We start from the raw sequence: 52,194 nt of genomic DNA, 5'->3' as shown, positions 1-52,194 counted from the left end.
AGCAGAGTGGTGAAAATCTTACTCTAGATGTTTCACACAGAGAAGTTGTTTAAGTTTTGTTCTAAACCTAAAAATAAGCACATGGAGCGAAGTCTTCCTGAAAAATTTGTTCGTGTGATTATAGGAGCTCTTTCTGAAAACGCACGCAATGACTTCCAATCAAATAGTCTTATCATCTTTGTCATAAGCTTATTCAATGAAGGTTTGTTGCTGTTGTTGATGTGTTTTTGTTTGTTTGTTTGTCTGTCTGTCTGTTTGTTTGTTTGTTTGTTTGTTTGTTTGTTTGTTTGTTTGTTTGTTTGTTTGGTACAAAAAAAAAATAAGATGCCGGCTTCCCGGGTTTAATAATCTTAATGCTTCGCGAAGTAAGAAAGCCAGACGTCGACTGAGTAGATGTACTCCCAAGTTTGCTCGTTTAAAGTTTCAATAATGTATAGATTTATTCTCAGCCATGTCCCTGAGTTTTATTTCTGTTGGTCACATTGTGCTCCCAGGCTTTCTACACTTAATGACAGCCTTTTCAATATCTTTCTAATCTGATGTCTTGATAAGGTGTGACACCACTGGGCTAATGCCCCATAAAGGCCAGTACAGGTTTTTGTCCTATTCGAGGGAGGTGGTGGTGGTATAGTGGTCTCGTGGTATTGGCGGTTCGTAGGAAGGTTGATTAGAGGATCTAGCGCCCAGCTATCTACTAAACACAGCCCAGTCGCTTCGCACGGAGTCTGATCGGGCTACCTTTCTACAGGGAGGTGATGGGTTCACCCAGGGAGGTGTCTCACCTCCCTGGTTCACCTCCCTGCTTTCTACCAGCATACTCACTTTATCCAGGGAGGTGAGACAAACGTCTCAACTCCCTGCTTTGTCTATCTAAAGATGTGGCACAGCACAATGCTGGGCATTCCTTTCATTCAACTCAGCAGTATAATACTGTCGTTTGTCGGACACTAAACGCTCATTGACCAGACAACTCTCCGTCCTTTTCAAACACCGTCGCTCCATATCACTGTTCTTGTATCTACTTCCTCCTTCCTGTATTGTGTATATTGAAACTGACTTTATTCCTGGGTAGAGTTCCCTGTGAAAACCTACATTCGTTGAGAAATCAATTTCTTACTTTTTATAAGGTTCTAATATCGAAGCCATCGTTTTTTTATATCCCCAGCAGGTTTGACCACATAAAAGTACGGGGGAATCAGTTCTTCGGGTGACAGATGCGCTATTTTGAGCTTTGGGTGGGTGTGGTGTATGGGGGTTACAGCGAGACCGAGAATCTACGGGAAGCCCTGTTTGCGTGCAGAGCTATCGCTGGACGCTTCAGACTCAAATTGGTTCTTGTTTGTCATTTACGGACAACCTTAGGAGAACTTCTCTAGGTCAGTGAAAGACATCATCATCCAGTAGACATCTAGTCAGTCTCTATAATAAACAGTCATGGTAGCAGAGCGAGAAATTTCGCAAATCCCAGCACTTCAAAAAGGGCAGTGCCCCAGCCCACACGTAGCTAATAAGCACTATCTTGAAAATGGAGAGGCTTCTCAATTAGTTCGCGGATAAAACTGATATCGCATTCTCACTTACGACAAAGGCTTTGGATAATTATACACTAGCGCGCGATATTAGTTCTCCCAGAATGATTCATTTTTTTTTCTTGCCTCTATAGATAGAGCAATTTAAATTATGACCACCTATAGATACTTCAAATAGACTATTTGTTATAGCCGATATATAATATTAAACCACGCTTGATTTTCACTTATCATTTCGCAACTTAGAGGCAGCCAAGCCAATATTTTGGAACACACACACACACACACACACACACACACACCTTGAATGGAATTTGGAGATGAAATATTTCTTTATTTCCATCGAACAAAAGGGGATAGGGTGGGTATTTAGGAGATGAACAACAAAGAAAAACAACAACAACCAAGTAAACAACAGAAACAACCAACAAAGTGCTCGTAACTGAAGAATATTAAAAGTTAGTCGAGTATATTTTAGGTACTCAAGAAGGAAAGAAGTTAAAAAAGCAAATATCTACTCTAGAACCGAAACATAAGAATACCTTGAAGGTATGCAAGAAATTTTTGTTGTTCTGTATTCATTATATTGAATTGAACTGAAATGAATTGACTTGAACTGAATTGAATTGAATATATAGGTTAAAAAATATTTCTGAAAACAATGTTCTCACGAAATTAATCTTCTCATTTATCAAAATCAGAAACACCATTCAGGTATTGCTTATACACCCTTTATTCCTCACAAGCAATTTGTGAACACGCACGGAGCTCTATACAGATCCTTGGCATAATATTTTATGAGAGCAGCAGGCGTAAATAATATTTGGGCTAACCAAACATGCTTCTTGTTTCACAACTGAGCCTCCAAGTGGCTTGCCTGTCCGCTTCAAAACAAAACCACCTGACAGCGTGTGACATAATCGATTAGTAGGTTCGAGTTCGGCCCAGTGTAAAGGTGAAGTTGATAATCTTTTTCTTTTTTCTGATTCCATGTGTCGACAAATTAAATTTACGCAATTACTTTGAATGCTCCAACAAAATGAACAAAACAATATAATTGTACTACTCAATTTTGTTGTAGCATTCATTATATTAGCCTATATATTTGAATGTACAAATCAGCCATCACACGAAGACAATGGTGAATTTATTTTGTGATAAATGCTATGCCTAGACTGTTCTATGCACTGATTCGACCAGTAACAAAGGATAAAGATGAAGGTGCGAAGGTAACCCTAAATACGTAACTCCTGTCCAACTCGAGGTTTTGTTCCAAGTGAGACGCACAGCGCCTCAGTAGCTCTTTGTTCCTGACAGTTTTACAAGTACACGGACCAGAACGGTACGAAGACAAATGTTTATTGTTGTCTTCAAGTGTCGTATGTGTGTACAGAGAAGGACGTTTCTCTCCGCTGCATGCGATCTAAGGAGCTGCAGCTTCAAGTTTCGGTGACAAAGGGAATTTCAACAGCCTCAGAATAGTTGAAAAATAACTCAACAAAGCATATACACTGTTATATGAAACATGAAATGAATGTTTGCACATGAAGAGACCTATACATTTCGTTAAAGACATTCGGTGGCATTTTATGATAATTCATAGACGTATTACTTCAAACTTCGAATCACGTTTACGAACAAACCAACCGTCGATAAACAGAAGTGTTGTGGTTTTTAGGCAAGCCCTAGACCTGGTTTTAATCCAACAGTGACGATTCCTGTGGATACTATTTTCTACGGCTTCTCAATCATCTCAATCATTGGGGACCAATGTGAACGCGTAGCAAGATAATTATCTAGATCAAGTTCGCACACGACCGTGTTATCTTCTTGCTGTGGTAAGGGGTGAGGGGGTTATAAAATTACAACTTCGGAGATATTGATGTTGCGCAGCTCCACATGTTGAAAATAAGATACGAATAAAGATAATTGAAATGACGAGATCAAGTTAGAGCATAAGAAGAAATCTATTTCCTGAATACTGGAAAAGGGTGATTGGTCTTTGACAACATAGGTCATGAGGGCGAGGTCTTGGCTCAAACAGGTAGACTGGTTTAAACCATAGAAACAGTGCTGTGGTTTTCAGGCAAATCTTACAAATTGTCGTCTTCACTGCCCCTCCCGGGCCCCCTCCCCCCCCCCCCCCACACACATGCATAGCATTTCCTGTGGATACTATTCTTAAAGCTGATACTCATTGTTTGAAATGTAACAAGATAATTAATTATCTAGACCAAGTTCGCGTTCCTCCACAGATGACCATCTCCTTTATTGTTAGTGGTATCCGGCAAAAAAAAAAAACAAAAAAAAAAAACCAAAACAAAACAAAACAAAAACAAAACAACAACAACAAAAGTTTATAAATACCAAACACTCATGAAGCTATCTATAGAAACAATGTGTAGGTTGTCGAGCTCATCAAATTCGGAAATGAAGATGGAAATAAACTTTGGATCTAGATCGTGCAAGACATCTAGCCCATGATACTGGAAAAGTACGATTGGTCTCTAAAGATAGGTCATCAGAAGGCAGTAATTAAACGTGGATCATACACATACAGGTAGTCTGGGCTAACGAGACCGATACCCACGAGTCATACAGCCCATGAGTTCGAACTCGTGGGCTGTTTTTACCTAGTGTCGAACCCATGGGCTTTATTTTGCCTAGTGTCGAACTCATGGGCTGTATGACTCGTGAGCTGTATGACTCATGGACCTGCAATGTCTAACTCGTGGGCAGTATGACTCTTGAATGTCGGTCTCGTGGGATGATCCCCCCTTAGGACCAGTGTTCACTGCACTATGTGATTTTTTTTTGTTGTTGTTGCGATAATTGACAATCAGAGCACACTAAGATTTAGGTAGAACATGTCTTGCAAGAGATCCCCATCAAAGCATGAAATCGCGTCGCAAATACGAAAAAAACAAACAAAAACAAACAAACAAACACACAATACATTTTCATCTTGTTTCTTACGTGTTGATATTTTAAAGCTACGTGTCTATGCACAAACGCGCAATGTCATGATATCTGTAAAATAAATGACATGATGCCATAATTCTCGTCAATTTGGTAACATTGAACTTTTGTCTTGTTTTGCTCTATAGGCGTATTTACTCTACTTTTTATAATACTTTTTTTTTTACACATTTTTAGACAGTACTTAAAACTTTGTTTCGCTTATTCGTACATGGGTATGTGTATACACAATACCCATGTACATTGTTCATACAGGGCTACCTATTTTCTATTTCTTTTTTTTTTTCTTCTCAGCTTTCATCAACCGTTCTGTTTGTATTGTTACTTAACATGTATACTGATATATAAGTTAGTGCTCGAGCTAATACATTTCTATGCATTAAATGGAGCTATTTCATGTAAGCTATATGAACGTTGAATGTCTTCAACGTTCATTTTTATACCATCATGTCACGGCTGTAAATATATCGGTTACGAGTTTTCAAAGAACGTAAACAATTCAAAATACAGTTTACTTTAACATGGAATGGAAATTATCTTTAATCTTATGAGTACTGTATAGTCTTGTCTATCCATCGGTTGGTTATTGACGCAGTCGGGGTAAAGAGATTGGGCAGGTGTCTTGACGCGCGCGTTTTTGTTGTTTCTCGGTTTTTTTTTTTACCTTTTTCATCATGATGTAAGGTGGGTGATGAGGTACATGTATATCTAAACCATTTGTATAATCATGATATAAGACTTATAGATCTGCTTTGGGATGTCTGTGTGTTACTAGTAAACCTCGGCCACAACCCATCGTGTGTTTTTATATTCGTACGTTTTTGGCGGAGACCAGGGCATTCACGCTTTTCTGAAAACAAAGGGATGGAATGGCAAGACCAGGGAAGGAGTACGTCAACCCGTACTTGGTATAATGAATCCGTGTCCCGAACGCAGCGAAAGTTCTTCGTGTCCTAAAAGTGCTACGGCGTGTCTGCGTGCTTCAAAATCCGTACTGAGGTCGTACTTCGTACGAATTCCCAAATTTTGCCCACGTTTTTTGCTAGTACACAACACGCACGTGTTGTGCACAGCGGCTTGTGACCGAGGATTTATGCACCTGTTAAGGTATTAAGGATGGCGGCAATAAAGCATTTGCTACTGCCGAACAAGCACAATGTCCCGGTCAGGATGGGCGACATTATCGCTTGCAGGCGTCCATTGTCATGGACGAAATTGAGGCAAAACACACCTTCCGGTGCGCCTTGTTGTTAATGATAGTAATTAATGCACTGCACGCTCTGTTCATCAAATCGAGTGACCCATTACAAGCAATAGCTCTTAAATTCAAATGGCTATAGTGGTAGGTCTACTCTTTTACATTTTTTCCAAGTCCCCTTTAATTAATTTCCTTGCCCTATTTGTCTACAGTTTTTGTGATTTTCAGTACCTCGTATTTAAAGGAGGATAGATTCTAAATGGATTAGGTGGAGCATGGAGATTCTCTGGTACCTCCTTGGGTGGAGTCACTGAAAGCAGAAACACATGGTTTACGTTCGATGAAAATCGGGCAACCCGTTCACAATTTGCGATTCTTTTAAAAGAAAGTTTTGGTTGATCTACATGCCGTCATACTTAGCTTGATACGAAGGCTATAAATTCCGTGACGTCATAGTAGGGAAGTGATGGTTATAAAGAAAAAAAGGGGTATCTACTTTCACAACGTTTATTTTCATGAAAAGTAAACAATCCCTTCTGACATGTCACTGAAATATCTCCCCCTGCGGCCTTCTGAATGGGGGGACAGACTAAGCCACGTGCTCTTTCAGCCACCTAATGGCCATGCTTTAGACTTGGAAAAAAGAAAAAAAAAATCATACCGCGACATCAGCTCCCTTTTTATTGCAAAGCTATTCGGTAAGTCATCTTGTAGGAGAATACAATTAGTTTAGGTTACCATTTACTGTTTTGGTGCGTTTCACACAAAGTAGCGATATTTTCAACCATCATCGGACACGTTGCTTTTCTCTATGAAAATTCATAAAAAATAGAATTACTCGTTTAAAAAGGAGAAAAAAAAGTACACTTTTTCATGCCGTCATACCTCTATACCTAGAGAGAGAGAGAGAGAGAGGGAGGGAAAAATATATAACTCAGAAAATATCTCTAGCGTTTCTTGTTCTTGTGCCTCACATCGTCACATCTGCAAGAATAATAATAACACTAATAAGAAGACGACGGCAAAGGATAAGAAGAAAGAGGAAGAAGTAAAAGTAGGAGGAGAAGAAGAAGAGGTAGAAGAAGCAGAAGTGGGAGACAACGGAGAAGAAGAAGCGTAAGAAGAAGTAAAAGACGAAGAAGAAGAAGAGGAAGAAAGAGAGAGAGAGAGAGAGAGAAAAAAAAAAACTAAGATGAAGATCGCCGCATAGTAACCTACAGAGGGCGCTATTCAAACTATGCCATCAGAACCGTGTCTAAGATGACTGTGTACTATCGAAGGCGCTTTTTAATGTGACATCCCAACACTTACCAACTCCTTCTTGGCAACTTTTACGACAGTACTGAGTGCAAGGTTACTCACTGGTCACTCTGATTTCTCATAGGCGAGTGATCTTTGCCTTAGGAAAAGAAGAAAAGCTCGTTTCAAGCAAATCAACATTTGGATAACCATACACCATCTGTACAGTGGCTTTCTTACATCACATTCATTCGTCCGAATTGCACATTGCAAACATCTGAAAAATATAAACACTACAGATGTTCGATAACCTTTTTTATATTTACCTAAATAGGTCAGATCAAGACAAGAAGGTATAGCCCTCAAATGAAGTTAAAGTCACATGGACCCAAGGAAATGCAAGTTGAAAATTTTCTAAAATAATGTAAGTAGAAAATGTCTATGCAGATACATGCATTTTCATTCCCCAAATGCAGTACATTTCTGTTGGTAAACTATCACATTGCATTTTCGCTACACTTGCAGATGTGTTACCCATTGGATTTTGCTTGTTTTTATGAAACTGTATCACTTATGAAACAAGAAATCCAGGGCACTCTGTCTTTGTGGATGAATAAAAATGTGCTTCTAATTTCAGAAATTCATTAAGAACTTACACAATTAAGGGGCTTCCTATCTTTATGTTAGAATCATGCCACAGAAAAAGGCAACAAAACACACACATACACACACACACACACACGCACACACACACACACACACTGCTAAACCATCAACAACACGTACGCACCATCAACACACCAACACACAGTCTCTGTTTTCGACAGTCCTACAGTCCTATCTTCCCACACTCACAGACACTCTCCCACACACAAGTAGGATTATTGACATCCCACACATGTATTTTTACCCACTTCCTGTCAAAACATCCTGGTATGCAGTCACTGTATCAACCGTTAAAATCAACACAACATTTATCACAAAATGCATGACTTGTGGTCTGGAATTTGTTCACTTCACAATCATTGATTTATTCATTGACACAAGTATCCATGTTTGATATAGTAAACTGGAATACTCTCACAACAGCCTAACACAGTCATTAGTTAAAGTACACAAAGTAACTCGGCTCTACTAACATACAAAAAAATTCACTCAAACAAAAACTCTTGAGCCATATGCACAATTCATATAAATACTTCATCACCTTGTGTGCTGGTATTAGACCAAGGGGGGGGGGGGGTGGGGTTTATTACTCACTGAGTGGTTGTGACATGAGAATAATCTATTGCTGTATCAAGCTTAGGGCCATAAATGGAGAATAAAGCAATTGTTACTTAATATAAGCTCTGTAAGTCTCTTTAAATGAGTGTCAAGGTATACTAAAGCCTGCTACGCCCTACCAGCATGGTGACTGAATAGAAGTAGTGAAGTCTCAATAGAAGTTTGTCAAGTCTGTTTGTGATGAGGGAGGGTGGGAATCACAACATATCTAAAATGTCAGAAGGCATCATTCAGCCCTATGACAGAGACATACTGGTACCCTGGGAAACATACTACTAATGTTGGGACGGTACAGCGTTACCTCAACAGCCAATTCGCAGCCATGGATGCTGAAACTCTGCTGGTATAGGCTGTATCCAATTTCAAACAAAAATAGCACAACTGCTAGTTTTTGATTAAAATGGTGATAGTTGGGGGTGGGGGAGACATAATGAAAAGTGACAAGAGACATTTTATCAAGTGCTGTACACTCGATACATTAAACAAGTCTAATTTTTCGCCAAATGGGACTTCCAGACAATTTAGCGAGCGCATGAATTCATGATCATAGAGTACAGTAGTGGATGGAGAAATGTATGCATGCACATCAGTCTCATTCATGTTGGGATCAAAGTAAATGCTTTGGCATTTTGCAAACTTCGCAAATAGATCGACTGGCAAAACTGGTGAAAATAAAACCCCAAGGAAATATATGGTGTATACAGTATAAGTTTTGACTTGATACAGTACTGAGTGAGCTCATGATGATACCTCATAATGTATGTAGCACTTAGTATTAATGCAAGAAAGCAATTTTCTGGGAAGCAAAGATTAACCTCACACAAGACAATCTCACCAATTTCATGCCTTCCTCAAAGACTTTGTTTTTGGGTCAGCTATAACTGATCTCCCAGCATGTGAAATACAGCTCATACCGACGTTCCCTCTAGCTCCCCATAGCCTCACACTCAGCCTTGTGTGCATTACGAAACCATGCATTAGCAGCAAATCAAAATTCTCACATTCTTTCACATCAATCCTGAACAGACATTGAACATTTACATTCGACACATCACACAGTTGCCACTAGATTTTTCCTTAACTTAAACTTCCACATTTCTGCTGACAAGAGAATTTTATCAACAGCCTCACATCACCATAGATGAACCAATCAGTACCATCTAGTTTGCCATAAAAAAAAAAAAAAATTGTTCATCTATCCGTTGTGAAATGCGAGGTCAAGAAACCTCACATTTCAAACAACTAGACGACTTGACATGAACATTCGCCAGACATCCTCAACTCTTTGCACAACTGCCTTCATAACGTGACTGCTCGTTATACCAATCACTGAAACAAAGAGGCTTTGGAAACTGTTGCTGGCATGGTCTAAGAAAGCAGATCTTTTGAGTCCATCATGAAAAACAGAGGGAAATTTTTCTTCATCTTATATTTTCTAATGTATATTTTTGTTGTTGTGGTGTGACCCAGTCTCTATTGCTCTTGTTCCTTCTCTGTCTATCCTACGAAGTGTAACAGAAAACCACTAACAAATTGAGCCTCAAGGCAGTACTTACTGTTCTCAAGTTGCTGTTGCAATCACTGAGAAGTTGAGGCTTGGTAAGAGGATGAGTCTCTAATTACTATCAAGACCATTCATTACGTTGTACAATATACTTGTAACCATGGAAACCAGACAGATCACTCTTAGCGTTTGTGACATGTAATATGTCTATAACAACCCCCCAAAATACCGTCAACAACAGAACAAAACACTCTACTGTGTGAGTCTTGTGTGCAAGGCTGGGAAGATGGTAACTTATGGTGACTTCATCTTAATGAAGAAACCCTACTACCTCCTGACATTCACAGTGGCTGTCGGACTACAGTAAGGAAAACATGGCATTCTTTTCCATGTTTGTTTGTTTGTTTGTTTTTTTTTTTAAAACTATACCCTGGAAGAGATTCTACTTAGGAATGGGGGGGGGGGGGGGTCCTGGGTTTGCACTGCTTGTGTGATGCACTTTTCTTCTCCTAACTACCTACAGACATTACAATTATTCAGTTGTCGGGGCGACGGTGCCGGCGCCCTCCCGCTCGCCTGCCTTCTTGGATCCCGACACGATGTCGTCTATGCGCAGCAGGAGCATTGCAGTCTGGGTGGAGGGGAAGAAAAGCACAGAGCAAGACACACGACAAGCGTTAGGTGGGCTTTTGCAGCAGAAATCATTATCTCATCATCAAATTGGCAACCAACTCTGAATTTCACTGCTCACTTTATATTGGAGACTGATTGATGGATGTGGTTAAATTTGCAACATCTGAATAGCAGAAAAAAAAAAATATGCAGACATTATGCCAATTTGACAGAACCAGGAACATTTATGTTCAAAAAGGATCCTCTAAGGATGTAATGAACAAATGTATGTTCTCTCTTTTAGCAAAAGCTAGGTGAGGAATAAGCAATGACACTGTAGGAAATATGCATTTATTTATTTATTCTTTTTTAAAGTACGTTCACATTTAATCAAAATAAACTTCCAAATGCATCATCTGCAAAGGAGATGGAATGCACAAGCTACTTCTTTGGGGTGAACAGCATACACATTAGTTATGTTCAGACGACAAGCCTTAACCTCGAGGTTAGGAAACCTTGAGGTTAGAGCTTGTAGTTAGGGACCGTGAAGACGCACTTGTAGTTAGCTAACCTCGAAGTTAGCTCGATGTTAAGAGCCACAAGAAATCTTATGGTTAGCGCTCTAACCACGAGCTGCGGGGGGTCCCACTTGTAGTTAAGCACCGTGTGGACACAAAAATCAACGTACTCAAAGGGGCAGGAGCTTAACCTCGAGGTTTCCTAACCTCGAGGTTAAGATTCGTCGTGTGGACGCACGTCGTAGTTTGGGGGCAAGAGCTTAACCTTGAGGTTAGGGCCTGTCGTCTGAACGTAACTATTGTAACTCTGAGATGGAAATCTCAACACTTTTTGCTACTACCTTTTTGGCAAAAAAGGACGGATGTTACCTTTCTCTTTCTTCTGCTACGCAGCAAAATGTCATACCATGCGAGAGTAATGGAATTCCACTCAGGGATTTGAACCTGTAACTCTGTAACTGAATGCCTACTACATCAACCCTCCTGCTGCAGTGCCACACACCACTCACAGGACTTACCTCTATGGCTGTCTTGTAGGTCTGAGCCTTGACTGCATACGGGTCCCACACCCCCAGCTGGTTCATGTCCGAGAGGACCCCCTTCTCCCCATCAATGCCCCAGGTGAAGTTGGCCTGGTCCACGTGTTTGGCCTACAGGGAAAGAAAACGATGGGGCACCAGGGTAACATCTTTGCAACATTTGCTGGAAAATGGTGGTTTTGCCCTCCTCACTGTTGTCATTATTACAATTGCTGACAATAAACAGCATTACCATAAATTACAACCATCGATGCCAATAACATATTCCTACCCTATCTTATTCAGTCATTCCTACAACAAAAAGTGTTCAATTTATACTGCTCATTCTGCTCATTATTACATCGCTCGGCTCAAGTCACTCGTCCTCAAATGTCGAGAACTCTTCGTTGCAAAGCAGTTGCCAAGTGACGCAGCCAACTCCCTTAACATATCCATATGATCACACATATGTCATTACTAGCATTTTGGTGATTCTGTATTGTGTATATGAACCCTCACACACTTTGATGTAACATGTTAGGGGTTAGTACCTGTCCACTATGAATTCATTCCCACCACTACTGTCATGACAATGGTCACATATTCAAAATTCATGGCACATTAGAAGTCTGTTCAAATCAGTTTGTAGACTTTAGCAAAATTAACACTGCACTCTTAATACATACTGCCGGTAATTTCCACACAACAGTGCATTGTCAATCAGCAGAGTACACATTTAAGATAACCCTTATGCCTTTATTTTATTGCTGCATTTCACCCTTGAGATCATACTGTAGAGACTTTAATTATGGCAGTGTTAGTAAGACTATGTAAAAGTAGTGCAATATTACTTTGACAAGGATGCATTGCTATAAAATGGCATGTACTGCTGACTGGGATGAATAGTTGTTTGTTTTGAAAGTGACACTTTTGATGCAGACAAACAGAGTATCATCATCAGACACATGATTCCAATGTCATAATGTGATCATTCTGAATTACAAACTGAACCTTGAACGGCGAAAATCAGATTTCAAGGATGGTACAGTTTCAGTCGAGATGGGGATTCAGCTTTCCAATGTTTTTGATAATGTTTCTTTTTTTTTTTAGATAATGAGAAACATTTTATGATATATGGAAGAGCACATAATTCTAAGAGGATTTCAAAGTTTATTTAGTGAAAATTGGTTTTGAAATGACTGAGATATCGATAACAAAATGAACCTAATAAAAGATGGGATCCACTTTTTATTAGGATCACTTTGTCTTCTTTTGTTTTTGGATATCTCAGCCATTTCAACACTGATTTCCATCAAATAAACTTTGAATTCCTCTAAGAATCATATGCTCTTTAACATTTTGCATAGTTACTAAGTATCGCGCATAAAGTTAAAAGCTGAATCCTCACCTCAACCAATACTATACTGTCCCTTTAACTTGTTGAGGACGAGTCCAGAGTATACTCGGCAAGTGTTTATGGGAAATGTGTGTTGTAGCAAAATCAGCCCGTCCTCTATGGGTTAAACATAATAAAAAGTTTTGGTACCTCAAAAGTTTCCCTGAATTTCCGTGTTTCAGGTTAAAGTACCTTTCAAATAACTAACACTGTGAGACTTACTCGCCCCAAAGTGCTCTCATTTCTTAGTACTCATGCAATTAACTGCGACCAGCAGCCCCATACGCATAGCGACCAGCAGCCCCATACGCATAGCGTAATGGGGCTTCGCATTGTAGCATTCAGGATCATGACAGATTTAGTATCGCGGGTAAATATCAACTTAAAATCCAAAAAATTCTTCAATTTGAACACTTACCAATTAAGTTGAAGTCTTGAAAACAGGCTTCGGGCAACGTTTGGTTCTGCCAATAGTCCCTTTCTGTTCGAATTGATGACTGAATGTGACTCTGTCGAGAGGACCTTGGGAGAGCTACATACACTGATTACTACGGCCAGCGCATACCCACACATCACATGCGAACAAATTTCAAATCCACGAACGGATAAGATGTTTGTGTGCGCATGCGCTGGCCGTCAATTCAGTGTAGCTCTCCCAAGGTCCTCTCGACCAAGTCACATTCAGTCATCAATTCGAACAGAAAGGGACTATTAGCAGAACCAAACGTTGCTCGAAGCCTGTTTTGAAGACTTCAAACTAATTGGTAAGTCTTCAAATTGAAGAATTTTTTGGATTTTAAGTTGATATTTACCCGCGATACTAAATCTGTCATGATCCTGTAAGCTACAATGCGAAGCCCCATTTAGCTATGCGTATGGGGCTGCTGGTCGCAGTTAGCTACTCAGTATGCGTATGGGGCTGCACGCTGCTGGTCGCAGTTATCATGCAATATTGGTTTCGTACAATACGTGTGCTACCTCGCCGTCGTATGGCGGCGGCTCTGGTACGAAACCATTATTGCATGATTACTAAGACATGAGAGCACTTTGGGGCGAGTAAGTCTCACAGTGTTAAATTATATGAAAGGTACTTTAACCTGAAACACAAACTAAGACTAGGAAATTTAGGGAAACTTTTGAGGTAATACCAAAACTTTATATTATCTTTAAGGACTATTCTATCAGGTCCAAGACTTTCCACCTTTGTGTTGTCAGAACCTGACTATGTGACCTTACTCTCAAGGAAATGAGAGCAGTGGAAGATTTGAGTGACCTACCCTGAGAGCGGTCAGTGTGCGGATGGTGTTGCCCCCACAGTTCTGGATGAGGGTCCTGGGGATGACCTCGAGGGCTGAGGCGACTGCCTTGTAGGGCCACTGCTGGACCCCCTTGATGGTCTTGGCTTTCTCTGTGATGGCCTGATGGAAGTAGAGAAAGCACATTGTCAAAACAAATTTGATTAACATTTTGCGTGCCAGAGACATTCACAGTGTGTGGCAATGCTGTGGGGTTTTCTGTGGTAATTGGTACTTAACAGCACACAAGAGATTAATTTGAATCCAGAGGGTAGAATAGTGCCCCAACCCTAAATGCCACTTCTAACACGGCTATCAACATTCCCACATTGAAATCAGGCAAAATCCAAAGAGCAATCAGGAAGATGCTTGTCTGTAAACATGCAACTCAATATGCCAAAATAATACCCTAATTAGGGAGGCTTATTTATTCTAACGTCAGAAATAATTTCAGCTTGTCAGAAAGCCTCCTGCAGACTCTGGGACACTTGACAGTTCAGTCATATATCAGAACTGTAAAACAAGAAACATTTGCATTATGAAATTTTTGCAAGTAGGAGCCGACAGCCTTTTTCATGGCATGGAAACTTCGCAAATTACCACTGGTATTCAATGCATTGAGAGAGTTTTTGCGTGCATTTTACTTCGGCGAATCTTGGCTCCTTGCGAATTTTGCACGCAGGAATATCTTGTATAACAGTAATAAAAAAAAAGACCATTAGTCGTGATGTAACAACCTAAAGGACAAAAGGGACGGAGAGGAAATTCCATTTTAACCAATTCAGTTCCTACATAATTGGAGAGAGAGTGTACACATTTATTACACAGAAAATTTTACACCGGAAGAGAAAGAACTAAACGTTGCTTGGGTGACAAGACCTCGTATCTACAAAATGTCAAATGTTTAGGAGAGCCAAAAAACATGGTAGCCAAAGCACTATATCAAATGGGATTGCCTTTCCTTTGAGATGCCATGGTGGCTTCATTTTAGGGGTAAGACAGCTAGGATTTGGACCGGACATCACTTAACTGATTATCTAACCATTAATCAAAACAAGTAATTTTCACCAAAATTTGCGATACAAGGTCTTGTCACCCCAGTGACATAAAGCTGATGACAAGCACTGACATCACCGACGCACTAACTCAATAGGAAAGAGAGAGATTGTCATTCCCATGATTTGCAAAAGCCAAACAATACTTTTGAAAGGCTGGACTAAAAAAAAATTAAATTAATGAGATGTTTCACAAAACCTGCGACAGAAGAACGAGAATACATCACTGCAAAGAAAACACAGCATTTCATGGCCATATTTCCCCACTTGCTGACATGTACTCACATGACAGAGTGCCATCTCAACGGCGCCACCACCTGGGACCAGGTAGGGCTCCTGCATAACGTTGCGTGCCGCATTCATGGCATCCTGCAGGTTGCGCTCCACCTCATTCAGCACATCCTTGCTCGCCCCTCTCAGCAGAATGGTACAGGCCTTGGGGTTCTTGCAATCAGTAATGAATGTGAAGTACCTTGGTAGTGCACACACAAGAGAATGTTCTACTTAGTTATGGGGGAGTGTAGGGATAAATTGCAAGTAAAATCCATTAATCTACATCCAAGCTTACTAAATGTTTGTCCATCTACATCCAAGCTTACTAAATGTTTGTCCATCTCACCATATTTTCACTGACTGGGCAACAAGACAAACATATACAAGGTGTCACTTTGAAACAGCATAGTTATTTATTTTGTTCTCATTCATGTATTTCTCTTTGAAGAATTGATCTATATGTTAACCAGTCACTAACAAAAACAAACAAGATAGTGAAAATGAGATGCAAACATCATTTTCCTACGTATTTGATCACCATTTTACATTCCTTTGTTTCAGACTCTAATCAAACACTCAACTTACATCCAGGCCCACACCTCAACTAAATCCTGTCGAATCCATGCAAACATCTCCTGTATGCCCAGGAGGTTTTACGCAGGCAGAAAGAGAATCAAAATGGATACTCACTCATCTCCAATCTTCTGGACTTCAAAGACCCCGCAGCCCAATCCGAGGTCCTCCTCCCTGAGTTCGTCTGTGCGATTGACAACAGTCGCGCCGCATGCTCTGTGAATCAATACAAACACAGAAATGTACTTAACTCAGAGAATTACAAACTGACCTCATCTGCTGTACGAACTGCAGCCCCATAGTGAAAATGGGAGTTGGCAGACGACATTGCTTTTACAAGAGCAGACGAGATTGGAACTTGACAGGAATTTCAAAATTGGGAAATGATCTGCAAACTTTTAAAATGTTTCACTTATCATCAGCTCATGTATTTACAGGTACCTTTATAAGGCTTGTTAACCCTACTAGCTTTGTGACACGATGATGACTGATTCCTCACACCCATCTTCAACACAGTTAACCCATTACAGACATTTACATAATACAGCAGAGAAACATCTGTGACTCTATAGTCTCACCTTGCAATTCTGTTGTTGTCTGACTTCCTCACTCGTCTGATGGCGGTAATGTTTGCTTTTACCAGATAGTGCTGGGCCAAATCTGTGACGGATGAACAAAAACTAACATTAGGAGCACCAAAGATGATACATAAGCATGTGAGCACTCTTAATGACTAGGCGTGAGAAGTAAAGAGGTCAAGAAAGGTACAAAAATATTTTTTTTTTACATATTCTACGCAACCAGACAAATATACACAAGCACACAAATCCTACTTTATCTCACGAACACAGGATATCACTGTATTATTGTGCCATATCGTCCCCTGACCGGCAGAAGGGTCTCCTAAGGTTTGCATGCTCTAAAGTTTGCTAGGATCCCTCCGCTGGGCAGGTGACGATATATTTAGTATGTCTAATTTTTTGCCAAACAGGACTTCCCGAGGATTTCGCATGTGGTCAAATTCGCGATCGTATAGTACAGTTCATACTACATGGAGACATGTATGTGCGCATGTCACATTCATGTCGGGATATTCAATAATAGTCAATATTATTACACATCTTTGAATTTGGCGAATAGCACCCGACTCGCAAAATTCACGAAAACAAAAAATTACAAAATATTCTGTGTATTGAAAAAGGCAGAGAACTATTTTCTTTTAATTTTCTTAATGTGCAACCAGAATGCAAACCAAATCTACAACTTACACACTATCCAACGTGGCTGACATTGTTTTATTCACTTATCTTTAAATATTTGCATTATGACCAATCACTGAACAGTATTTACGTTGACCATTTAATAATACCAACATGCGGCCACAGGTGTCTAGAGTTACTCACCAGAGATGCCCTTCTCTGTGAAGACAAGGTCAGGCTTGAGGGCAATGACCTCGGAACAGATCCGTTGGATGTACTCCTCCTCCAGCTGTAAGATGCGAGTGAAGTCTGTCTCATTGGTGATCTCCAGGTTGGTCTGAAGGTCACCAATTCCCCCAGAAAAACAAGTAAACACAAATGGGGAAAAAGAAATAAGAGATTGATGCATGAATGAATTCACTGCACAGCATCTGTACTCTTGTTGTTGTTGTTGCTCTATATGGAAGACTAGAAATGTCGCCATGCCTCGGCCATAATGCATGGTTCTCCTAATACATGTAGGTCAATAGTACAATGTCTTGACAATGTGTGATGACAGTTTCACATAACTGGCAAAATATTAAAATGACTGGTTTGTCACAAATGTGTTGAATGTTCACTTTCCTCGAACTAGGTTTAATTGGATGAATGGCTATATTGTCTAAGAGTGCAGGTATTTGGGAGTTTGAGGATTTCTACTTGAATCACAAGGAACTAGATAAGAGCATACATAGAAATTCAAACAATAACAATGACATTTTTATAATCATTTTTTTTTTTCCTTTACTGATGAATGAAAAATGCTGGCATATCGTCGCTGGGGCGATAAGACCTCGTATCTACAAAATGTCAAATGTTCAGGAGAGCAAAAAAACATGGCGGCCGAAGCACTGTGGCGAATGGGATAGCCTTTCCTTTGACATGCCGTGGTGGCTTCATTTTTGGAGTAAGACAGTTGGGATTTGGACAGGACATCACTTAACCCATTATTTGACCATTAATCCAAAAAACTCATTTTCACCAAAATTTCAGATACAAGGTCTTATCACCCCAGCGACGATATGTATCTCAGAGGAAAAAGAGTTGAGATAATTTCTCTCCTCACCTGGCTTTCCCCCTTCTTGTACTCCAGAGAGCAATCAAGCAGCAAGATGCGGGGATTCTCGATGCGCCGACGCATTCTGGGGTGGGTCACGTCCTTATTAAGCATGACTCCTCTCAACACACGGGAATCTTCAATGATACCTCCAGGCACCTGAAAAATCAAGCACATGGGAACATAACAAGGATTATTACCTAATTAATTATTACCTGTTCTCAACATGTATGGGTTATTCATTGTCTTGCTTTATTGTCATAGTCTTGAGTGAAACATATTCATCTATTTTTACCTCCGCCAAGGGAGGAGGTTATGTTTTCGTTACCGTTGGTTTGTGTGTTTGTTCGTCGGTTAGTTAGTTAGTTATTTGTCCGTGTGCAAAATAACTCAGAAAGTAGTTAACGGATTGGGATGAAACTTGCAGGAAAGGTTGAGAATGACACAAGTAACAAATGATTAACTTTTGGTAGTGATCTGAGAATTTTTTGGGAATTTATGAAGGATTTTTGATATTTTGGCAGGTAGGGTCAATGAACTTGGGAGTTCAGGCTGTGCGTATTTGAGGTTTGCATGCGCGCACTAAAGTGCGTGCTCTAGTTTCTGCTAGGGTGAGGCGCGCCGTGCAGCTGAGGGTTTATGACGTAACAAAGGCTTCTATATTGGGAAATCGGGCGACTTTCAGCACACAATGCTATAAGTACGTATGGGTAGAAATCACTGATATCTCTATGGAAGAATAAGATCAATGGTGGAAATGAGTTGCATGCTTGGCGGAGGTCCGCGCTGTCAGAGTGCTTCTCTAGTTTAACATATATGTAAAGCGAACATAACAGACCATATTTTTAGTTGAACAGTTTGCCAGACTTGCAATATGATTATGTTTTGACGTTAATTTTAACATTTCTAATGGTAACCAATAAAAGGGAGAATGCTAACTGTTAAAGTGCAGAATGCTTTTCTATAATCCTTAACCCTAAAAAGGACGGGGGGGGGGGGGGGGGTTTGAATCAACCCCTCTCAACATTTTTCGCGACTACTCCACCACGCATAATTTTTTGACCGCGCCGTTCGCCGGCTTTTTTACATTCAAGTCTTGCACATCTTTTGACACCAGTTTCGCAAAAATCTCGCATACCATTATGATGCTGCATGACCTTTTATACATGCCTGTCATACCGAAAATGGCTCAAAAACGTGATTTTGTGTATAAAGTCTATGCAATTGGAGTTTTCTCTTCTTATTCATAAAGATATGATTATTTTCACTTTCATTGGCTGAAACTAATTTCAGCACAATTATGCTTGAATTAGGTTCTGTCATAAATTTTGTGAAAAATGATAAAACAAAAGGTCGAAAAACAAAGAAATACATAAGAAATTCATAAAACAATAAAATACATAAGAAATTGATTTTGATACCAGATTTTTCTTTTCAAGTACTTTGTTAGAAATGCTACAAAGAATGTTATCACCAAAAATTAGGATTCTAGGAGCTTTATTTTCTGATTTAGAGCAAAATGTATGGTTTTATGCATATATTAGCATAATTAATCATTATGAGGAAAATTTCAATTTCTTTTTGTATAGTTTGGTAGATTACGTCACAGGTAATGCATGTGCCAATTTTCGTGGCGATTGCACGATCAATGCCCGAGATCTTGGGAGGGGGGGTTTGAATCAAACCCCCCTCCCCCCATTACTGTAGTCTTAATGCAAGTACAACTTACCTTTTCAACCTTTGCATAGCGTTTGATGTCGATCTCCTTACGACCATTCTCATCAAGGAACACAGTGTTGACAGCATCGTATGCTATTTTACACGCCAGATCAGCCCTAATAAATGCAAGAAAAAGACAGAACTCGATGTCAGAGAGGTAAAAATTTGTTCTAGCCCTATCTCAGTGAAATCATACAATCATCTGAAATCTGCTTATTCCATTCCGTGCATCAGCTTTGAATTGTGACTCTTTGTTGACTCGTACTTATGCTTGTGGATGGCCTTTTCTACAACATTGACACACCTGAATAAAAAACAAAGTTCTTCAAACTGAATTTACCATTCCTTTCTTCTAACATTTCATGAAAAAAAGGGACTACTTTTGGCAGCACTGACATAATACATTCACCTGACAGGAGCAGAATTTCTTTAATTTATTTGAAGAAATATACGTGTACTACCCATAAGACAGAAAAGGAATGTTTACTCCCTTGATAGCGTTATTCATCCATATTACATGTATATTTGCTAAGACCAACACCCTAATCGTTAATGCCAAGACTGAGTAGTTAGTTCTTGATTTCCTATCAAATGGTTAAATTTACCACAAGGAAAGTTCCTTGTAGTTGTCCATGGGGGCGCTCATCTAGAATCAGTATTAGGCAGAAGAATGATGTTCAGAGCAAATTACCATTTGTTGATAAATTTGGTTCCAACACAGCTCTTGATGATCGTCATCATTTGGTCCCTGTCGCTGATGTCGACCGGTTTACTGTGAGGTGGAAAAGGCATAAGAGTTGAGAAACACTGTCTAAATGTTGCTGTACACGTCTTAATCAATTAGTGGTGCTTGTACAACACATTTGTTCAGCTACATGTACATATATTGCACTTTCTACTTAGCAGTCTCTCTTCATGGTAACACCTAGGTTCATGGCAAATTGTAAAATTCTCAAGACTTAAAAATTGACAATTGTTATTTTCTGCTTTGTGGTCCTTTCTCTGTTGGTCACTCTCAACCACGTCTTGAAGTAACACATTTGCTGCATGAAACAACCTTTTGGTCATTTTTTTTTTAAATAATTTTCTCATGCCCTCTTTGATCACTGGATCTGCCAATTGATTTATGACAAAGTTTGATAGTTGAATACATTGGGACCTGTATCCCTCAATTGAAGTAATCTTTGCACATGTTCACACATGGGTAAATACAGCCTGTTTGCATACTGCAAAGTTGCATTTCCTCACAATGCTGAACTGAATTGAACAGGATTGAATTGAACTGAATTGAATTGAATTGAATTGAATTGAATTGAATTGAATTGAACTGAACTGAATTGAATTGAACTGAATTGAATTGAATTGAATTGAACTGAATTGAACTGAATTGAACTGATTGAACTGAATTGAATTGATTTGGTGTACACGGCTGCTGAAGAAGCAGTGAGTGCTTGTAAGCAAGCAACAGCTTCAATTCCCTTTCGATTGACTAGGCAACAAGGATAACGTGCCTTGCCTAGGGGCACAATAACTGCAACTAGGAGACTTGAACCGGTGACCTTGTCATTGGTATTCCATGGTCTTATCGATTGAGCTGCAACAGGTTCTACTGATGCTTTTTTCTCACCTGCACTTGTCCTTCATGATCTGTAGCATGTCTTCCATAGCCTGCTTGTAAGCACTGATGATGAGGGTGGGGTGCATCTTCTGCTCTAGGAAGGGCTCGGCTACCGACATCATCTCACCAGCTTTGGGAGGGGGGGGGGGGGGGAGATTACAGATGAAATACAGCCATCAACCAGTCACTTGCATTTAACCATTGTACAAGTGTAGCATCACTTCTCTTCTTGTTGCCTCATCTTACCATTTGCATGACATTGTCTCGAGGAACAACACTTGTCGAAAGAGCTGTCTTTCAGATCTACTATTGGTAAATATTTCCTGTGAAAAATCAAATTTATTGCAGACATATCTCTTGCACTGCAAAAGTTTACAGCATATATATTTGAAATACGGATTAATAGTATTTATCTGTTACTCTCTACATTTATTGGCCAGATGCTTTATGCAAAACCAGATGATCACAAGTCTTCATTTGACTGGCGGTCCGCTTCGAGCCCCTGTACAGCTGGACACCAGTCCTTCCCAACTACACTGTGTGTGCTTACCAACCAATGCAAACATTACTTACAATTGTACCTTTTTAGGATAGTTTAGCTGCGCCACCCTCAAACTACATTATGATGTCACTTAAATTTCTCTGCCCAGGACGCAGCAGTTACAGCAATTATGTTCTCAGAAAAGCTTATGATGGTACGCTGCATAGCAACGGATGTGACACTGCTTAGCAACCAAAGCTCACCTAGGATGATGACTGATGTCGTCCCGTCTCCAACTTCCTCATCCTGGGTCCTGCTGATCTCAATCATGGATTTGGCCGCAGGATGCTGAACTGTGATCTAGGGAAGTCAGAACATTTATGCTGTTAATATTTTCTGTCGGATGCCTTTTCCCTTTCTGCAAAGGAACAGAAGTCCTCACAGGTGAGGCTGAGGGCTGGACCAGTAAATGATACCAGAGCTGTTTTAGAGGATGAACAGTCAAGATTCTAGAATGTTCTGTGAAGATTGATAGGGCAAAGTTTCTTTGTCCAAGGTACTCGGTACCTACAGATACTACATGGTTGCAAATTATTACGGAAGGGATGGAAATACTGGTGGCAGTACTGGCACAACAACATGTCAAACATTCTGACAACAAAACAAATCACCACCACTATGATATCAGACTTAATGTAACAAAAACATTATTCTTCCCTCGCCTCAAATGGCATCATCCCAGTCTCGATTCATCTTTTCTTCCAACTCGGGTCGAACAGACCACACCCACCTTGTACAATGCATATTCACGACAATGTTGAAGCAAGGTGTAAGAACACTGAACAGACTCTATGTACTATGAGATTGCTAAGTGGGCTTTTACAAGTGTAGTTCCAACTGCGAAGACTCAGTAAAAACTAATCTATCACAAAATACTCACTCACATGGAGGATAAAAAACAATGAAATGTTTTAGGATATGTGATAATTTAAAATTTCTAAATAACATACACTGCAACAGATCTTGCTTACTAAAAGTGAAAAGGGGGAAAAAAAGTAAAGCAAAATGGCAAGGTAAGCTAAAAAGTTAAAGAAAAAAATATGTATAATAGCCCAGAAGTCTTTCAATATTGAGTGTGTCCAAGGGCATAACTTTACCTCTCTCAATATACAGTTGCCATCATTGGTCATAACAATGCCTCCCATTGGGTCCATGAGCATCTGTAAAATAGAAATAGGAAAGCAAGATTAGCTATGAATCCATTCGTACTGAAAAAGTAGAATGCTCGGAGTTGGACTCTTAAAGAGAAAAGGGGAGCGAAGAAGGACTCTTGATGAATGCATTTAAACTCTCATTTCACATATTAAAATCCTATCATGTTATAGGATCTATCAGCTTACTCCATCAGTGCAAGCAAAGAGAAAACATGAGGGAAATTTTTAGTTTGGGGCATTTCCACGGTAACGGAAGGACATTCAGACACAATATTTCAAATTTAGGCATTTACTGCAAGAAAAGTTTTAATGTCAAAACATTTCAAACATCACAAATTTACAAACAGAACAAGCACAATTAATCCCATCAAGTTTGTTGGCCAATTCTATGTTCAGGTAATAAGATATGCATATTAATGAGGTCGGTAACGGAAGGACACAAAAACGGACATCAATTTTTTAACCAACTGATTGTTATAAAAACTCTGTGAAGTTCATGAATCTACCTCTTATCAAGTTACATAGTTTAAACCTGTATGGTTTTAGCAGTATCTCACTGCATTTCACTTTTCAAATTGTCATCTATTTTTTTAATTATAGCACATAAAAAGCATTAATGTTTGGTAACGGAAGGACGGTAACGGAAGGACCTTCGTAATACATATAGGCTGTTATGTACGAATGACACAGTGAATTGTTAATTCAAACAAAAACAGTACTTAGTGCAGAGTTGATGCATTACTGAATATTTAACTCATGTTTGAACACCTATGTGGACATACACTGACATGGCATAGTATTATATGCAAATGATTTATTAATCCAAGCACTAATCAAAAGTTACTTATAAAAAATGGTTGATAAGGTTAACCATTCTATAAGAAGTGAGTGGGTGACATGCCAACTCATTTCACGCAAGAAAAGAAACTTAACAGTATAAAAAAAAAACTGAGGTGATGTAAAAATCTATTCATTTTGTATACCAATGAATAGATGCATTTTCAGTTTTAACTTTACCTAATTACAAAGTACATACCGTACACATGTATATTACAACATTGACTTTACCTATATATCTTTTACTTTATTATATACAGTGTAATTACATTTTCTGCTCTTCTTCATCTACATCAAACTAGTATTATAAATGACATGCACACAAAATCTTTAACTTGAGATAATGTTCATGAAGTAATTGCATGCATTTAAATTATCTTACTTTCTTTGAATATATAGGTGCATAACAGAAATGTAATCATTAACACTTGTTACCTGGGCAAGATACTGAAGTAAGACATGCTAACTTGTACAATTACGTATTATGTTATTGGAATGTAATTCCTTTGTCATGTTTTGATAACAAACACAATTTGTTTTTTTAATCTACCTACAATTCATGTTCCTGTAATGTGTTACATCAAAGAAAAGCAGCCAGACACAAAGTAAGATTCAGTAAGTGTGAAAAGATGATAGCTGTTACTACAAACCAACCAGGATACATAGAACTAAATACAAATCCAGTGATACTCTGTATGAAACAGATACATAGTTCAGCAAAAGAATACAGAATGATCTTTTCTCTCAACTGCTACATACATGTATTTCAAAGAAATATTCATACTATTTTGAGAAAAACATAAAGGCCATCTTTAGGTTCTTAACTTGCTTCTGATATAGGTGTGGGAAAGTGGTATCTTTCCCGGTTGTCCATGATTGGTGTTGGCAGTACCTTCAGAATTTGCTCTTGAGAAACTACTCCATACTTGTCTGTATGATCTTTGGCAATAAACATTATGCCTTCAGTATCCCCCTTGTGGAGGTGCATAATGGAGATATCATCACCAACACTGGTAACCTGGGCAACATACTTATGAGACTTGGTAATTTTTTGCTTGCCCAAGTATTCCACAAGAATGAAATCTCCACATTTTGGAGAAAGTGTGACAGGGGGAAATGATAGACAGTCAGAAGATGGGGATGGTGTAGATGACTCAACCTCTTTTTGTTTGAGTGTTTCTGTGGATGATACAGGTACAGTCATATCTGGCCCATCTTTCATCAGTTCGAACACCTTGTAGTCACCTGAGGTGGAGTACACTGCATAAGAAATGACATGCTTTCTTACAGGAATAACCACATGGGTGTTGTGAGTATTTGGCAATGTGCTCACATTTGCCCATCTGGCATCTAGATCTTCCTTCCTTGTTTCTACCTCTGCAGCAGGGACAAACATGACTTTGATTTTGGATGTGTGCTTCTTGGCTTCCAAGGCAAAGGACTCGGCATCTTTGATATGTGCTCCTGTTTTAGATGCTCTGAAGACCAAACGTTTAACCTGTCCGCCAATACCGTCAACACTCCCCTTGCCATGACTTGTAGCGAAGAAGTTCCAGGATGCTTTGATGTCATACATGTCTTCAAAGTAGGTCAAATTTTCAAACAGGAACCTCTGCTTGAACTGACTTGCTGCTCCATCAGAAAAGAAGGATACTGTGTTCATTTCTGGGTATGTTTTCTTCAAATCCCTTGATTTGGTCAAGGAATGTTGCTACTTGATATTTACCATGGATCAAGTCATCACTCACAATAGCAAATGATTCCACTTTCCCATCACCGATGTATGCACAGCCTGTAAATATTGTCACTTGCTCGTGATTCCAGTGACCACTTTGGATTTCATTTTGATGGATGATAGCATAGTTTTCTGCAAAGTCTACCTGAACAACCACATGCTGCCCATCTGCTCTTGCTTTTTCCTTCTCAAAATGAGCACTCTGTTTCCTCTTGATAAAAGTGTGCACTAGAAATCCGGGAAGCTGTTGACGCAGACTATTGACACAGTCACTCAAAGTTCCTTGTTGTAGGCATTTTGTAGCCTTTCCCTCTATGGAAAGCCACTGGAACCATTCAGCATCTTCATTCACTTCCTCTGAGAAGCAATAGACATCATCAAATTTGGAATGGCAGTCTCCACACTTTCCAAACATGCATTCCTCCCTCTCTTGATTGCATACAACAGTTGCGATAAAATCATGGAAATGTGTTGGAATACCTGTGGAAACCTTCTTATTGATGCATTCCAACAGTAACTTCACATTTTCATGATATTTGCAAATGCAAATGTTGTGGGGGAAATCCTGGGCAAGGAAAACATGGCTTGGTCGCAGTGAGCAAAACTTCGATAAACCAATTGAGTGATCAGGATTTTCTTGCAGATACAAAGTGTGGCATTCCTTGAGGGTGAGAGCAAGAAAACGTTTTTGAATGTATTCCTTGGTTCCATCTTCTGTCTTCGAAATATACACATCTTTCCTATTTGGACTTTGCCAGGATATGTCGTCTCGGCAATAGAAATTTGCAACTGCATCGCAAACTTCTTCAGAAATATGTGTATGCCCTTTGCTTGAAGAATCATCTCCGCTGACAGGAACTGCAAACTTCTTTGCCAGTGTGTGAATGACTTTGGATCTTTTTCGAGGACTATGTGGCAGAGACTGAGAAGCTCGCTTCACAGCTTTTCCCAAACTTTGGGGGTTTACATAAGTTGCAGCATTGGTGCTTGACGTTGCTGGTGATGCTCTTGCTTTACACTTTGCCCTTGCCTTCCTCTTTCTGTCCCTTTCCTCTCTCCTTAGGGCCTTTAATTCTGCTGCAGATAAACTATTTCGCTTTGACTTTTTCCTTTCTCTGTCTTTTTTCTTCAGTTCATCATGCTGCCCCTTTTCCTTGCATCTTTCTCTGTACCTTTTCTGCTTTTCTGCAGCAGACAGTGGCATACTGGCATTCTGTTGAGATATGAAAATGCAATTTAAACATTAAATAATTTTGAAAATAAAAGGTGACATATATATATATATATATATACTTTAATCTAGATGCCCGTTCATGGGAACAAGAGCATGTATTTTGTAAACCATTAGGGTATAGAAAAGAGAATATTTGCATGATATAAGGATTGGTTCCATTTATTTGCCATCTAAATGTACATTCACATTCAAACTTTCATGTACACTACTGCATTATCATTGATTGTTAGATTAAATGAACATAGTCTTTCATGCGATTCACATGCAATGCTTTTTATTATCTGTGTTTAACTATCATTTGACATTATTTTAATCACCTTTTTTCAAAACTAAGAGTGACCAAGTCCCATTACATTTTAATCATCCATATTTACTTAGAATATATACACATAACTAGACTTATGCACTTTCTGTGACACTGCATTCTGAAATCACAATATTCAATTAATTACTTTGCAAAAGAGAAAATAAAAGAACACTTACCAGTACACAAGGAATGTGAGCAACTTGACAGGTTCTGGATGAATAAAGCGGCATGTACTAAAGCTTCAAAAGATACTATAAATTCTGTGATTCTCAACAGAAAGTTAAAACACACTCCAACACTGTAGAATACAATTGTATAGAGTGAAGTGGTTACACACCTCAGCTCAACTTTCAATGAATGGCTGTAGCCTACTAGATTTGACCACTTGCCTATGGTCATTGGTGGTCTAATAATTCATGTGACATGTCAAATGGCTTCAATTTTCCACATACCAAAGAATTATCTGGATTTGTTTCAAGGATGGTAAATGTAGGTTCAGACACATTGATGTGTTTTCATCCAAGGGACATATTTTGCCTAGTAGCACATTGCATGTCCTTCCGTTCCCCTGGATTGTGTCCTTCCGTTACCAGAGCTGGTAACGGAAGGACATTTTTTAATGCTGAATAATTAATTAAGAAAGAAGTTCTGTGGACCTCTCTCAGAACCAAACTAAGGGTCTACATAAACTTGCTTTGCATTGAAAATTTTAGTGCTTTTCAACCATCGATAGAGAGATAACATTAAAAAAAGCACTTTTTTCGGTAACGGAAGGACATATTTGAAGGAGATAATTAGGAAGTCGCTGAAGCATAACAAATCATAAAAAACAAACCAAAAAATCATCTGCTTAATATTTAACCTTTTGTTTGTTTAAAACATAATCATTTCAGGTATTTGTACATATTACATCAGATTTGTAGTAATTTACATGAATGCATGTTAACTGCTTATGTGACATATATTAATTAGATTGAATTAAATGATTAAAATTTCACTGAAACTCCCATGATTTTCTTTTTACAAGGTTGAATTCAGAAAATATAGACTTTCAGCAGTCATTTGACACCAAAATTGCATTATAAAGAGGAGTTTGAAATTTTGGGTGTCATGTCCACTTTGGCATGGAATTGCCCTTTGCTGCTTGTTACACTGGTACCTCAGTTTACATCACTGGGATATGCAAAAAATGCCCCTTATTTCTGCTTCCTTTTAAATACAGGCGCAATATCTTGTACACAACTTTACAAGTATTCACTAAACTTTGTACAGGATTGTACAAAGGATTGTACAGGAACACAATATCATACTGAAGTATGTCATGGTTTTGTAAATTATGGATATTCAATTTTTTTCTATGAAAAATACAAAGAGACATGATCTGTGTAATGTAAGCTATAATGAAACTGTAGTCTTCATATGTTGCCACACCTGAGTAGAGAATTCCAGAAAAAACACAATTTGCAAAAACTATTGCAACTCACATTAGTTTTTGAGTTTTTGCAGAGCACAAGATACAGAGTCTGCTTAAACTCAGTCAATTCAACATAGCACAAACATGTCTTTTATTCCTACCTTTAACATGGACCTTGGACCAAGACAGGTCCTGATGACGTCAGCTATCGTCTGAGGAGAACAGAAAGAAGAAAATCAATTAGAATGGGCAATATTTGATGCTTTTGTAATTTCTTGAAAAGCAAGAGTATGGAGTTAATAAGTTGTATAGAATTTTCACTTTCCTTCACTCAATTCCTAGAAAATCATTGGTCAATTTCATACTATCAGCACCATCTCATTATCAATCCTATTCCTAGAAATTTGCTGAACAGTCGTGATCAGATGTGCAAATTACTAGCCTTAGCTATATGGCTTGGCCAACATACATATACTGTACCTCACAAGCTCACTAGTAAACACCTGGATACTTGAAAGATCGTGTAAAAGACACTGAAACAGCGCTAAAAATTGAGAAATATGCCATTCTCTTATGAGTTTTTTTTTTTTGTTTATCGCAAGTTTAGAGTGTGATTGTATCTGCAAAAACACAACAAAAAGACAAAACCTCCGTATGTGCCAATGCAGTGACTGAATTAAATGTTCAGGGGTAAAATGTAAGTGCCGACTCGCCAAAATTTGGACAACAATGGGCACCGCAACATCCGTACTCAGTCGCCACGTCTGCACTCAAGCATTGCCGCGCCGCCGCGCCTGGCGACACTCACGCCAGTAATCGCTCGCATTTCAGCATTCGCATGGGTCGTTTGACATCGCATTTAAATCCATGATTTTAGATATGATGCCTCGAACCGATTTTGCTCAAATTTCGTGAGTAACTAGGAAACTTGTGAAGCTTTATGGACATAATCAAGCGAATTGCCGCAGTCCTTTCATTTTCGCGTTGCATTGCAAAAAAGCGTGGAGACTCCTTATAAGGGGTGCCCCGGGGGTTACTTATAAGGGGGACGGCCTTACTTATAAGGGGGACGGGTTACTTATAAGGAGGGGCCCCCCTTGTGAGTGGGTTTCCCGAACTGACATACACCTAGATCACGTAGATACCCAGTACTGTAGTAGGGTCCTAGCACCTGTACTGTGGGTAGGTTCCTTTTCCATGGCTTGTGATTTTAGGTATACATGAAACAAGTCACAAATTGTGGGCATCAACCAAAAGTCAAGATTACCGTGCTCTGTGGAATTGACCACCACCCCAAATCCGAGTGCACAGACTACAGAGGGCCCGAAGGCCTGACTACACACGTCATTGTATTGGGTGACTCACCTTCGCTGCAGCCACATTTCCGAGCTGAACCTGCTTTCCGCTATCCCGTTTCGTGTTCTGATCTGGAATGAAATGTAAAAAGAATTCACAGCACTGACATATATATGCTGATGAAAAAGACAAGATCTAAAAAAACAAGTATCGCTGAAAAATACTTACTAAGAACCAAAACGGGAGCTCTGCCTGGCATCATCATTTTGGCTAACTCTGTGTGCCCTGTCGTTGCGAAGAATACTCTCGAATGATCAATGCGTTTATAACACACGGGGAATTGGAAGCCAACACGTGCATGCCCAAGCGATGCGCTACAGTATTATGGCATGCATGCGTTTATGCATGCATGCAGTAACACCGGTGCGTGTACGTTAGGTTGCCATTAGTATCTTGCATTTACGACGAGAGAGGGCTCTCGTCTAAATTGCAGCTGACAAACGCTGGGCGGGCAGGCAGCGTGTATGCAGCATCCGCACGGTGTACCGGTGTACCGGTGTACCGGGCCGCCGGTCGGTGGTCGCACACACTCACACTCGAGAGACCGGCGGCGAGGCGAGGGTCCCAGGGACGGGCACGGGCACTGTGCAGGTAGCATCAAAGATCTTTTTTACGGGAATTGGCGCAATTTTCGTTTGTTTACATCTCGTGAAGCAGGGAGGTAAGATAAAGCCAAACGCCAGCCGATCTATATCTTAAACTTAGATTCAATTAGGTTCCAATTGCACTGATTTCAGCCCCCGGTTTCAGCCGCACTTTTACGCTTTACACTTTTACGTGCGCAGTGCACGTGTTTTTTTTTTTTTTTTTTTTTTTTAAATTTATTTATTGTAGACGTCTAGTGCTTGTGGGGCCGGATGATGTATAAAATACATACTATAGCACTTAGCAGCAGACAGTGAAGTATCAATACATATGGAGGGTGTTTCCCTGTGGGCCTAGGTAAACCTACCAGCTAGCTAGCTGGCCTAATGCAATTCTTGATTCAATTTCAACTTCAAACGTTCAAAAGGTGAGGTCAATGGCAATGATCTCTGTGACTGACTGATTGACTTTCGTACTGTAACCTTGTTAGACCAGGGCCAGCCCAGGGGGACCAGGGTACATGGTACTGGAGTAAAAATAGGGGCAGGAGGCAGTTCTAGCCGAAATCAGTGACAGTGTGGGTGAGATTGATGCAATGAGAATGAGACTGGGTAGGCCTACTGTAAAATTTACAGTTTTGTTTCTGTAGTATTTTGAAGTAGGCCTACATGTGGGCAATGCCTTCGCCCCACCTGAGACCATGTGCTCCCAGGCTTCTTAGCTTCTCTAACATACATATAATCTACATAGGGGTTCTACATACCTTGGATGTGGGCGTAAAGTTAAACACAACTTATTTGCCCCTCGGTGTCGTCATTACATGACATTAGTAACTTTTTGTTAGGCGCTGTGCAGTATAACATGGACAAAGAAATATCCCGTCGGGGTTGTATTTGTATTTTGTAGGCCCTATACGACATCTACAAAATAAAGGACAACAAGGTAGCCATCGATGCAGACCATCTCTTGACACCCATGCCCTACACAAACACTAGAAATTCATCCACACTTGTAAGTTCAATTTATTTTGATTTAATTTTAATTTTAATTTCAATTTCAATTTCAATTTATTTACAAATTCAATTCCACCAAGAATAACAAAGTACAAAATTGTAATATTGGGCAAAAAGACAAAAATCAATGATTTGAAAATCATGACAGATAGCTGATAAGAGACGTAACATATTTAGACATCAGGTGGAAAAAAGACCTGCTGAGAAGCAATGCTTGTAAATTGCAGAAACTCCTAAGTTTAGTATTTACAAATTACAAACTGATGATAGGTTCTGGTGGCTTTTGACGCAATTCCGTCATCATTCCTCCTATTTCTGAAAAGAAAGAAAGAAGAAAAATATAAAAACAGAATCAGCATCAAGAGGCATGAGGTACACAAGACTGAAAATTTCAGCCTGAAAACTATGTACAATATATACATACAGTATGCGGAGATGAAATGATAATTGTGGGGGGGGGGGGGATGCAGCACACTGACGGATGTTTAAAAAAAATGTATGTAAACAGAATAAGGGATTGAATAATGGGGAAAAAAATTGAACTTGGACTTGGACACACAGTTACAGGGACAAGAGTAGAGAGGGTGAAATAAAGGCAATGACTTACAAGATATCCAGTGCTTATATAGCTATGATGTAGCTCAGCATTAATCATTAAAAAAACTTTTTTTTTTTTTAAGCCAGTACAGCAGATGATACAATGTACCAATACATGTATCTAAATCCATACCTGCCTGAACCCAGCTACACCAGAACTCTTTTTTTTTTTTCCCCCCGAGGACTACAGAAGCGGATCTAGAGGGGGGGTTGGGGGGGTTGCAACCCCCCCCCCCAAAAAAAAAAAAAATAAAAAATAAAATAAAATAAAAACAAAGAAATAAAAAAATCCGGGGACCATTTTTTTTTTATCTTATCTTTTTTTTTAACTTGTAATTTTATTTTTTTCTATTTATGGCAATGACCTCTATACCAAAAATAGTGGTGTTTTAGATGCAAGAAAACGCCATTTTCACACACAGATTTTCAAAAATTCTCCCTACTGTGGGAGGGGGACACCCCCCCCCCCACCCCCTCCTTTATAAAAAGCTAGATCCGCCCCTGGACTATACTGGCATGGAATGCGCTCCCAATCAGCATCATGGCTTCCACATCAATAGAAGTCACATCACTCAGCCACTACTGTATACGCTATATATTTCGCGTGGGTTTTATTTTCGCAAGTCGGGAGCTATTCGCGAAATTAACAACACGCGAAAATATTACCTTCCAAAGTGAATCCCTTGCCTTGATGATACAAACATTTCAGTACTAGTATACCATATCACGGCTTACCGAACAGACCATACTGGCTAAGCTTGTTTACGTACATATAGCACGTCCACGTCTAACTACTAACTAGTATACACAGCCCAGTCGCTGTAAGTAGCATTCGCACAGCACAGCGTATTCAGCGTCTGGGGCGGTAGGGCTAGTCCACGTCTACGTATGAATAATGTAGAGCCAATCCATTATCGCAACCCCTGGTACCACTCGTCAGAAATCTCGCGCGATGGACTTAACCACTTCAAAAATGTTGAATTCTAACTTACTAGTTCGCAGAGTTTGGTAAGTTTTTTTTCATGCAGTGTATAACTAGTATCATTCTTATTTGCTAGTAAGTTGAAAATTCACACTTTCTTTGCCACTTCATATTTTCTGTGGTTCCCCAATCGCGAAAATGTGTGACAGAGGCAATTTGCGAAAATTTATGTACGCGAAAATTATAGCGTATACAGTAAATGATGTGGCCTTTTTTTACTTGCACCTTATAAGCACCGTCTGTCTGCACTGCACAGGACTCTCACTAATCCCCTTGACGCTACATTCAGAGTGATGGATCCTGTCGAGTACCGAAGTAGAAGTAGATAATACAGAAGAAGTAGAAGGCATGTGCTAGAAGTTCTATAGCATACAGTATGTTGTACGAACTTGTTATGTATGGTTGAAGCATGGTAACTGCGACCAGCCCGAATGCAAAGTAATATATTTAAGTATAACTTTAAGTTATACTTATAACTGGGTTAAGGGGCACTCCGGGTTAGGTAGACGGGCAATCCACTTGACCAAGATCAGTCTGTATCTCGTTGTCGGGGATATGTTCCAGGGAAACTATTACCCCTTTCCCGCTGCCCGTCTCGGTGAAAGTTTCAGTGCCGTCGTTTCACACTGCTCTCGGTGAAACTTTCCCCTAGACGGGTTTTCTGCTCGCAACGTGGGTGATCTTATGTACTTGAGTTTGTTGTGCATCTGCGATTTGGTTTTTTCGATCCCATGTTCAGCAAGTTTTCGGAGGAGGGACTCGTACGCGGTGCCAGCGTCAGCCGACGTCCCGCTCAGTTCTTCGTTCACTGCTGCCTCGCTACGTAATTGAAGTAACAATCTCTCTTCGTCTTTGGTCCACGCTCCAGCCATTTGCAAAATTCCCTCAAATTTCAACAGTACAAAACGTCAACGGATTTCTCCTGCACACTGTAAACCCAGCACTTGACGAGAAAAGCACAAAATACGAAAAAATCAAGCAAGAGGCGGACTGTATCACTATCAGACTTTACTGGAAGAGTTAAGAGCTAGACACTAGAGGAAGACGAAGAAGGAGGAAGCATCAAACAAAGCGATCAAGTACATTGTAAACCTATATCAGCTTTGTATACACGGCGTGCTAATTAAACAATACAATGCACAGCACGATGGAAAACAATGCTGTCGCACTGTGAACGCCACATATTGCACACATAACGACATAGCTTGTATGTGGTGTCGTGTGTATGTTTACAAACACGAATTACTAGTACAAAGTGTACCCTGTACGTGTGGATTTGGGAGGTCGAGTCGAGTGCGCGCTAGCTAGCTGAAAACGTGTGCATGACCAGAAACAAGACATGACCTTTGACATAATCTGCATATTTTCCCCGGTGTTTCACCGAGACAACCTTTCACGCTGGGCGCTCTCGGTGAACCACCGGGTGATTTCCCGTTGAACCATCGGTGTTTACCCAGGACGCTTCTCGGGTAAAAATTGCCCAAAATTTCATCGGTGTTTCACCTAGGCTTCCCCTAGGTTTCAACCGAGTGACCTTTCACACTGCGGGGTTCCCCGGGTGCCCCCAGGTGCCCCCGGGGAAGATTTTCTTCAGCGGGAAAGGGGTATAAGTCTGGCTTCACGGAATCGCCTCCTATCTACGCCTATGGAGGAGATCAGAGCTGTAAAAGTCATGCCTAAAAAAAAAGAAAGCACAAAAAACCTCTCCTCTGGACAGACTGATTTTTCTGTCTAGCAATCTACATGATCCAAAGGTTTTGGGGCCATACACAGTTTTGACCTCAAATTGACTGTTGATCAGTCTACTGATATTCTGGGTTAATTTAAACATTGCAGAATAATGTTCTCAAATGTTTCAGCTTCTCTACAATGTCATCAGATGCAACTGTGGCCATGAATAATAAAATTATTGAAAAACTGTTAAATCAAACTTTGCCAAGTGCTAATTGTTAAAAAGGGATCAAAAGACTAATTTATTACCCGGTATAGTATTGATTGAGGTGAGAGGTGGTATCCAACTCTTTGTGAGATACTCGTACTGAGAAATCACTTTGAAAAATTTTAAGATTCAAATTCAAAGATTATTTGCTGAAAATTGGTTCTGAAATGGCTGAGATATATAAAAAAAGTAAAACAAAGCGATCACAATAAAAGGTTTGTCAAATCTTTTATTAGGATTTGCTTTGGTTTGGATATGAAAGCCATTTCAAAACCAGTTCTCATCAAGTAAACATTGAATTCCTCCTAGAATTATGTGCTCTTTCGAGTTTTCTCATCATCTCAAAAAACCGTTATCCAAAATGTTGGAAACTTCAAACCCCATCTCGACCAAAACTGTATCATCCTTTTTATTTCAATGGAGCTCTGTCGGGTGGGCAACTTAAATTTAGATACAAAACCTGCAAAATAATAAAGGCCCAGAACCTTGTTTTATTTACCATTATTTAATATCGTATTTACGTGAATTTTATACCAATTGATTACAGGAAATAAGAGGGTAAGATTTAGGGAAGACAGATCATGTCACCTGCCTACTCCTGTGCTGGAGTACCAGGTTCTGCTGTTCCCACTGACACCAGTCCCACTGACGCCAGTGAAGTCTTGGCCTTTGCGGGGGGCAAAAATGTAGTGAATTGTCGGGGTATGCATGCTGACTTGTACAGTAGTTAACTCTTCTGGTATGGGCCTATGCCATTGCTTGAAATTTGTCATGCCATTCACAGCAACTTCACATCAAATGCAAGTACAGTCAAGCTTGCCTATAAAGTTGAGTCTACTTGGACTGAAGAAATAGCTTCAACTTAGAGAAAATATGACTTGTAAGGAATTAGAATCAATATAAAATAAAGACAAGAGGACTTGAAAAGACCTTTTGAGTTAGGTGATTATTCGACTTAGGTGTGTACATTCAACTTTGGATATATCGCTTGCAACTTTGCATAGCGTTACAATTCGCTCAAAATTATGCAAAGTTGCATTTGATATTCGTGTATAAAATCAAATGAAAGTTCTGTCAGCAATGGACTTGCAATTACATGCAAAGTTGCATGTGATTTAGAGGACTCGCATTTGATTTTATTAGAGGTGGGCTATAGAGGGTCAATTTTAGGTCATATATTCAGAACATGCTCATCACACCTTAGTTTGATGACTTTTTGCCTACTGACACCATTTTTGAAAAAAAGAACGAAAAAAATGCAAGATCCGGGGTGCCCCGGCCGAAATCGTAAAAAATCCAAGATGGCCGCCGTTTTGGCTTTAAAAAGACATTTTTGGCCACAACTCGGCTATTTTTTGGTCTATTGTGATGGTTTTGGTGTCTAACCCCATGTTTTAGGGGTCAAGGAAATGGAATATCATGATAATTTTAGTGTAAAACCTAAGCTTCTACATGAAACTAACCTTTTTCCCACATTTAGGGTTGAATTTCCTTCTCCTTTACCCCTACCCCAACCGCCATTTTTTTGCCTTTTTTTCCGCATTTTTTTCAAGTCATGTTAACTACCATACTTTTGATAACAAGTTCTAGCAATCTGTTTTTTTTTTTTTTTGTTTTTGTTTTTGTTTTTTTTTACTACCGACAATACAGCAAGAAGTATACAAATAACTTACGGTATACATGTATGTGTCATGCTAATACTGGTATGTGGCTGGTGCATTCAGAATGCACGGTAACTGTGGAACCAGTATCAAATACTGTATCTGCTTTGTAGTGTCCATTAACATTTTGGTCATAAGACATTTAACAATATAAATAAATAAATATAATAATAAATAATAACAAATAACTTACATTATATATGGTTTACATATATGTGTCATGCACATATCGGTATAGTGTGGCTTGTGCATTCAGGATGTATGGTACATTGTAACAGAAGCCAGTGCTTATACTGTATCTGCTTTGTAGTGCTGATAAACATTTGGTATTCAGACCTGTAGTGCATGACACATATGTAAACCACGTATAATGTAAGTTATTTGTATAGTTCTTGCTGTATTGTTGCAAGAAAACACCACATTGATAGCTAGAACTTGTTATTAAGAGTACGGTAGTTAAAATGACTTGAAAAAAATACGGAAAAAAGTGCAAAAAAAAATGGCGGTTGGGGTAGGGTAAAGGAGAAGGAATATTTATTATCATATCTATTTATTTATATTGTTAAAGGTCTTAGGACCAAAATGTTAATGGACACTATAAAGCAGATACAGTACAATACTGGTTCCACAGTCACCATGCATTCTGAATGCACCAGCCACATGACCAGTATTGGCATGACACATACATGTATACCGTAAGTTATTTTGTATATTTGTTGCTGTATTGTCGGTAGTAAAAAAAAAAAAAAAAACAAAAAAAAAAAAAACAAACAAAAAAAACAGATTGCTAGAACTTGTTATTAAGAGTATGGTAGTTAACATGACTTGAAAAAAATACGGAAAAAAAGTGCAAAAAATGGCGGTTGGGGTAGGGGTAAAGGCGAAGGAAATTTAACCCTAAATATGGGGAAAAGGTTAGTTTCATGTAGAAGCTTAGGTTTTACACTAAAATTATCATGATAATCCATTTCCTTGACCCCTAAAACATGGGGTTAGACACCAAAATCATCACAATAGACCAAAAAATAGCCGAGTTATGGCTAAAAATGTCTTTTTAAAGCCGAAACGGCGGCCATCTTGGATTTTTTACGATTTCGGCCGGGGCACCCCGGATTTTGCATTTTTTTCGTTCTTTTTTTCAAAAATGGTGTCAGTAGGCAAAAAGTCATCAAACTAAGGTGTGATGAGCATGTTCTGAAAATGTCACCCTCTATAGCCCACCTCTAATTTTATGAGTGTCTAGCAATGAGGCCCTCTCATTATAGCAGGAGGATTAGATTCTAGGTTTCCATCAGAGTGGCTGGATAATTTCAGCAGATGGTGTGTGTTCGCTAGGCATGATGCTAGTAGTGTGCATTTGAGCTCAACTGGTATTTGACCTGTAATCTGACTCTGGCCACTCTTCTATAAAAATGTTCTACTAATCAGAGTCAGTGTGTTCTTTTGTTTCTTTCAGGGGAGGAGCTTAGCTACAGCTGTACTTTCCATGAAGTAAAAATGGCCTTGGCGTCAACAGATCCAACAGTTGTGGTTGTTTTCAGTGGCAAGCGCAAATCTGGCAAAGACTTTGTTACATCCATTTTGAACAAAAGGTAAAACTCCCAAGACGTTGGGATAGTGGAAGTCATGCTTAGTGTTGATCCATGTTGCAGCAGATCTGATTTTAATCATATTGTAGAACATCATATGTGATTATATATAGTTCTAAATGTGTAAGTACACATTGGAGAAGAAAATATAAAATTCATTGTATTCATATTCATTGTGCTACAGTGTAAATATTGATACAAGTCTGTAACTGCAGTGAAGACTTACAATGACAAGTGTGCTAAACTTTTGTAAGCGGCAATCAATAAATAATCTGTGCTCAAGTTCAAACTGTAAAAAACAAAAAACAAAAAACAAAAAAACCCCAAAACAACAACAACAACAACAACAACAACAACAAAAAACCCTTGTCACCTTTAACTGTCCAAAAGTGTCCAGTGGGAGAATTGAGTCAGTGTAGATTAATGGATATGTCAGGGAAAGTTTTTGTTTTATTGAGTTGTTTAAAAAAGAAATAGAGTTAGATATAGTTAATACACCATGTGCCATATAAGGTTAAATATGCTCTTTATGGTCTCCTATGAAAACCAGCTTGTTTGTTTTTTACCCACAAATTGACACAAATTCATGAATGTTTGTTTGACCGTCACCATTTGCCTTGCTTATACTTTCTCTGTGTCGCTTCCCTCCTCCACTCTCCTTTTTCTAGGGTTTTCTTTTGCTGAACAACAGTCCTGTCACAGACTACATGCACATGGTATTTTTACCACAAATCTCTCTTCCTCTTCATGAATATCGTTTAAATGTGGAAGTGAAATTAAATAGCCAGGAAAGTTATTCTGCATTGAAATATACTGTACGAGCTGAAATTTTCGCGTACAGATATTTTCGCGAATTGGTACTTCGAGGACATTTTCGCGTGTTGTTAATTTCGCGGTTGCGAGGGTCTAACTGAACTTAGTTATTTGCGCGTTGTTATTTTCGCGATTCAAAGGCGATTCGCGAAATTCGCAAAAATAAAACCACCGCGAAAATTTCAGCTCGTACAGTAGTCCAATTGATTGAATGGTGATTTCCCAATGGTGTAAATATGTTGTAAATTTGTCATTGCAGAATAGGAGTTAATGTCTGCAGGATTCTCACTCTCTCTGCTCCTTTGAAACGCCAGTATGCCAAGGTATGTACTTTTCTTCTTTCTTTCAAAATATATCCGTGGAAAATTAGTATTGAAACAATCTAAGATCTATTCTGGTTTCATAACAGTGCCAAGTCTTAAAGTGGATAGTTACAGCCCGTCTTTGTCAAGTTCTGTGAGTGCTTTGATAGGTTCCCTTAGAGTGATTTGTGCAACAAGCTGGATAACTCAGTTTTTGTAATTGAGGGTGTAAGAGGATAATTTGATGAATGTCTTTACAGACCAAGTATAAATTTATATGTAGACATTGGCTAGAAGTCGAGAGATATGAACAGAATATCATAAAGAAGCATCTAGAGAATTCAAACCTCTGTCAGGGTCTTAGGGTTAGTAATGCCATGGAAGTGCATGCACTCTTTAGAAAAATTGTAGAAATGGTTCATGAGCTGGTTCAATGTCCAAAACTAATTTTGAGTTCTTTTTTCCCTCTTTTATCTCAGTAAGTCTATCCTGAGTCTTTTATCAAAATCTGATTCTACATTTTGAACAATACTTCTTATAGACAAACAAATACTGGCATATAAAGCCTGACAACCTTGGTGGAGGTAACAGTGTATTAACCCATTCCACACTGAATTCTGAAATGTCCATAGACTTGATCCGCAGGCCACCAGATTCCCGTATGGAACAGGTTATTAGACTTTTAATAGTCAATGATACAATTCCCAGTACTGGGGTCCTCTATAGGTTTTGCATTATCTGAAAATTTTGGCGGATAACTTTTGGTACCGGCACACATACTTTCCAAGTATTGCAGATCGGGTGGCTGGAATGAATTCATGATGACCAGCTGTATTATTTTCTGTCAGAATTTTGGATTTTCAAGTGCAAGTTGTATTTGCCACTCAACCCTTCCTGCTGGCTGATTTGTTAACCCATTGAGGACGAGTCCTGAGTATACTCGGGCAGGTGTCTGTGGGAAATGCGCGTTGTAGCAAAATCAGTCTGTCCTGAATGGGTTAAGAGTTGTTCTTAGCTAAAATGGATATTAAGCCCAAATCTGCAAGGTTCATTGCAGTGTAGGAGCACTCTTGTGTTAATTCTGATCAAGTTACACTTGTTGTTTGTGCATAATTTTTGGTTTTATAATGTCGGTACCATTGCATTATCAAGCTTCCAGGCACTACAATGGACATTTTATTCACTTGCCGCCACAGGTATTTGGCAAGGGTCCTGTAATTGTATCAGTCAAGGGCCTAATGATTTAACCACCAGAGAGTTCTAATTCCCCCGGGCTTTCATGCAAGTGCATTTGTAGCACCCTGAGCTAATGGGTAATCTGTGGACTTTTGAACAGGAGGTTTTGAAGTTGATGGTGATCCACAGCATTTGTATTAGCACCATATATCTGTTTTTAAAAACACTCAAAGGCGCAGACAAGTTGAATTGTATGTGGCACAAGTAACCTGTGATGTGTTGTTTATTGTTTGCCCTCATCACCTTGGTTTAAAAATGGATACTATGTACGATGTAGCTTTGCGCTGACATAAGATGGGGTCTTCTAGGAAAGCAATGCTATTCGCACTCACAAGCATAAGTGAAACTATAGGTTTGTCAGACCACTGTTAATAATTGTATGATAACCTGTCAAAGTCTTACCATTTCAGAGTGGATGTTTCATTCTCTACACAACAGATTCACAATCTTGACTATGAGAAGCTCCTGACGGCATCGTCGTACAAGGAGCGTTACAGGCAGGACATGGTGGTCTGGGGAGAGAGCAAGAGACGAGAGGATCCCGCTGTATTCTGCTGTCTTGCTACTGAAGATGTGCCATCTCAGTTTAAGGTAAACGCCTGTTAGACCTAACATGGCAGGTAGACAAGTACAATGGTTTCAGTGAAGAGTGTGTAAGTTTTTTGTTGCAATATTAACATGTTCTCTTTGGTTCTAGTGTGATTGTTCACAGTTCATTTATCAATTATCTGGCATAATTTGTTGACAAGTATGCCTGTGGACAGTCAGGAATGTCACTTATCAGGTAAGAAAACTTATTAAGTCATGCTGTACAGAACAGTCATGCTCTGCTGATGTACAGATTATTATTTTTTTTTTAATGATTTTAAGGTCCTATCGTGTAATTTTACCCACATCCATGTAATGTCTGCTACATAGCTACACAGCATAGTTATGGATGTGTGTAGCAGTGTCAGTCTTGGGCAAGCTACATTGTATTGCAATCAATTATCATCCATCATGCGTTTTCCATAGTTTGTTAGTCATGTGTAAACTTTATACATTTTCAACTTCTTTGTGGAAACCCCATAAAAGGATTTTCACCATGCTTGTCAGGTATCATCCCTAGAGTAACTAGTAGGACATCTGTTTTTTTTTTTCAAATGGGGGGGGGGGGGGGGGGGGGGGGCTGGGGGATGGGGGCAGAGCCATGAAATCGAGGAATCTTTACAATCTTCTTCTACAGAATATCTTCTCCAGAGTACGTTGTTGATTGTAGTTTCAAGTTTGTTCATAGCAGATCCAGATGTACAAGTGCTGTCCTCAGTTCCCATTTGGGGACTAAAATACGAGCTAATTTAAACATTTTATTTTCACCTGGAAAGTACATCATCAAATTTGTCACCAAATATGGCACATATTATTGCCAGGGTGGTAGAATACTTTGGACTATCAGGTATCAATATTTGTGTATACATTTAAGTAAATAATGAACTGATGCATGTCATCCTGTAAAATGTACTTTACATTGGACTGAGTTACTTTTTTCACCGCCTGTAATTGTAGGTGTGGCTAATCAGCGATGCACGGCGACAGACTGATGTGGCCTACTTCAAGCACACTTACGAAAGCAGGACCCTGCTCGTCAGAGTGCAGGCTGAGGAGACTGTGAGAGCTTCAAGGGGATATGTTTTCAAAGCAGGTACATTAGTGTGGCGCGGCATGAAACTTTTGTGGATCACCACTGGTATTCAATGCATTTTATAAACAAACACTTTTGCATGCACTTTACTTTCATAAAAATCTTGACCCCTTTGCACAATTTGCAAGAGTTTCGTGCACAGAAAAATTTCTGGTTTTATGGTAAACTTCTTTGATTAATTTCACAGACTGGATGGAAAAGCACCACTTGTAACAAACTAATGTCCTTTCAAATGAACAATTAAAACCAACAAACAAACAAACATAGAGTGGATAATGTTGCAGCCTGAATTTTAACTTCATTGTAATCTGAATTTCGTTATAACCATATCTGTTATACTGGGAATGCAGTGTACACGAAGTCTTAGTTTGTGAAATTTAGCTGCAACGTAGCAAAATGTAGGGCTACGTGTATGTTAACTTCAATCTCAAGAGTGTTGTGCAGTGTAGAATAAACTTTTCTGCTTTGTTTCATCTCACAGGTGTCGATGACAGCGAAACAGAGTGTGGCCTAGATGAAGGCGTGGAGTGGGATTTCATCATCACTAACAATGGCGATGAAGAGGAGCTTCACAGACAACTCACCCAGCTAGAAAACTTCATCAACTCCAAGTTAATGAATGGAACCTCCACAAAGTCATGACGAACAGCTAAAGATTTGCTCTTTTATCTTTAAGTTATCATTCAAGGCAGGGAAAGTAATTCCAGGTACAAGTGTATGTAAAAAATGGTGTGGATTTAACATAAAATGTGTATACAGTAGCATGCAGCGGGTATTATCATGGTGTCTACTAAAACACTAATCAAGTCAGAGCTTATTTACGTCGATGTAGGGCAGTTTGTCAATCGGTTGCAATGGAAACATGTCGACGGAAGAATTTCATGAATTTGAATAATTACGCAATACCTGCTGCATGTTATAAGGATTAGAACCAACGCTTGCTGTCGGGCGAAAGCTCGGTGATCTAGTGGAGATAGATGATGCCTGTCCGGAGATCAGGAGGTCGTAGGTTTGAATCACTGGAGTACGTATGCCCATGATATTTTTTATCATGGCTACTACTAAAACACTGATCAATTCAGTGCTTATTTATGTCGATGTACATGTGTAGGGCAATTTGTCAATCAGTTGCAATGAAAACATCTCAACGGAAGAATTTCATGAATTTGAATAAAGGGTTATTACTCCTTGGCGTCAAATGCATTCAGATAGGAAATTAGAATTTATTTGTGTATTTGCCACTGAGAAGTAGGTTTCATTGAACATTGATATCTTAGACTGCTTTCACACCAGTCGAGAAACATAACTGCAGTGCTGAATTACAATTACAATATTTTGTCTTTTTCATTTTTCACTGGTCATTCTAGTTTACTGAACTTGTCTGCGACTCTCCTGAAGGTGAGCAAAAACCCATGCACTTGGCGAGGTCCTTTACACATATCTCCCAGTTCAGCGAAAAGAAGGACCAGACCATATTCATCTCGAAATGCCCATGTCCTATTCTCAGAAGGAGCCAATCAAATTTACGGACATAGGGAAGATCACCCTCTGGGGTGTCTGTGAATCGTTCATTATCATGGCAGTGCCTGATGTATGCGTTCCGCGGGAAGAGGGCTTGTCCACTCTCTTGGCATGTGAATGTTTCTTTAAGAACCCGCTTGCCAACTGTGAATGGCAGTCCGTCGCAAGTGACTGCCACCCACTGACGCTTCCCACCATTCACATATTTACTGATGGAAACTTGCTTTCCAATTTCTTGGAATACTCTCATCAGGCTGGTGTGAGAGTTGGCGTTGATGAACACAGGTTTCTCTGCTTTGACTTTTACTCTGGAAGATGGAGGAGAGTTGTTGCTCGATGAAGGATCATTTACAGTGCTCTCCTGCTGGTCCGCGTAGGAAAATGACACCTGCATATGAGTTTCTGTGTGACGTTTTTTTCGGTCTCGATGGTCCTGGCTCCTCTTCTGTAGGTACTGTACTCCAGGTTTTTGGTTCAAGTTTGCAGAATAGCAAACACAAACTCGTTTAGTCTTAACATTATCTGTGCCACAGAGCCAACACACTTTCCACTACTGTTTTTGAGTCTCTGCAGCTACTTGATCATCAATGTGATTGTAAGAGTCCTGATCGTGTTGTTACTTTGTTTGGATAAGATTTATCACTCTCGTCATCTCCGGCCATGTGAGCCGGTTTTTTCTCATCATCATCAGACTCACAATTTGGATCCATGTCTTTGATACCCCCATTTGCCGTTTTTGCCAGATCCCGTCGATTTCTACGGTACATCCCTCCTGAGGCTGTTTGCACAATGTACAATCGCGGCTTGTTTGTTTTCTATGACAACAGCTGGTTTCCAGCCATCTTGCGCATGCATCATGACAGGCTCATCTTCACCTAGCTGAGGTAAAGGTTTCGCTTTGTTTCGTAGCATTTTTTCTGTTGTGCCTGAAGCTTTTCCAGCTTTTTGGGAACCAATGGAATCGTGCAGGGCTTTAGAAGTTTTGCCGATGTCGGGAAACGCGTTTTGGGTGCGTCTCCCTAAAATCAGCTGTGCTGGAGATGGCAGGTTATCACGGGGCGCGTTATGATAATCTAGTATTGCCAGGTGTGGATCGGTTCCACTCAGCCGTGCCTTTTTTATCAGCTGTTTCATGGTCTGTACTGCTTTTTCAGCGCGACCGTTTGACTGGGGATATTGTGGTGATGAAGTCATATGCTCTATATGATATTCGCGCATGAAATGCTGAAAATTGCATCTATATCTATTTAGCGGTTGTTGCCTTGTTGGGCCAGGAGGAGGCTTTGATTTTTTCGTAACCTGCTGGAGTTGTTTTGTTTAGCTGTCTGCTCCGGTAGTGAGTTTGTTGACTTGCATTCTGCTGCTCTCAGCTGCCCTGCAGATGTCTACTGCTTTCTGTAGAGTAAGGTCCTTTTCACGGAGCAACCTTGCTCTTGTTCCACCATCCTTAATGCCAACTACAATGCGATCTTTAATCAAGCTATCATGCAGTGAGTCAAATGCACATGTTTTTGCTTTTGTCTTTAAATCCGTAACTAACTGATCCACAGATTCCCCAGCCATCTGTATACGGGTGTTGAACACGTCTCTCAAAAGTGACATTGGTCTGTGGTTCAAAGTGCTCTGAGAATTTTTTGAGTAGTGATGGCAAATCATCTCCTTCGAAGGTGAAGGTTTTGAATACTTTCAATGCGTCTTCTCCAATGATGTGTAGCAGGGTACAAAGATGAACTTTTGAATTTTTTTTTTTTTTTTCAAGTCCACTGGCTGTGAGGTACAGTTCAAAACGCTGTCTCCATCGCTTCCAGTTTTCTGACACGTAGCCGGCCATCGACAAAGGCTCTGGAGGCTTCATTCCATCCATGTTGAATATTATAAGTAGCCGCTCCTGAGAGTATCTGCCCAGCGAGAGTACAGTATACACAGTCATGTAGATGTTATCTGACACTTAGGAATGTGGGTTTGACCACCACTGCTACTGAACTCTGTATGCTAGTCTTAACAACTACATGTGTAGACTCTTACAGTGATCATGCCACTTCTTGTCTTTCAAAATTTGCTGACCAGATACCACATCGATTCTCTGCTGCAAAAGCTGGTACGCTTCCTTGTAGTGCGTTGCATCACCCGTCTTGTTGAAGTGGCTCTCTGGATTTAGAACTTGTTCAACCCGTTTGGCTAAGTTTTTCTCAGTGAGGCAGTTTCCAGGTCGAAGTGTTTCCTGAAATTGTACTTGTAGGTTTTTCTCCTTATCTACATCCTCTGCAATGCACACACCTGTAATGATGCTGCTGTGTACTTTGCTGTTGGTATGCACATGATAGCTTTTCCCTATTACCTGGTCATTGTCAAATGCTACCAAATAATCTCCAGCTGACGGTGAAATGGGCTTTCCTGCCTGTGCAGTTAGCCAATCTAGAACATAGGTGTGACTACCTGCAGGAGATGATGACAATTTTATGTTACATGCAATCTTGCTCGTGTGACTGCGTGAGTGACAAGGTTCTCAGAAAGTGCCAAAGGCACCACAATGTTCTTGTTATGTAGATACTGTAGTAAATTTGCTCCACAGTATTCACAGAATCCAAATCTTTACTCTCGTTGACAAATGCAGGCTGCTTGGGATTGGTGCTGAGTCCTCTTAAAAATGAAGAGGATTTCTCGACTTTATCCTCTCCCTGATGTTTAGGTGGCAAAGTGCATCAACATCATTTGTGTGCAAGCTCTTCTTCCCCTACTCTTGTAAACTGGCTGTCACCAAGAAATCGTGCCACTCGCACTAACTCCTCTGACTTGAATGTTTTTAACTGTTTGATGACAGAGTCTACTCAGTCTTTACCTTGGGCTGTCACTTCTTGAGTAACGTTACCATTAGAGCTGATGGTGGTACCAGACCCTGCATGATTACAGAAGTAGGTATAACACGGTGGACACGGAAAGTATGATCGTTTGTCACTTGCGGTCCTCCCCTTTTCTGCACCTGTGCCTGACTGATAGAGAAAATGAAAGAGATAAAGAAAATACAATTAAGAAGTTTATGCATGAATTCCATAAGAATGCCTGGTGAAATCAATTAGCAAATGGAGTAATGCATATACTATGCAGTTACTAACCTTACGTGATTCCACAAATACCTAATGGAACTAAAATAAATATCATAACATAAAGGGAAGTCCATGCAGTCCATAAGAGCAGTGAATGGATCTGACACAAGCAGAGGGAAAAGTTCCGAAGCCAAAGGGGAGAGAAGGTGCAGCAGAGAGTCCCACGTGGATGGCTTCCACCATCCCTTTGGCTGCTCAGCAGATTGCTATAGACGGGATTCTGCCGCAGGTAGTACAAATGCATCGGGATTAACCCCACCACAGTCCTCCAGTATGCCTCATGCAGTGGGTGCCCTTCACAATACTACTAAGGGGACCAAACCACATGGACTTCATCCCACATGTGCAGAGCACTCTCAGGAATCAGAAAAAGTTCAGGATGAGGTGCCAACAGGTTTCTGTGACCAGACCAGAACTAGAGCCATATCACATGAATTCAAGTCAGTCTCCTCAAAAGGTTCACCAAATGGACATGATGTCTCCTTGGTGGACAGGAGGCAGCTGCTGGATGGGAGGCTGCTGCTGAAGGGCCGAAGGCTGCTGAACGGCCGGAGGCTGCTGGTGCTGCCTCTGTTGTTTTCAGGATAATACCATTGTTAGAGAAGATCAGCTGCTGCAGCCATGGCTGATTGAACTTTAAGTTTTGCATCAGCCACTTTTTGTTTCTTTGCTGCTGCTTTACAAACCAAAAAAAAAGAAAAGAAAAGAAAAAAAGATCAGATCAATACATTATAACAAAACCTTAATGCGGGTCTTTCCACCAACACTCGTTCTCTCTTCATATTCAGACAGAGTTGTCCTTACTCCCACGCAAGATCTGTGCGCATTCACTGTGAACAAGTCCACTCACAAAATAATCTCGCACTGCAGCTTAAGCTTGTCTGTGCCACGAGTGGTCTCCATCTTGAATGCATGCTGTGACAATGAAGGTAAAACACAGCAAGACAACTGTAACTTGATTTGTCATTACATTAGATGTAAACATGAAACAATCCATAAGAATGCCTAGTGAAATCAATCAGCAAATAGAATAATGCATATACTCAGCAGTTACAAGCATTTACATAATTCCATGCACAAATACCTAATGGAACTAAAATAAAAGATTAAGAGTAATGATGTTTCGAGGTCAATTTCACAGTCATAGCATAGTTATTGCTCAGATGATAAGATAATTTTGCAGTATGCAGTACACATATTGAATCACGTAAAAGGAAATGATTTTAGACCACGGTTTAATTTCATTAGAAAAGAGAGATGGTATCTAAACAAAACTTACTGCAGTAGGTCCTGAACTGCCACAATTAAGCTGCATTAATATGAATGTAATTTGATTTCATGACTTTATTCATTCCATAATGATTAATGTAAACCTACTTAATCTTATAATGTGTATGATTGAACATCGATAGACTTACCTTGACAAAATTGGACGAGTCTCCAAATCCATTTACACATGTTAATACAGTACTGATCATTTGATACTCTTTATGATGCTTTTCATGATACTCTTCAGTTTTTGGAGTATGAAATTGTGACTGTGTACTTGTTGAAATATAGAGGGAAATACTGGAATTAAAACTGTAAAGAGAAAACACAGAACAAGTTGGAGAAGTAGGTTAATATTTGAAAACGAAAATGACTGTTTTTAGGTCAAATGATTGTTCTTTCAACGCAGGCCATTACCTCTTCCCTCCACAAATTCTCAATGAACTCTGAACATGCAAAGTTTACACGTATGCTGCCACCTTGCAAGGCATTGTAGTATCGCCCTTGCGTGCTGTGACTGTGCTGCATGAATATAGCCAGGTGTTCGGCTTCTGTGGGAGGCAGGTGCTGTCTGGCCTATCGGGTTAATAGAAATCATTAATTAGGAAATGAGAATTCACCAATTGCATCACATTCTATTAAAGTTGTAACATTAAAACTTTTCCCAGTACCTGCTGAGATTAAAACAGAGAAGAAATATAATATCAATGATCACATGAAATGTTAGATTAGTTGACATAGCATTACATATTTTGCAAATATTGAGAGTGATTAAGTGAAGAAATTATTATTATTTTTTTTTTGTGAGGCAATGCTTACATATAGATAAAAGACTTTCAAAATAAGAAGTTACTCTTATATCCACACCGTGCTGAGGTATCCGTTGTTGTTTTTTTTTCCTCTTGTGCACTAGATGAAGGAAAGCAAAGGTGAAAAGACAACTAGCTGATTTAAAAACAATTGAATATGGAAATAATTCCCGACTAGCATTTTTTTCTTAAAGAAAAACCATTGTGAAGTAGGTCTACACGAGATAACATAGTACATCTGCCTGATTCAACAGTGAATATTGTTTACCTTACCTTCGTACTAACTGTTTTGCGGAGATTCCGTGGGAAGAAAGTACCCTCATTTCCCAACCCTGTCCACAAACCATCAAGAAGTGGCCCCACATCCGACAGACCCTTTCCGTTGCCACCAACGAAGAGGGACTGGCTCCCTGTCTTTGTCAGAGGCGTTACCTCTGACACATAAGAATCCAGGAGAGGCGTGGCCTCTCTACTGAAATAAACGTCAGCGTGACCATACCTCCAGGAGGTTTTGTGATCTTTTACCTTTTGACGTATGATGCCTTTCATGATTCTTAATTTTCCAAGTATGAACTTGTGTGTACTTGTTGAAATATAGAGGGAAATACTTAATGAATAAAGAATGAAGAAAAAAAAAAAACAGAACAATTTCAAAAAGTAGTTTAATGTTTAAAAACAAAAATGACTGTTGGTCGGTCAAATGATTGTTCCTACAACACAGGCCATTACCTTCTCCCTTCACTAATTCTCAATGAACTCCGAACAAGCAAAGTTTATGCTGCCGCCTTGCAAGGCATTGTAGTATCGCCCTTGCGTGCTATGGCTGTGCTGCATAAAGATTGCCAGGTGCTCAGCGTCTGTTGGAGGCAAGTGCTGTCTGGCCTATCAGGTTAATAGAAATCGTCAATCAGGAAATGAGGATTCACCCATTGCATCACATTCTATCATTAAAAGTTGGAACAATGAATCTTTTCCCAGTACTTACTGACTATAAAAGATTAAAACACAGAAGAAATAACGATAATATCAATGACCACATGAAATGTTATAATAGTTGTTATAGCTTCACATTTTTGGCAAACATTGAGAGTGATTAACCAAAGAAATTATAATTCTTTTTCTCATGAAGCAATGCTTACATAATATTCAACTGTAGATAAAAGCCTTTCAAAATAAGAAGTTACTCTAATATTCACACTGTGCAGAGGTAGCCATTGTCATTTACTTATACTTATCCTCTTGTGCACTATATGAAGGAATGCATCTAGATGCAAAGACATCTGGCTGATTTAAAAACAGTTAAGAGTGGGAAATAATTCCTGACTGGTATTTTTTTCTTACAGAAAAACAATTGTAAAGTACAACTACACGAGATAACAAAGTACATGTGCCTGTTTCAACAATCTTTATTGTTTACCTTACCTTTGTACTGATAGTTTTTCTTAGATTCCGAGGGAAAAAGGTTCCCTCATTGCCCATCCCACTCAACAAACCATCAAGAAGTGGCCCCACATCTGACAGACCCTTTCCATTGCCACCAACGAAGAGGGACTGGCTCCCTTTGTCAGAGGCCTTACCTCTGACACATAAGAATCGAGGAGAGGCGTGGCCTCTCTGCTGAAGTACACATCTGTATGGCCATATTCATGTGAAGGTCACATTAATTGAATTGAAAATATTTTATCTCTGTTTATTAATTGATTAAGATTAATTTCCATTTAAAAAGGAAATATGAAACAAACATAACAGAGTTTCAATGATGATTATATTCATCACTATACAATAATATTTTGTCAATTTTTATGAACTAAACTTATTGAAACAATAATAAATGCACTAATGATATTACTTGCAACACTTGGAGTCGTAAGAGCCTAAGTGTTGGAGACTGAACCAAGAGCATATCCTGTATTACTTAGCACCCCCTCAAAAAAACAACAACAAAACAACAACAACAACAAACAAAACAATACAAAACATAAAAAAGTTGTCACATCCCATCACTCTTGTTAATTTGTTTCCAAGTTTGTATGTCTGTGGTTATTACATGTGTAGCATGTAAAGTACCCGTCCACTTGATTTCTTTCTCCTTCTACCATATCCAAAACTTTGAAATAGGGCTAATAAAGATCCTAATACTTTTTTTTTTTTTGTATAATATTTCTGTACATAATTATGTGTAAGCCATTTCTACCAGATGTCCCAGTCAAGCTTTGACTGGTTTATTTGATCCACACAAAATGTACATGACAGATTCAATGTACAAGCTATTTAATTTGCATATTTGTGTATCTTGTATGTTAGGTCTTTGCACTTTGTGAATATATCAAATCAAATCAAATCAAATCAAATCAAATCAAATCAAATCAATACATAAATACACTGATAACAAAACCTCAATGCAGGTCTTCCCATCTACGCTTTGCCGCTCTTGGTACTCGGACAGGGTGGCCCTGACTCCTATGCATGACCAACGGGCGTTAACTGTGTAAAGGTCTACCAACAGGTAGTCGGCAGCTTGACGATGCCATGAGATGTCACCATCTCGAATGCACTCTGTGACAATGAAGATAACACAGCAAGACAACTGTAAATCGATTTGTCATTACATTAGATGTAAACATGAAACAAAAATTCTATGCCTCATTATGAAGTATGATGCACGTAAGATCACTTGACTCTCTGAAGATAAAAGGATATGTAAACTGTTTGTATGCAGTCATGGACTTCAGAACTTTGGTGAGAAGATTAAGATAGCAATATGAGTTGTAAACATAGACTTAGTCATTCAGTGATACCTTGATAAAAAGTAGAATTGATATTTAAGACGTAAATTGAACTTGCTTATTATTCTCATTGTTTCAAAGTACATTGATTGGAAAAGTAGTTGTACCTGCCTATTTTTTTCAT

The 52,194-nt window shown here is 39.4% G+C and overlaps 2 protein-coding genes across 2 annotated transcripts; one reads left to right on the top strand and one right to left on the bottom strand.

Annotated features, from left to right (window-relative positions):
* Positions 1–7,951: 7,951 nt before the first annotated feature.
* On the bottom strand, positions 7,952–30,433 carry LOC140230640 (T-complex protein 1 subunit gamma-like). Its single transcript, XM_072310782.1, has 16 exons — positions 30,352–30,433; positions 30,193–30,254; positions 28,989–29,039; positions 23,244–23,306; positions 22,350–22,446; positions 21,615–21,735; positions 20,679–20,759; positions 19,998–20,103; positions 18,278–18,427; positions 17,377–17,509; positions 16,552–16,633; positions 16,091–16,189; positions 15,413–15,599; positions 14,055–14,195; positions 11,382–11,513; positions 7,952–10,364 (listed from the first exon to the last, which is right to left on the bottom strand). The coding sequence occupies exons 1-16, from the start codon at positions 30,386–30,388 to the stop codon at positions 10,266–10,268; spliced, it is 1,641 nt and encodes a 546-aa protein (XP_072166883.1). The 5' UTR covers positions 30,389–30,433; the 3' UTR covers positions 7,952–10,265.
* Positions 30,434–38,457: 8,024 nt separating this feature from the next.
* LOC140230633 (phosphomevalonate kinase-like) lies at positions 38,458–43,318 on the top strand. The gene is made up of 5 exons (XM_072310772.1): positions 38,458–38,552; positions 39,622–39,685; positions 41,339–41,491; positions 42,446–42,581; positions 43,063–43,318. The coding sequence occupies exons 1-5, from the start codon at positions 38,458–38,460 to the stop codon at positions 43,221–43,223; spliced, it is 609 nt and encodes a 202-aa protein (XP_072166873.1). The 3' UTR covers positions 43,224–43,318.
* Positions 43,319–52,194: the final 8,876 nt, after the last annotated feature.

This window comes from Diadema setosum, chromosome 7, assembly GCF_964275005.1.
Source record: "Diadema setosum chromosome 7, eeDiaSeto1, whole genome shotgun sequence".
In the NCBI taxonomy this organism is placed as follows: Eukaryota; Metazoa; Echinodermata; class Echinoidea; order Diadematoida; family Diadematidae; genus Diadema; species Diadema setosum.
This window is presented reverse-complemented; position numbering and strand designations above follow the sequence as displayed.

Coding starts and splice junctions, on each gene's coding strand:
- LOC140230633 (XM_072310772.1), top strand. CDS start 38,458: ATGGCCTTGGCGTCAACAGATCCAACAGTTGTGGTTGTTTTCAGTGGC. Junction 39,686..41,338: donor TGAAACGCCAGTATGCCAAG/GTATGTACTTTT, acceptor TCTACACAACAG/ATTCACAATCTTGACTATGA. Junction 42,582..43,062: donor GGGATATGTTTTCAAAGCAG/GTACATTAGTGT, acceptor TTCATCTCACAG/GTGTCGATGACAGCGAAACA.
- LOC140230640 (XM_072310782.1), bottom strand. CDS start 30,388: ATGATGATGCCAGGCAGAGCTCCCGTTTTGGTTCTTA. Junction 17,510..18,277: donor ACAAGAAGGGGGAAAGCCAG/GTGAGGAGAGAA, acceptor GGTGACCTTCAG/ACCAACCTGGAGATCACCAA. Junction 15,600..16,090: donor GTCCAGAAGATTGGAGATGA/GTGAGTATCCAT, acceptor TGCACTACCAAG/GTACTTCACATTCATTACTG.